Raw genomic sequence first — 72,089 nt, forward strand, 5'->3', positions numbered from 1 at the left:
TCTCAGTGTGATTGATGTTACTTTACAGCAGCCTTTTACTGTGCAACCTGTTGGTCCTATATCAGTCTGACAATTCTAAATTCCAGCCCAGCCTTAAACGTTGTAATGAAGGTATATAATATTTATCAAACAAGGAAGATAAAAGATATTTATTGACAGTTTGTTAGCTAGAGTTACACATTTTAAACATTTAGATATTTGTAGGTGAGTCTCAGTTTATTTTCTTGCACTGGCTTCATAAGTATGAGAAGGTGTCTGTGAAAAACATTAGATGCTGGTGAGGCTGTGGAGAAATAGAAAAACTTTTACACTGTTGGTGGGAATGTAAATTAGTTCAACCATGTCGAAGACAGTGTGGTGATTCTTCAAGGATATAGAACCGGAAACACCATTTGACCCAGCAATCCCATTACTGGGTATATACCCAAAGGAATATAAACTATTTACTATAAAGACACATGCACGTGTATGTTTATTGCAGCACTGTTTACAATAGCAAAGAAATGGATCCAACCCAAATGGCCATCAATGAAAGACTGGATAAAGAAAATGTGGTACATATACACCATGGAATATTATGCTGCTATAAAAAAGAATGAGATCATGTCTTTTGCAGGAACATGGATGAGGCTGGAAGCCATCACCCTCAGCAAACTAACACAAGAACAAAAAACCAACCAAACACTGCATGTCCTCATTCATAAATGGGAGTTGAACAATGAGAACACAGGGACACAGGGAGGGGAACAACACACTCTGGGTCCTGTCAGAGCATGAGGGACAAGGGGAGGGAGAGCATTAGGACAAATAGCAAATGCATGTGGAGCTAAAAACTTAGATGATGGGTTGATAGGTGCAGCAAACCACCATGGCACATGTATACCTATGTAAAAAACCTGCACATTTTGCACATGTATCCCAGAAATTAAATTAAAATTTTTTCACAAGTGGAAAAAAAAAGCATCTCTTGACCAAGAGACAGGTCTTCTAGGGAGGAATTCAAATTTTCAATCTCTCATCACATTGTGTACCTATAAGTGCCACTTCTTCTTGGGCTGAATTTTAACTCATTGTTGGAGAGTCACATTCAGAATGCCATTCTATCATAGGACTTACATGTGACATGAATGTGTTTACTCCATGTTCTATCCAAATAAAGTCTCCCACTTCTCTTAATTGTTGTGCATCTATATGCATATTCAGTTAGAAATTCATGGAAACCTGTCCAGTAAGCTAAGCTGTTGTTGTCCTGCCTTCTGGTATTGAGTTTCTTGCCTCAAAATGGTTTGTGTCAAAGCCAGGGGCTACAAATTTGCCTATGTGAAGAGGTTAATGAAAATCACATCTGCTGCCTAATATGTGGGAAAGTAGGGCATTCTATTATTCTTACTCTCCCAAATCCCTTAGTTCCCTTTCAATTAAAATTAAAGTTTTCTAGTGCTGTAAAAACATATCTAAAAAAAAAAAACAATTCTTGCTGAAAGGTTAATGGTTAAAAGGATGAGCTGGGTTCAATAACTGAAAACATTTTTTGACACCTAACTTTTTCCAGGCTATTAACTGTTCCCATGTCAGCTTCTTTGATTATTACTTTTTTCTTCATTTTAATATTTAGTTTGCAAATGGTTTTTAAATTGCATTGCAACAAAAAAAGGCAAAATAGCAGAAATATAATAAAGAATATTTTTGTAAAACTAATTTATTTTTCAACTCTACCAAAATTGCCTAATTAAAATGAAAAATAGGCATTAAATTTGTGGTTGGAAGACATGAACAAGAAATGTGTTCCAATTTGTGACAATTTTTTTTTTCAGAAAGTGTTGAACCTACATGAAGATTTCAGCAAAGAATTAACTAAAATAATAACACTAAGCCATTTACTGCAAGTAAGTACAGTTACAAAGATTCAGAAATGCAGGAGATCAATATTAGCCTAAAGCTACATGCCAATGCCTACATCATTCAGCTCATTTCATCTCATCATGTAGGTAATGTATCATCTCACATCATCATCAGCTGGATGTTTCATAGTCCCTTAAATTCAACATGTTCTGTTTTAGCTCATCATTTATTGTATATCTCAAATCCTGAGGCACACGGTCATCTCCTGGGACCCAATAAGACATTCTAAATTATTATTTGGGGTTATTTGGTTAATTAGTGAATTATCTTAGAGTGATAAAAAACAAAAAAGGAAATATTACTTCCTGTTTGCCTTCTCTGAGAATACCCTGTAGCTGTATTAAAGGAGCATTTATAGCTCACCCTGTATTCCCAGCATTTTGGGAGGCTGAAGTCAGATGATAATTTGAAGCCAGGAGTTAGAGACTAGACTAGGCAATATAGCCATATCCTGTCTTTAAGAAAAAAGTAAATAAAAAAATTAACTAGGTGCGATGGCATAAGCCTCTAATCATTACTTTGAAAGCTGAAGTGGGAGGATTACTTGAGCCCTGGAATTCAAGGCTGCAGTGAGCTAAGATTGTGCCACTGCACTCCAGAGGGAGAACTTTTCTCTAGAATTAATAAATAAATAAATACGTGTGCACTTAGAGGAATGCCTGTGCCTTGGAAGAAACTCAAGAAACAGTATTAATTGAATCTTAGTTAATTTCTAGCATACGTTTACCTTGAAAAGATTGATGATAGATATGCTTCATTCAGGCAGTGGTTTTTACAATCAAAGTGTGATGCTAATTTAATCAGTGATGAAAAGGTGTGTACTAAATATTGCATAAACCTAATCATCTCTGTTTCCACCTTTCTTAATACCTTAAATATCCCTGAAGAGGTGAGTATGGTCTTCAAAGATCCATATAAAAGGATGTAGAAGAGACAAGCTCATTTTTCTCCAGAGGAGAAAAACAGCACTTAGAGTTACCTGCATTCAGGTGACCTCTGAAAGTCAACTCTGCAGTGGATGAGCTCCTGATCTTGAGGAGTATTTAACAGAATTTTTTTTGGAAGAATAACTGCAGGAAACATTCATAGAATTCTGGGATGAGTGCAACTTATATGGAGAAAATTATTTCTCCCTTCCTTTACCAAATAATAAATTACAGTGATAAAAATATCTGTCTTAAACCTACTTAATTATATTATTTGTAACTCATATTATTACTATTCATTTTATGACACGAGGTTATTAATTGTTGTTATTTTGTGTATTCCATAAGTGTTCAATATATTTTTGAAAAATTTTAAATATCTAATGTTTGCTGCAATAGATTTGTATGCATCGTGAATATATGGAATTCACATTAAAACATATGTGTGTGCACTGCATGTACTAATATTGGTACACTGAATTAAGTAAAAAGAGACAATTACTGAATACTGTAAATGTTGTGCTTTCATAACGTTAAGCTTTTAGACATGATTTTAAATTACTAAGGCAATGATGAGATAAAATGGTGATACTAAAGGAAATGAGAAGGCTCTCCAAAATACCCTAGCTTAGAAATCAAAACACAATTGTTGAACAGATAAATGTATAAGGCATGATTTGATACATGATACGAGTTGTCATTTTAATTGAAGCTTATGTCAGAAGAAACTATGAAAAATTTCTGGAAACGGCTCAGATGACCTCTGAAAAATATTTGCAATTCTTAAATTTTCACTTTTGGCACTTAAATTCAGCAGTGTTTAGTAAAAGAGAGTAAGGTAAAGGACTTCAAACTGCCAAAGCAAAAATTACAGTTTATATTGGTCAGGGTTCTCCAGAGAGACAGAACAATAGGAGGTATACATATATATATACACATATATACATATGTATACACATATATATGTATATATGTATATATATATATATATACACACACACACACACACAAAGAGAGAGAGAGAGAATACTTACCATTGTGTTACAATTGCCTACAGTATACCATACAGGACATGCTGTACAGGTTTGTAGCCTAGGAACAATATGCTATACTGTATACCATAGGTGTGTAGTAGGCTATACCATCTAGGTTTTTGTAAGTATAATCTACGATGTTCAAACAATAACAAAACTGCTGAATGCATTTCTCCGATCATCTATCTGTCCTCACTCTACACATGACTATACAGGAGAGGAAGTCTACTAGGGGAATTGGTTCCCTTGATTATGGAGTCTGAGAAGTTGAATATAGCCTGCCATTAAGCTAGTGTCCTGGAGATACCAATATCGTGGCTGAGTTAGAATCAGCTTCAGCAGAGAGAGAGAGAGAAGAAATTGCCTTCTCTCTGCCCTTTTTCTTCAGTCTGAGCTCCCAGCTTGATTGGATGGTGTCCACCCACATTGAGGGCTGCTGTTCCCCGCTCAGCTCACCAACTCACATGTCTCTCTGGAAACACCTTCACAGACTCACCCAGAAATAATGTTTCACTAACTCTCCATGTATTACTTAATCCAGTCAAGTTGACACTTAAAATTAACCATAATACCATAGTAATGTAATTATACATGTTTCAGTTTTTAAAAAATTGACTATATGTCAGTTCAGAGTTTGAGTAGCCAAAGGAAGAAGTTAATGTAATCCGTAAGAAAAATAAACCCAATATCTTTCATTATGTATTTTCTCTACTAGTGAACCTAAACTGGTTTAATTGCTGTTTTTTGTTTATCTGGTTAATTGGTTTTCTTGCAGGGTTGATTTTTATTTTAAAGAGATGGGCTTCTGGGTCCCTCTCTAAAAACACATCATAGTGCCCTCTGTCCATCTTCTCATATTTTTTTAGCCAATGTAGGTTTTGTACTTCTCTTCCATAGTCATTCAGTAGTTACTTGAAACAGAAATAGGGACAACCTTGATTTATTCTAGACAACTTAAGACTAAAACCTGAGTTTCATATCGACATCTAGGGAATAGGTTCTTGAACAGATTTGCATTATGTTATGGGCCGGAACTACGAATAGAAGGGGTTGTGAGTCATCTAGTCAGTAATGTCTGCTATAAAGCCTGAAGGCTCTCCTTGTGTATGAATTTTTTTATTTTTGTTACAGAGGAAATAGTTTGTTCTGCTTTAATCAGCACTGTCGAGAAGAAAATATAGCTATCACATATCACCACATGTACATAGATTTTCACCAACCCAGACCACAAAATGACATGTTGCTCTTCCTTCTTCAGAAACATGAATTCTGGAATCTCGCAAGTCTTCCAGAGGGAACTCAGCTGCCCCATCTGCATGAACTACTTCATAGACCCAGTCACCATAGACTGTGGGCACAGCTTTTGCAGGCCCTGTTTCTACCTCAACTGGCAAGACATCCCAGTTGTTACTCAGTGCTTTGAATGCATAAAGACAACACAGCAGAGAAACCTCAAAACTAACATTTGACTGAAGAAGATGGCTTCCCTTGCCAGAAAAGCCAGTCTCTGGCTATTCCTGAGCTCTGAAGAGCAAATGTGTGGCACTCACAGGGAGACAAAGAAGATGTTCTGTGAAGTGGACAAGAGTCTGCTCTGTTTGCTCTGCTCCAGCTCTCAGGAGCACCGGGATCACAGACACTGTCCCATTGAGTGGGCTGCTGAGGAACACCGGGTAAGTGATGCCTCTGAAGATCTATTTCTCCAAAGGACACATGAAATTCCTGTGGGTCTATTTTCTTGGAGATTGGATGATGCCATCTCTGTGTCCCTTTAAACATCTCTGTTATGAGCTTCCTTGGCTTCAACCCTCTCAGATTTGACAAACATGAAGAGAAACAAAGGAAACACTATTTCCTATAGGCTGATTTGTGTCTCATTCTGGGCCCCTTCATATATCAGAGTGTGAATGATACTTTATTGTCTTCATTGGTGCTCCAATTCCTGGCTCTTTTGCAGGAGAAGCTCCTAAAGAAAATGCAGTCTTTATGGGGAAAAGCTTGTGAAAATCACAGAAACCTGAACATGAAAACCACCAGAACCAGATGCTAGAAGGTTAGCCTTGTAATACTCTACCTTCTCTAGGAACTTGCACTGGGCAAATGGGTGACTCTTAAAATAGGAACTTGATCTCAACCCATAATGTATCTGGAATTCAATAAAAAAGGAAAAAACAGTTGAGAAAAAAATAGCCTATTTTTTATGTAAGATATTGTGATTCTTTGATAGGATTTCTAACCAAACCACAGATGTTACCCAAGCATGCTCATCTGTTTCCATACAAACCTATAGCAATACACCAACAAACACAAGAAACTGGGCCATTTCACACTGCTCCCCATGGGCTGCCTGAATAAATCCTGGGCACAAGAGTTATTTGGCAGTCATGGAAATTTTAGGTGAAACTTCTGAAGCTGAGTCAGCATGAATTTGAATCCTGGTGGGCAAGTATATTTGAAATGTGAATCAAATTTCAGACAGAAGGAGCAACAATGCAAATTTAGGGAAAGCATGAAATTAAGCATCTGAACTAATTAATATTGAATAAATCATAATGCATAATGGGAAAAGTGAGAAAGGTAGACTTGTCTTGATGAAGACATAAATATGCAAGAAATATGGCAACTAGTATTTAATATAAGGAGCACTCTAAGGACTTGAGAAGAATTCTAGAAATGTTTTCTCTTTGTAGATGTTTCTCTTGAGGGTATGATATCTAATATTAATTCATTAATTCATTCTAATATGAATTCATTGAAAATATTTTATAAGTACCTAGTCTATGTCAAATATCAACTTAGAAAATTAAGTAGTAAAGAAGGAAGAAAACATACAAATCTTGCAATGGAAATGAGAGAAGCAAATGGCCATCATGCAGATATGTGAAATACACACATACACATATCACACAGATACACATATATATTCCTCATATATATCCATATATACATATATATGAAGAATATATGAGTATATATATGAGAAATATATATATGAGTATATATATGAGAAATATATATATGAAAAGAATTCTAGGTATAGAAAACAGCACGTGCAGTAATATTGCATTTGCATTTATTTGGGATGTTGAGGAACCACAAAGCAGCCCATGCTGCAGATTAGGGTGAGGTTGGAAGAGAATAAATGAAACCAATTAGACTATGTTATGCTGGGTGAAATGCATTGAGCTGACAACGCTAGTATGAGGTCATTTCATCATTTCTCATATAATGGGTTTACATAACTTGGCCCAATCCTCCAAAATAGAAATAATGGTTTTCTATCTAGTCAATATAGCTCAATAGTTTAATTCTTAAGCAAAAACTGTGTTTTCTTTGTATAAATGTGGGTTGGAAGAGAGAAATCCATTTTTATATAACTATCTTAGAAAACATTTTATCATTAATCAAGTAAACATAACTGAAACAACTATGTTGTTATTAACGCAGAAAAAAGGAGAGGAATAACATTTTGTGGAATCTGAGAACTGACAAGACTGAGGGCTAAAATATTGGATATTCAGGATGCTAAGAGGAATCAGTGAAATTCAAAAGAAGATGGATACAACATTTCTATTTTGACCAATTGTCACTGCAGGATTATGTGAGTTTAAGGATAGAAGTAATCAGAGCTGAATATCAGAAGATGCCTGCATTTCTCCATGAAGAAGAGCAACATCACTTGGACAGGCTGCAAAAGCAGGGCAAGGACATTTTTCAGCAACTCAATGACAGCAAAGCCAGAATGGAACATGCGAGGGAGATTTTAAGAGGAATGTATTAGGAGCTGAAGAAAATGTGCCATAAAGCAGATGTGGAGCTACTCCAGGTACAGACTGACCATGGGGTATCGGGATGTTGAACATTCACATGCATGGGTGTTTTTCCTCTCTCCTGAAATCCATCTCCCCCTTTACTTCCATGATTTGTTTCCAAAAACACATTTCTATAACTAATGCTGCTTTGATGGGAGGGTATAGCCTCTCCTAGTAATTCTACCAGACCTAAGGTCCCTCCTACTTTATCCACCAGCAACAAAACTTTGTGGGACGGTCAAGGTAACAGCCCCCCAAAATATTTACCATCAAAAGTCAATGGTATATTTAGGATTTTTGAAAGCAGATAAAATGAGAAGTGATTCGTTGGCATTTAGATTAATTTGGATGCATGGCACGATGGAGAAGTTGGAAAATCTAGGATCACACTAGTATTATTTTGGGGTCCACTCATTTTGGCAACAGGGCTTAGGGAAGATGACTGAGTAGCATTTCTATGGTTACAGCAGAGCGTAGACTCTGTGGGCCTCCTCTCCCTTCACTTATAAAGAGAATGTCTTCAAAACTTAGACTTTATCAGAACATCAATTCATGACAATATGATAGACTGGGATTTTCACAAGAAAAGAAGAGAAAATGCTTTCCAGGAGGGACAATGGTAGGGAAATAATATCTTCAGAAACTGCCTCCAAATCTCACACTGAACTTAGTGGAAGATGCATCTTGTGGAAAACACTAAGCCTTTATCTTTTTATAGGCTTTTGGAGACATATTACACAGGTGAGAGTGTACCAATATTTTAGTAGATGTTTGTTCAGTTTCCACAAATATCAAGCAGGAACTTTGATATTGAAGGCATAATTGATTCAGCTATTGATACTACTTTATCCTGGTTGTACTTTATCCATCCCCCACCCCATGTAGTCATCTATTTTGTTACCATACTTAGTTATTTTATTAGGCAGTTCAATGAAAGTTCTGCAAAACCATAAAAACAAAAAATAAATAAATGAAAGAATAAAGAAAGTGAACATCTCTATTCCTAATTTCCTTTTTGTTGCTCAACAGCCTGCATATTTGAAGGAGAAAATGTTACATTTTCTACATGGCTACAAAGCCAACCAGGGGAAGCCAGAGAGAAAAGTGTTTGAAAGTATCTTAGCAGTGAAAAGTGTTGATGATTTCTTGTTTATATTTAAATATATAATTCTGAAAAACAGATGAAACAAACTGTCAGAATGTTAGAACTGTGTAGGCCTCCAGAGAACCTGAGCTATAAAAGGCAGATCCCCCTGCCTGGATCAAGTTTCAACACCCTGGCCTTGAAAAGGAAGCAACGAATACAGCAGCCTTCAAATAACCCCACTTTCCCAGACAGTGATTTCAGGGAAGCCTGGTGAGTTCTGGAACCAGAATTTCACTTTTGAATATTCTCCTAGCCTTAAGACTAATGATCCTTACTAATTTGGAGCAATAAGAAGAAAGATCAGATTGAATTCTCACTCAGATAGACTTTTCCATCATGCCTGAAAATCAGGAACTGTGAATAATAATGAATTTGAAAAACAAAATGATAATTTTGGAATTAGCGAATGTGTGGGTTAAAGGGATTCTCATGAAATGTCTTTTGAATAAATGTAGTGATTTTTATGTGTGTGTGTGTTCTTTCTTTTTCTGTGGATGTAGTAACTGCATCTTTCTCCTTGCAGGGGTGAGTCCCTGCTGCTGCAAGTGCCCAAGCCTGTGAGCTCAGTGCAGGGCCCATCACTGGACTGCTGGACAGTCTCAATGGATTCAGAGGTGAGTGTCAGCCCATTGGCAGAATTTCTACAATGAATTACTTCTTGTTAGAATCATGAGCATAATATTTTACCCTTCATCAAATCCGTTTTTCATTTCAGAAGGAAGTGAACAATATGACTATGCAACCCTTTTATATCTGTGTTTCTATTTATACTCCAGTTTATAACTTGAAGGGTAAAACATAGTGAAAAACAATTATGTTCTGGGCTCACATGTATTGAGTTATATATTGGGTAAAAGGAATGACATAAGAAATAAAAAATTGAGTAAGTGTACTAATGGTGAGATGGAAGTTTAATAATCCAATGTTACATAAAAATTGTACATTCCTTTACAGTATTTTATTTGAATTGTTAAAAACGGTTATCTGGGAAATAGAGTTCACCACAATTTGTTGGAGTATTTGTATTTACTTACAATAAATATATACTATTGATATAATGTAAAAATTTGACTTAATACTATGTAAAAATAGAAATGATAATTTCAGTTTAGTTACAACATGCAGAGTTATGTGTAAAATCTAAAATTCAGTTTCTGTCTAGAGCTAGCAGGGAAGTCCACAGAGTGACCGGTAAAAGATTTTGCAGAAATCTGCCTTAAGTTATCACTTATAATTTGGACATATGGACTTTTATCCAGTTATCTAGAGTAGTGCTTGAGTAAGTGAAACTCTTCCCATTCTTGCCAAAGTTATATCACTAGTATTTAAGAACAAGAAATATTTTAATAATAATGACCTTGATAGCTAAAGGGCAGTCAGGGCATATAATATCTCACTTTCACATTGGAAATTGGATTAAAACAGGCTGGTCTTATATTTGACTCTCAATTTTTGAGTTTCCAAATTTTCAATGTCTGTTTTTAGGGTTTTGTTTTTCCTGTAGAGAGTATTAATCTTCCTTGTCCTTTATTAAATGTTATAATCAAAATTATCCTGTTCTTGTAACTTCAAATTCCTTGGTAAAGTAGATACTTGGTAGAACAATTTTTCCCTCAAGAATTTTAACTTTTATTATTTACACGTGTCCATACTTTTTTTAAAAAAATTTGCAGTTGATATTACTCCGCATCCTGAAAGAGCCAATAGTCATATCTTCCTGTATGGAGACTTAAGAAGCATGAATGTTGGATGTGACCCTCAAGATGGTCCCCGCATCATGGCAACATCTGAATGTTTTCCTGAGTAGAGCGCTCAGACTTTCACATCTGGCAAATATTATTGGGAGGTTCATGTGGGGGACTCTTGGAATTGGGCTTTTGGTGTCTGTAACAATTATTGGAAAGAGAAGAGACAGAATGACAAGATAGATGGAGAGGAGGGACTCTTTCTTCTTGGATGTGTTAAGGAGGACGTTCACTGCAGGCTCTTTACCACACCCCACATGTGGTGCTATATGTTCCAAGGCCTAGCAGCCGAGGAGGATTATTCCTGGATTGTGAAGGTAGAACCATGAGCATTGTTGATGTTGATCAAAGTTCCCTTATATACACCATCCATAATTGCTCCTTCTCACCTCTTCTCAGGCCTATCTTTCACTGTAGTCACCTCTGACCAGAGACAAATTGGTAATGTGTCCACATGCTGTGTAAACCCCTTTATCGCAGGAAGTCCTCCTTTTTGTGCCTCATCAAAGAGGACAAATAAGTTATATTTAATGTGTTTAGTTGCCTTCTAATGTCATCACAACTCATTAATACGGTTTCTATTAAATATGGTGAAAAAACTAAAACCATGTGTATTGGTTCTTTGTTTAATCATTTTTGGAAAATCATTACCCATGATGGATGGCATAGAATATATTCTCTGGTTTTTCATTATTTCTGAATGTCACAAAGTGAAATCAGAGATGACAGAGGTGTCTAAATGAAGATAAAATCAACGGAAGAAAGTAGGAATCTTGTGCTTCTTCAAAAAACTTGGAGTAAAAAGACTCAATGGTAACCTGGAAATATTTTCTTTCTCTTCATCTAACAATATTATACTTATTCATGTGTTTTATTTCTGAATCCATACCTTGAGGTAATCTTATTTGACCTCCTATGCTGTGCTTATCTTTGTAAATCTCATCTTATACACAAATGCTCATGCATTATTAAGAGTGCTGTTCTAAAGTGAAATTTACAAGGTGATCAGGACAATGCTGGATCAATTAAATATTCAAATGGAAATGACTGAATACTGACCCCTATCTCAAACCATACAGAGTTCATTTCCACATGGATTCATGTTGTGAAGGTGAAGGGAACATAATAAAATATTCTCATAGAGAAAGATTTCTTGACCTGGACAAAAAAGTAACAATTAAGAAGGAAAATTTAGTTAGTTTATATCAAAAATAATGACTTCTGTGTTTCAAAATATACCATCCAAGAATTAAAATGGAAACCAAGAGTGGAGAAAAATATTTATCTCAACTTATATGAAACAAAATGCAATACATGTGATTAATGAATGTCATAAATAAAAGAAAATGAACCCGATATAAAATTGGGTAAAATATTTGAACAGGCACTTCATAAAATTGGAGGCATAAATAACTGGCCAAATATGAAAAAGGGATTACTTTTATTAGTCCTCAGAATTATAAAAATTAATCCACAAGTTGAACTACAGGCCTTCATAAAAATTAGCAAAATTTAAATACACATAATAACCCCATCAACATGTGGGCAAAGGATATGAACAGACGCTTCTCAAAAGAAGACATTTATGCAGCCAAAAGACACATGAAAAAATGCTCATCATCACTGGCCATCAGAGAAACGCAAATCAAAACCACAATGAGATACCATCTCACGCCAGTTAGAATGGCGATCATTAAAAAGTCAGGAAACAACAGGTGCTGGAGAGGATGTGGAGAAATAGGAACACTTTTACACTGTTGGTGAGACTGTAAACTAGTTCAACCATCGTGGAAGTCAGTGTGGCGATTCCTCAGGGATCTAGAACTAGAAATATCATTTGACTTAGCCATCCCATTACTGGGTATATACCCAAAGGATTATAAATCATGCTGCTATAAAGACACATGCACACATATGTTTATTGCGGCACTATTCGCACTAGCGAAGACTTGGAACCAACCCAAATGTCCAACAATGATAGACTGGATTAACAGAATGTGGCACATATACACCATGGAATACTATGCAGCCATAAAAAAGGATGAGTTCATGTCCTTTGTAGGGACATGGATGAAGCTGGAAACCATCATTCTCAGCAAACTATCACAAGGGAAAAAAAACCAAACACCACATGTTCTCACTCATAGGTGGAAATTGAAAAATGAGAACACAAGGACACAGGAAGGGGAACATCACACACCGGGGCCTGTTGTGGGGTGGGGAAGTGGGGAGGGATGGCATTAGGAGATATACCTAATGTTAAATGACTAGTTAATGGGTGCAGCACACCAACATGGCACATGTATACATATGTAACAAAACTGCACGTTGTCATGTACCCTAAAACTAAAAGTATATAAAAAAAGAAAGAATCAATGAAAGTTATTCATGACTGGAGGGGTATAAACTGAAATACTTTTTGGCAAACTGACTATGAGCATTCCTTATTGGCTAGATACTCTAATTCTAAAATATATTCCACTGACTGCCTATGTATATTTTGAGATAAACATAATGTTGATCTTTGCATCAATTTTCATAGTAGCTCCAAATTGGAGACAAAATAAATATTCATCGACAGTAGAATTGCTAAATAAATTGTGATCTCATCATACAAAATAATTCTATAAAACAAAGAGAATAACACCAAAATGCAACAAATTAATGAATCCCAAGTTTAAGAAAGAAGTTTAAGAAAAAGAATTGAAACACACAAATGTTATATTACAGTGTTTTATTTATATAAATTGCAAACTCCATTAATTAGTATTAGAAGTTAGAATGTTGAATAATATTTTAGGAAGGTAATGGTTAGGAAACGTAAAAATAACCAGGATAAGATCCAGGCAGCATTGCAATGAAGGAGAGAAACTATGAGTTTTTTCATGAAGAAGAGAATGATATATGTATTGTTTAATATTGTAACATGTAAGAAAAGTTTGAAATAGATAAATTCAATTTTATGCCTAATTTTTCAAATGTGTAAATATATAATTTCTTTTATGATAAGTTAATATCAATCAACATTAAGACATAAACCATGCTTTTTTGTTATTATACTTTAAGTTCTGGGGTACATGAGCAGAATGTGCAGGGTTTTTACATAGGTATACATGTGCCATGGAGGTTTGCTGCACCTGTCAACCCGTCATTTACATTAGGTATTTATCCTAATGTTGTCCCTCCCCTGGCTCCCCACCCCCCGACAGGCCCCGGTGTGTGATATTCCCCTCCCTGTATCCATGTGTTCTCATTTTTCAACTCCCACTTGTGAGTGAGAACATGCAGTGTTTGATTTTCTGCTCTTGTGTTAGTTTGCTGAGAATGAGGGCTTCCAGCTTTATCCACGTACCTGCAAAAAAAATATGAACTCATCCTTTTTCATGGCTGCATATTATTCCATGGTGTATATGTGCCACATACATTTTTTTACAGTCTGTGAAGAGATTCACAGAATATTACATTTAAAGACCTGTAATTACCTCCTCATCTCTCCTGTGTAACACAATCTTAAACTACAAAGGAAAAGATAAGGAATGTCATTGCCCTTGGGACATTGGTAAAACTAATTGAACTTTGGAAACGGGAAAAGAAAAAAGAGGAAAAAAAAATATGTGGAGGATTTAGACCTACATCTGAAGGTGGGACAGGATCACTAAGAAGGTTCCAGCCAGGCGTGGTGGCTGACGCCTATAATCCCAGCACTTTGGGAGGCTGAGGCGGGCGAATCACCAGGTCTGGAGATCGAGACCATCTTGGCTTTAGTCTCTACTAAAAATATTAAAAAAAAAAAAATTAACTGGTCATGGTGGCTGGTGCCTGTAGTTCCAGCTAACTTGGGAGGCTGAGACAGGAGAATGGCGTGAATCCGGGAGATGGAGCTTGCAGTAAGCAGAGATCATGCCACTGCACTCCAGCCTGGGCAACAGAGCGAGACTCCGTCAAAAAAAAAAAAAAAAAAAAAAAGGATTCCAACCATGCAGACCCAGAAACAGTGTCAACCTATGACTGAGCTTCATCAGAGTGACAGAAAATGCTTCTCCATCCTCATCTCCACCCCCAACTAGGCTCACAATTGTTGAGTAACAGGTCAAAGCAGTGTCTTCTGGGGGACTGAACAGAATTTGGAAGGAAACTTAAATGTGAGGATACAGCAGATATTAAGAAATGCTGCTGAACCAGTCCAACCTGAAACACAAAGTAATGCTAGATGAGCGTGAAACTTATGGTGCCCTGGAAATAACTCTAAGAGGGAAAAGTCCCAAAACCAAATCAACTCCTGACTAGATTGATTCAACCTCCTCCCCCAAAACACACACATACAGCCTAGTAAAAGGGAACACATGTGGGTTTTGATTTCTACATTAGTCTACTCTACATAGTTCACTTTTTGGGTAAAACTTACCAGACATGTATAGAAACAGAAAAGATACATAAAGGAAACACTGTTAAGAGACTAAGCAATAAATAAAGCCAGATTCAATGTGGCAGAGGTGTTGGAATTATCTTTCAAGTAGATCTTATGCGTACTGTTCTAGAAGCCCTTAGTAGGATATAAAGTCCCTTTTTTATTATACTTATATGACAAGAGTCATTTTATCCTCTTATATAAAAGATATTTCCAATTCACATTCATCTCCATATTGGCAGTTACATTTTTGACACTTTACAAATATTAGTCCACCGTCTTATACTTACATTTATGATTTATGATTGTGGAGCAGTCTGTTGTCATTCTATTAAGTGTTCCCTCACAATGAAACAGTTTATTTTGGCTGCTTTTAAGAGATTCTTTATCTTTGGTGGTGGTTTCAAACTTAAAATATCATAATGAATCAGCCACCAAAGACAGAGAAATACTAAAAATCAGTCAAAATATATTGTTTTGCACATTCAAAACAAAGTAAATTTATGTTTTACACATCCAAAATGGGGATTGTTTGGCTTCCTGAATTCAATAATGTATTTGTTTACTCTGAAAAAATTATCAAACATTATATCCTTGAATATGTACTCTCCTCATCTTCTCTACTTAGCTCCCCTTTGTGCTACAGTCAATCACACATTATGCTGTTTATAAAGGACATACGTGATACTCTCATCCTCCATATGTCACTACTACTCTCCTAGTTTACCTCTATTTGTCCATCTGTGAAGCCCTCATGACATCTCTTTACATCTATTATCCAGTTCACATTTTCTGCAGCTTCATTTAAGTTGCTAAGCAAAGTTTTCACTAAACAGCAAATTTTACTTATTTCACTTTTTATTAATATAAATTATAATTTTTATTCTTCAATGACTGCCGAATGTGAAAAAATTCATGTATATGTTATATATATTTACATATGTATGTGTTATATAGACATACACAAAATTGCTATTGGTAACGGTGGTTTTCATAGGAGTCTATAGCTACTGGAGATTTCATTGTTCCTTAAAGATATTATATTTCCTTAAAAATATTTTCTTAAAGATATTCTATTTCTTAATTTATAATAAGGATAATTCTTATGCTTTTATTAAAAACATAAATTAATAGGCCGGGTGCAGTGGCTCACATCGGTAATTTCAGCTCTTTGAGATAATGAGGCAAAACGATCACTTGAGCCCAGCAGTTTAAGGCTGCAGTGAGCTGTGATTCCACCACCACACTCCAGCCTGGGCTACAGAGCCAGAAAATATATATATAATATATGAATTGACAGTAATACATTAATACATTAAAACCAGAGATCAAGTCTTAAAAGCAACAGCAAAGTGCATTTCCAGTCTAGTTCAGTGACTATTAGAATTAAAGCCAATTTCAGGCAAAACATTTCCAAAAACATAAGAAAAAAAAAAGAAAAAGGAGAAAAAATATTCCAGACTTCTGAAGACATTTATTAAAATCATAAATTGATGGTATCCTCTTTCCCATCCTTTGATGAGTAAAATATTCAAGTACTCCAAAAATTATCCACAAATTTGGTATTTGAGGGTTCATTTGTTGTAAACTCAGTGGTTCTTGATGAGAGGAAGTTTAAAGTGTGTTTATGGAGATTAGCCAAGGTGTCGAATCAATCATTTCCTCTCTTCTGGTGAAATCTAATCAAGAACCCTAACGGCTATCCCAAACTCCAAGAAATGTACAACCTTTTCAAAATGAGTGTGATTTTTCAGAGATTCAATATAAAGAGGTACAAGGAGCCAAGCTCATTCTTCTCTGGGACACACAGAGTGGCTTTGGAACTGGCTGTGAAGATGTCTGAAAGCTACTACCGCTATATGGTGAGGCCCTGATCCCTGATCAGACTTTATATTATTACTTCTACAGCAAGTATCAGTGAGACCATAAGTATATTTCTAGGGTGAGAACACAGCTAACAGAGGAGGAGTTCCTGCTAGTTTTCCAATCCAAAACAGACTGCCCTACGTTGAATTTTTCAACAAACTGAGCTTGTTTCTATGAAATGATGTCATTTGCTTAATTAGTAAAAATGTTTTTACTCTTATTTTGTTATCCTGTCTTCCTACATACTTGTGAACTACAGTGAAGATTAATTTTACTTGTATCATTTATGTATTCATTAGTTGTTCCTATGTATTCTAAGAACTCAGAAAATAGTTTTCAGATATCTTGCAATTTTATACTTGTATATCCTAAATTTTATGGAGAATATTTTATTCCATATGTTGTGTATAAATGTATTACCTTCAATTCTGAAGGTGGCACATAAATATATGCACAAGACAAAATATTCTATAATATACAATTTAGGTAATATGTTGAATAATTTGAGGGTAATATTGTGTTTTAGAATATACTAAATGCCTCTTTAGCATTTTTGGGTGAAATCTGATCAAATTTTGGGTGAAATCTGATCTGATGAAATTTCACCAAATGTTCAGTAAATAAATATTGCTTATTTATTTAGAAATTATTTTGCAGTGGTGGCTTGTGATTGAGGATTTTCGAAATACTTTAAAGGAGAAAATTATGACATCAAAATGAAATAATGAGAGTAAAATCTCAGTGAAATACAGTTTCCTAAACCAATCACTTTTTTCTTTTGTACTAAATCGATCTTTCCTAAACCAATCACAATGAGCATTAAGAATGGTTTTCAGAATATTCAGGACCCATCATCTATGGTGTAAATTGGTCCCAATTTCATACTCTTAAACCTCAAGCTTTTTGGAGTAAAGTCAAAACTCAACAAAATGGAGGTTTCTTTTCTCCTTTTCTTTCTTTTCTTTTCTCCTTCCTTCCTTCCTTCTTTTTCTTTCTTTTTGTGACAGGTATTGTTTTATTGCCCAGGCTGAAGAGCAGTGGCTCAATCTCAGTTGACTGCAACCTCAGGGTTCAAGCGATTCTTCTGCCCAGTCCCCTGAGTGACTGGGATTACAGGCGTGTGCCACTACTCATGGCTGGTTTTTGTATTTTTAGTAGAGATGGGGTTTCCCCATATTGGCCGGGCTGGTCTCCAACCTGATCTACCAGCCTTGGCATCCCAAAGTGCTGGGATTATAGGTGTGAGCCACCATTTCTGGCCTCTCTGAGGTTCATTTTTCTATACAAAAGAAAAGGGTAGGATGTAGTGCCCTGTGAGTTATGCATGCATCTGACAATTTTACCTACAGATCTGAGAGCTCTCTTTGTGCCTCAGGTTCTATTTTTGTCTTATGCAAAATAAAGCCTATTCTACTCTAGACAGAAGTGTATCATTGAGTCACAACCTGAGTCAAATTTTGCTTTGGTCTTTGTTTCTCAGGGCATAAGATGAAGAAGTTTGAATCATACCTTTCCTAATTTCCTTCCTTCAGGAAATTGGTCTCAGACATCACACAAGCCTTCCAGAAAGAAAGAATCCATCTGCCTCTTCTGTCTGAACTAATGTGTAGACCCCATTGCCACAGGCTGCAGCCCCAGCTTCTGTAGGCCCTGTCTCTGCCTTTCCTAGGAAGAAACCAAAATTCCTACCTGCTGCCCACATGCTGGGAACTGTCACAGCAGGAGGACTTCAAAACCAATATTCTTCTGAAGAATCTAGTGTCCGTTGCCAGAAAAGCCAGTCTCTGGCAATTCCTGAGCCCTAATGAACAAATGCGTGGGATCCACAGGGAGACAAAGAAGATATTTGGAGAGGTGGAAAAAGAGCCTGATTCATTTGCTGTGCTGGAACTCTCAGGAGCATGGGGTTCACACACACTGTGAGGGGCAGCTAAGGAACACTGGGTAAGTGATGGCTCTGAGAGCACTTTGAAAGCTGGAGGATGGCACAGGTAAAGAGATTAGGGGAAGATGAAGAGCATGATGATTAATCTGCTCTGTACTGGATGTCGTGTAGTGCCTAGGTATCAATGATAAAATAATAAATATAATCTGAGTGTGCTTTCCTTCCTGGAGCTTACATTTCACTGAGGGAGTGATGAAGTTAATAATCATTGTAATAATTTGACTACTTGATGCAGTGTTCAAGGCACTGTAAAGAGCTCAATATCAGAAGAGTTTCTGGCTATCCAAACTACAAGTTAAAAAGTCTTTTCTATAAGAAACCTATTTACCAACACTGGAAATAATAGAATAAAACACGTTAGAATTAGCAGGGCACGGTGTCAGTAGATTCCAATTCTGATGCAAGGTGCCACATTATCTGTAAATTAGCCCTGCCTATGATTTTCCTATTAAACTTGCTGCGTTACACGTTGTGGTTCTACAGTCCGAGATCTTCCCAAATCTCTTTCATATCTCATCCCTTGATTTCTTTATCACTGGGGGTCTGAAACCTAAAATGATTTGCTTCTCTGATGTTCACATTCATAGTTCTTTTACAGGAGAAGATTATGAAGCAAATGAGATGTTTGTGGGCAAAAATTCAAGAAAACCAAAGAAATTTAAATGAGGAAAGCAGGAAAACCAACCAGTGGATTGCAAGTATTAGGCCTTTTCCCTCAGAGTTAGCCTCAGACAGACATGCTAGAAATGTATCCACTTATCACTTGAATGGAAATCATCTTGGTAGATTTGAGGAAGATTTTTCTCATGGCTTCCAATCCTGAGGGTACAATGCAGCATTGATTAATGCTCAGGGAGAGTGGTCAAGCTATGGAGTAGGAAGACCTGGTACTAAAAACTAATTTAAAAACACAGAGATCATAACACTGCAAAAAATTATTTGTGAATCAACCATAAATTCCAATGGCTCTCATGTAGGCTTTCAGATATCAATGGATATATATTGAAGAAACGATCAATAATAACCTTTCTTCAGGTGTTTTAGGAAGTCATATAATGAATGAAAGTGGTTTGAGGAACGAATGAATTTGGCTTTCAGTATTATTAAGAAACAATACAAATAAATGAAAGGAAGACAGGAATGATCTATTTCATGGTTCTGTCAAGTGGGAAGACACGAGTTTATGTACTTAGCTTATTGGTAGAATACATGAGTCAGGCTAGGCTCAGTGGTTCATGTCTGTAATCCCAATACTTTGGGAAGACCACTTGAGACCAGGAGTTTCAAACCAGCCTGGCCATCAACATAGTGAGACCCTGATCTTTATTATACAGAAAAGATGAAAGAGATAAAGAAAAGGAAATGAGTCAAAGTGAATAGAAGAGGTATAAGTGGAGGAGGATGAATTCAGAGTAAATATGTCATCTAGGAAATCTAGGTCCCTGCAGTGCTATGTGTAGCTATGGGCAGAGATGACTACAGCTGAGTAGAGGAAGCTGCATTCAGTTCCCCATGAGAAGTAAAACAACACTTAGAGAAACTTACAACCATGATGACAGAAAGATTTTACAGCAACTTAAGAAAAGCAAAAAGACAAAATGGTTCAGAAAAAAAAAACACCTAAGAAAAATCTATAAGGAGCTGATAAAAATGTGCCATAAACTAGATATGGAGCTGCTCCAGGAAAGAACCAATAATATGCCTAAAAAAATTTTGTAGTATTTGAAGTTCATACCTTACAACAAGCTTGCCCAACCCACGGTCCGTGCGGCCAAGGACGGCTTTGAATGTGGCCCAACACAAATTCCTAACCTTTCTTGAAACATGAAGAGATTTTTGTTTGTCATTTTATTAAAGCTCATCAGCTATAGTTAATCTTAGTGTATTTCATGTGTGGCCCAAGACAATTCTATTTCTAATGAGGCCCAGGGAAGCCAAAAGATTGCACACCCCTGGCTTAGGTGATATTATTTATTCAACACCATAGATATGTGTGTGTGTGGGGGGTATATATATATGTATATGTGTGTATACATACATATATGTACCATATATATCATATATGTATCTCCTGCTTCTAAGAGGGAGGAACTTTTCCAAATAGAAATAACATAGGTGAAATGTAATTCTTATCCTAACCATGAACAAGCAAGCTTTTTTGGAATCTTTGAGTGGATGTAATTTTATATTCCCCTTTATCAAACACTGACCACAGGGAATATTCCCCTCTAATAAGCTTCTTTTGTAGCTTTTTTCTGAAAAACTGGACAAATGTAATGTGGGAGTCAGACAGCATGTGTCACTAAGCTGAGAGCAGTGACATATGCAGGTGACATTCGCATGTCCTGGCAGCATTGTCCAGCAAAGTCTTCCTTTCTTTGGGGATGGACCCTCCCTCCTCACCTGGAGCAGCTCCACGTCAGGCATGAGGCACGTCTCCCACAGCTCTCTGTACATGTCTTTCATCCTTTCTAAATGTTGGGTCATTCTCACTTGACTGTCTTGTAGTTGTTGGAAAAGCTATTTGGCTTCGCTGTCCAGTGCCTGCAGATGAAGTTGCTTCTCCTCATCGAGAAATAGATGCATCTTTTGATATTGAATATTGATTATCACCTTACTTAATGACACATAGTTCTGCGGAGACATTTGGTTAAAAGGATTACATACTCTCACTCTCAACAGAAAACTTCAAATAATTATATGCTGGGTGTAATCAAGCAATCTATAAACTTTCTGCCTCACTCTTGCAAGGAGTCTTGAATATTTGTTATTTCTTTCTGTCCTTCTTTTTCAATGTTCCTATTCTCTCTCCCTCTTTAAATCAAAACCTATATAAAGACTTCTAGTTTCTCTTCCTGAGATGCTTCTTCACAGTTCTTACTGAGTCAACTATCTCCTCTATTAATCTCCCTTTTAGGATTTTTCCATGTCTGATTCGCCTAAATATTAAAAAACATTTAGCCATACACCATATTATGCAGATTGATTTTTCCTTTTACTGTATTTTTACTCTATATACTATTTTATATACTATTCTATTTCTTTCCTCTTCCTTACACCCAATCTTGGTGAAATGTCTCATCTCCAGTGTCTGAAAAGGTTTATACCAACCTTCAAATTTGAACTAGAATACATATCATACCATTTATCCAATAAACTAGAATTAATTTGGTTAGCTTGTGTGGGCTTCTCTATTTGCAATTCCTATTATATCAATTATATCAAACCCCCTCTCTACTAAAAATGCAAGAAAAAAACTAGCCAGCGACAGAGCCAGACTCCTTTCAAAAAAAATAAATAAATAAAGATAAAACTTCTGTTCTGAAGAAACTTAATCATCTATGTTAACACCCACCTACGCCCTGTGAAATGCAATCAATTGGAAGAAAGGGGTGTGGTCTTCAGAGATTTATAAACCGACACTTCAGGAGCCAAGCTCATTCTTCTCCAGAGCCCACAGAGTAGCTTTGCAACTGGCTTTGGGGACTTCCGAAAGCTACCAGCACTGCACTGTGAGACTCTCATCCCTGAGCTGAATTCATCTGATTCGACGGCAAGCTTTGGTGAGAACATAGATATATTTCTGAGGTAAGTACACAATTTCCAGAGTAGGAGCTACTATTAGGAGCTACAAACCAAAACAAAATTTGGGGACTTTAATTTATCTGCAAACTTAGATTATTTTTAGATGAAATGATCTCATTTTCTGAGTTTTAAAAACGGCTCCATTTCTTTTTTAAAATTATTTTAAACATAATCCATAGGTTTATGGATTAAACATGGGCCACCATGTTCAGCTATTTATTTATTTGTTTATTTATTTATTTTGAGATGGAATCACGCTCTATTGCCAGGCTGGAGTGCAGCGGCGCTCTTGGCTCACTGCAACCTCCGCCTTCCAGGTTCAAACGATTCTTCAGCCTCGGCCTCCAGAGTAGCTGGAAATATAGCCGCCTGCCACCACGCCCAGCTAATTTTTGTATTTTTTTTTAGTAGAGACGGGATTTCACTATGTTGGCCAGGATGGTCTCCATCTCTTGATCTTGTGATCCGTTCACCTCCGCCTCTGAAAGTGTTGGGATTACAGGCCTGAGCCACCGCGCCCGGCCTTTTTTTTTTAAATTTATATAAGTATTTTTAGAGACAGGATGATCTAGACACTTTGCCGTGTCACCAGTCTAGAGTTCCTGAGCTCAAAAAACCTGCCTGACGGCCTCCCAAAATGCTGGGATTACAGGCTTGAGTCACCTTCCCTGGCTTGGTTTTTATTTTTATTTGTATTTTAGCAAAACATACATTTAAAACGCTGACTTACTGTCTAGTGCCTAGTTTTTGTTTTTTTTTTTTAGAGGGGAGACAGAGTCTTGCTCTGTTACCCAGACTGGAGTGCTGTGGCACTATCTCGGCTCACTGCAAGCTCCGCCTGCCGGGTTCACGCCATTCTCCAGCCTCCGCCTCCAGAGTAGCTGGGACTACAGGCGTCCTCCACCACTCCCGGCTAATTTTTTGTATTTTTTAGTAGAGTTAGGGATTCACCATGTTAGCCAGGATGGTCTTGAGCTCGTGACATCGTGATCTGCCTGCCTCAGCCACCTCGGCCTCCCAAAGTGCTCGGATTACAGGCGTGAGCCACCGTGCCCGGCCTCTAGTGCCTGTTATTGCATGATACTTACTCTTTTCCTGACTGTGTGAAAGAGTAATGATAATGCTTCAATTATCATTATCTTTTTGTAAATTGAATTAATTGTCTTTTAAGGATGTTGTAATATTAACTAGTATATCCCCAAATTAACAGACTGTCCAGGAACAGTAAACATGCCAGAAAGTTTTTGTTGATTAAATTAACATAGTAGCCTAGAAAAACAATGATTCTTAGCTTTACCTTGGAGAGGTGCCTTACCTTGATTTGACTGTTTTTCCTTGGAGAGTAAAGGCTAGCTTTTTCTGATTTGGGTCAAAGTATGAGTTCTGCTCTAACATTTTCAAGCAATGTCCTTCTGGAAAAGTCATTATGGATGGTTGTTATAGTTAAATAAAATAATGAGAGTAGAAGAGCTTAGTTAGCTTTCCTTCTTTAAACCAATCACTGGCAATTAAGAGTGTTACTGATTTTCAGACCATTCAAGACTCAAACCTTGAGTTTACAGGTTGATGAAACCCTTGAAGCCCAAGCAATTTGGTGGATACTAACACCTCAAAAAATCCGACATTCTTCCATGCAAGAAAGTAGAGTTTGGAAAGCTGGTCATGTGTTGATTGGAGAACAGTCACTTTTTATAGAGGTTGATGTCTCTTTGTGCCTTAGTTTTCTGTTTTTCCTATTTCTGTCATTGCAGATTAAAGCCTATACTTCTTTAGAAAGAAAGGATATTATTCGATCACGATCTGATTCAAACTTTGCTTGGATCTTTGTCTCTCCAGGGTAGAAGATTAAATTCCTGTGGTTTTCTTTCCTTAGGAAAATGGACTCAGACTTCTCACATGCCTTCCAGAAGGAACTCACCTGCGTCATCTGTTTGAACTACCTGGTAGACCCTGTCACCATCTGCTGTGGGCACAGCTTCTGTAGGCCCTGTCTCTGCCTTTCGTGGGAGGAAGCCCAAAGTCCTGCAAACTGCCCTGCATGCAGGGAACCATCACCGAAAATGGACTTCAAAACCAATATTCTTCTGAAGAATTTAGTGACCATTGCCAGAAAAGCCAGTCTCTGGCAATTCCTGAGCTCTGAGAAACAAATATGTGGGACCCATAGGCAAACAAAGAAGATGTTCTGTGACATGGACAAGAGTCTCCTCTGCTTGCTGTGCTCCAACTCTCAGGAGCACGGGGCTCACAAACACCATCCCATCGAAGAGGCAGCTGAGGAACACCGGGTAAGAGATAGCTCTGTGATCACCTGAAAGCTGGAGGGTGGCAGAGTTAAAGATATTAGAAGGATGATGAGAATCATGGTGATTACTCCATTCTTTACTGAGTGCCAGGTGCTGTTCTAGGTACCAATGATGACATTTTGAATAAAATGTGCAACTCTACCTTCCTTCATGGAGCTTGCACCCAAAAAGAGACTGATTAAGTAAATGTCATTATTATTGACTCTACAGTTCAATGCTAATGACATTGAAAAGCTACCAAAACTACCAGTGCAAAGAAAGGTATTTTGGAAATATATTTAATATTACTGGACAAATGAGTATGGGAGTAGCACACTACAAAATCAGGGGCTAGCATAGTGGGTTCTGAAGCAGGATGTTTCCCTGAACTAATTTAGCTGGGTTACAGGAAATCTTCACTCTTCAGTTCCCTAAGCTGTTCTACATTCTGAAACCTCAAACTGAAAAATATCAATTAAGGATGAGCAATGAAAAATTTTGTTTTTTTCTCCTCTCACTAATGTATTTATATATTATCCCTTGCCTGTGTATACCACTCAGATTGTGGAATCTTTGGCATTTGACTTTCTGTTGTTCAACCTTGTAATTCTTTTGCAGGAGAAACTCTTAAAGCAAATGAGGATTTTATGGAAAAAGATTCAAGAAAATCAGAGAAATCTATATGAGGAGGGAAGAACAGCCTTCCTCTGGAGGGTAAGTATGAGACCGTGAGTCCTCCTGACCAGCTTGAGACAGGCATGCTGACAACATTTATATTAGCAACTTGAGTTGAAATTCTTATGCCAGATTTTGTCATGTGTTTATTCATAGGCTGGAAAACAACCAGACTGTTCAACATAACGATTGTTCAGGTTTTCTGTAAATGCTTTTCAGATAAGTAAAAAATAAATATAAATTCTGAAGGGCAAGTATGTGCTTAAAATTAATAAGTATTTCAGACAGAGTTTTCTGTATAAAATTAATTATGAAATGTTGATTAAATAGTATATAATTGAGAAATAAAGGCATTTATTGGTGAATATGATATTGTCCAGGGGGAAGAAATCGGGTGGGAACAGTAATTTAAGAAATGTGCCTGTGCTGGTGAAATCTGATAGCAAAGGACCCACATGATGCCAGTCCGAGTAGGAGAAAATGCAACATGAGGAAAAGCTGAGGAGAAGGGATAAAAAATGACTGGGGCAGTGAGAGGATAAATATGTCATTATTGAGAGGAGAAACACAATGGAATGGGGATTAATGTTCTTAGAATGGCAGTGCAATACAGAGTCTATGGATTTGACAGAAGAAAGATAGGAGACAGAAAAGAGGTAGTCAGTTTGAGAGATGGGGGTTAAATTTTTTACTAAGATCCTTTTTGTGTGATGGCTTCTGATCCTGATTATAATATACTAAAAACATTTCTACTAAGAGTGATTGTTCAGGCTGTGAAGTACAGAGATTTGAAACAACAACCTAAGTGAATAACAAAGATTATGTGTATTATCCATGACAATGTAACAATCATAAATTTTAGTTGTTTTCTAATTGTATTTCCGATTTGATTTAAACATTTAAACCTAAAGGGCTTTTTTGCAGGTGTTTGGGAATTGATGAATTACATAAATTTTGAAGGAAGGTCTTGCTTAACTCATCATCCTGTTTGTAAAGGATGGAAAATAAAAGAAGGAATGAGGAGGATGAAGTTGTAGGCTCTGTGAGGTGGAAGTAGGCCTGGGTATATAACCTACAAAATTCATATCCCTACAGGGCAATGTGGTTTTACGGGCACAGATGATCAGGAATGAGTATAGGAAGCTGCATCCGGTTCTCCATAAGGAAGAAAAACAACATTTAGAGAGACTGAACAAGGAATACCAAGAGATTTTTCAGCAACTCCAGAGAAGTTGGGTCAAAATGGATCAAAAGAGTAAACACTTGAAAGAAATGTATCAGGAACTAATGGAAATGTGTCATAAACCAGATGTGGAGCTGCTCCAGGTAAGAATGGAGGATGCCCCTTGAGACACTTTGTGTTAGCTGACCTTTACATCTTTGCCTTCCATTGGGTACCAAAGACATTATTTCCTCATCTCCTGTACTGACGGTGAGAGTCATTCCCACCGGTTATAGAGATAAACTATAACTCCTACGCTAATCATGGAAATAAAGCTTTATGGAATTGTGCAACTAGATTTCCATACAACATTTTCTACCACAAGCTTCCTCCTCCAGCACATTTCATTAAAACTCTGGAAGAAAAAATTTCATGCTTGATTTGAGCCACATTACACTTTGGGGACTAGCCCTGAAAAAGACCACATTGTAGACAGCTGCAGCAATGCGCAGTCACTACTCACACCTTTCTCTCTCACTCAAATTTAGGGTCCTTAATTTATCAGAAATCCATATTGTCAATAGGTCTTACTGGTATAATTGTTAGAGATGAGAATACATTTTAAAAGAGTGGCAGTAATAGTATACGGTAATTCTAAAGTTTTGAAAACCTAAAGACCAGATAGGCAGAATAGCAACTTTTTTGTGTGTTTATTTTGAGACAGAGTCTTCTTCTGTCACCCAGACTGAAGTCCAATGGCCCAATCTCAGCTCACTGCAACTTCTGCCTCCTTGGTTCAAGCAATTCTCCTGCCTCAGCCTCCCTAGTAGCTGGGACTAAAGGCATGAACCACCACACCCCACTATTTGTGTGTGTGTGTGTATTTTTAGTAGAGACGGGGATTTGCCATGTTGTCCAGGCTAGTCTGGAACTCCTGACCTCAGGTGTTCCACCCACCTTGGCCTCCCAAAGTGCTGGGATTACAGGTGTGAACCACCTCACCCAACAAGAATAACAACTTTCTAAAGAAGTCATTTTTTTTTTCTCTCTCTCTCTACAGGATTTGGGAGACATCGTGGCAAGGTATGTTTTTGGCCGTCAGTGCAAACTGGAGCACAAGGCATGCTATGAAAAACATCAAGCTGTTTCCAACAAAGTGAAAACATAATTTACTAACACCATAATGTGTCAGTGTGATTGTGTGTGTATGTGTGTGTAGTCATGTGTTTATGTGGTATGATGAATGTCATCTATGCCTTTTATCAGACATTAATCTTTTCTTACTTTCCCAAGTGACTCAGGGGTTTATGTTTTGAAGAGTGCAATGCAGAGGTTGCTAGAATACAGTTGCCTCTTTTTGCGATTCAGAATCATAATTAGAGATAAACTATTTGGTGGCAGATAGGGAGAGAGGCATTTATCTTTCAGGGGCAGTAGGTTAGAAATGGAGTGAATAGTTAGAAAGATTCCCTAAGAGCCACAAACCCATCCTAGCGTTGTGGAGGTACATTACGGTATCAGAAGTGGGTTTGAATGAAGCATTTTCTGTTGGAATCTGTTTCTTAAACACAGACATCAGAAAGTTAACCAACTCAACCTACTTCCTTGCAGGAGTGAGTCCGTGCTGCTGCACATGCCCCAGCCTGTGAATCCAGAGCTCACTGCAGGACCCATCACTGGACTGGTGTACAGGCTCAACCGCTTCCGAGGTGAGTGTGGCCCTGTTGGTGGGATCCACATGCAATGCCTTCAATTATGGTTTTCTATGGGCAGCTTTCCCAGTGTAATGATCTTTCATCTAGAAGAAGAGAATAGCCTGTGAATAGGTATTTATATTTATAGTTTCACTATCATCAAACAGACAAAACGAAATAAAAGCTGGTGAAATGTAATAGGAATCAGCCATATAACAAATTTCTTAGAAAAATAAAACATGCAGAAGGGCTCTTTAGGACTTTAGGAACCATTCTCTGATACAATTTCATGTATACAATTATTACATGAAGTATACAGAACTGAATTCAGGACATTTCAATTTCAAATTCAGTGCAGTTAACGACTGATTTGAGTGACAGCGTTTTTTTAAAAAAAATACATTTTTAGGTGATGTTTCATAGCATTTATAATTTTAATCATGTTTTTAATCAACTAAAGCATACATGAGTAACTTATATAACAATGCAAAAACTGAGAATCTGTCAACAATAGGAACATGATTTGGTGGTTGATGAGGTCTTAGATAGAACTCCAGGATAGATCATGACAAATCCAGCAGAATAAAAGAAGTCTGTGCCTGAATCTGGCATGAAAGTCAGATAATTTTTGCAAGGAATCAGCACTTTTCAGAAGGCAGATTCAGGTTTTCTCTTTAAGTATGAATTTGCTAGGTTAAGTGGCAGATCATAATATTTCTGGAAAGTGATAACTTTTTTATTTGGGACTAAGAATAGCTCCCCACCTCATCTCCTGTCCAAAGCCTCCTGCTCTGCCCTGACAGAGACGAGACAATGAAGGTTAATTTTATGGCTATGGACTTGGCTGCAGTGGAGGAGCTTCCAGTTTTTCAGTTGTTATGAAAGGTCGCTAACGAGACATAGACATGACCTTCCTCCCCTTTATACTTTTTGAGTTTATGGAAATTGTGATCATCCTAGTTTAGCCATTTACTTGTGCAGATCTCCTAACACCCTTTGATTCCAACATTTTTCCAGACAGAAGTTTCTTTCTAATCTTGACCTGTGTTTTCTAGTGAGAATCTCTTTCTTATCTGAACATAAGAATTTACAAACTGATTTTCACTGGAACATTCTCTTTTTTCTACAGTGGAAATTTCCTTCCATTTTGAAGTAACCAATCACAATATCAGGCTCTTTGAGGATGTGAGAAGTTGGATGTTTAGACGTGGACCTTTGAATTCTGACAGATCTGACTATTTTGCTGCATGGGGAGCCAGGGTCTTCTCCTTTGGGAAACACTACTGGGAGCTGGATGTGGACAACTCTTGTGACTGGGCTCTGGGAGTCTGTAACAACTCCTGGATAAGGAAGAATAGCACAATGGTTAACTCTGAGGACATATTTCTTCTTTTGTGTCTGAAGGTGGATAATCATTTCAATCTCTTGACCACCTCCCCAGTGTTTCCTCACTACATAGAGAAACCTCTGGGCCGGGTTGGTGTGTTTCTTGATTTTGAAAGTGGAAGTGTGAGTTTTTTGAATGTCACCAAGAGTTCCCTCATATGGAGTTACCCAGCTGGCTCCTTAACTTTTCCTGTCAGGCCTTTCTTTTACACTGGCCACAGATGATCAGGATTAAGAAAACTTACTGTTTGGGAACTCCATATACAAGGGAGCCCTTCACTGTTGATACAAAGAAATCATACTGTTCAGGCTTTTTTGTACTTTAGTGTCACTTCATTTTATTGCTATTAAATAAAAAATTTGTAAAAGGCAAAACTTTTTGTACATTTTCTTACAATTAAAATAATCTCTTATGGACCATTACCTAAAATACGTATTGTGATTTTCAAGTGTTTGTGAATTTATTGGATGGAATTCTGGAAATATGTGGGTGTGTGATTCCAACTTAATGATCTCATTCAGGAACAACTTTTGTACATCATGGGCAGACGGGGTTTTGTACAATGCACTTGTAAGTGTGAGAGTTCCCTCCTATTAATACAGTAAATTCTACACCTCATCCCTTTGGGGGGAAAAATTTATTTCACACAGAAGTTGTCACTGAATCTTTGGGCTAGAACAGGAATTTAACAGTCATGCATCCTATGGCAACAAAATACATTCTGAGAAATGCATTATTAGGCGATTTCATCATTGTGTGAACATCAGAACACACTACAAAAACCTAGATAGTATATTCATCTACAGACATAGGCTAATGGTACAGCCTATTGCTTTTCTGAGAATTTGCTAGCGATGTCTGAGCAAGAACCAAAAGGGTTTAACCCACATTGAATTCTGCAGCTGTTTAATAAAGCAAACAGCATCATCCAGGGAATAATAGATGTGCAGACTGTCTGCTTTAAAATGTGTTTATATTTCCAATTCACACAGACTGTGAATTCTCATTGACAACCTAGAGACCAGACATAACCAACACCTCATGTTACATTGGAAACATATTAGTATCAGGTAAAAATAAATAAATAAATAAATAAACAAACTAACTAAATTAAACCAAAACAAAAAGTGAAACAAACAAAACCCAGTTCTGATGAAAACCCAGTTTATAGTGAGTCCATTGAGTCTGTCTAGCCACCAGATGGTCATTTTCATGATCACTGATTAAATAATGGAAACATTCTACTTCCAGTCCAGCAGATGATCCTGGCTGATGTCTGAGGTTCATTGCTTGGGGCTGTTACCTAGAATATATTCAAACGGCCTTTCCAGGTAGCTCCCTGGGCTTGCTCACAGCATGGTAGATAATTTTCCACAGTGAAGATTCCCATAGAGTCAGGAGAATTGTATACTACCATTATTCCAGAGAGTAAAACATCAGCTGTAGCCACAACCCTACACAAAGTAAAGGGACTAGAACACACACACAGCAGTAGCAGTCTTGAAGTTACATCATAGAAAAACAATGTGGGATGGAATATATATTTTAGCACTCTTTTAGAGAGAGTGGGGGAGGAATATAACCTACTACACCTACTCTTCCTAAGAAGTGGACACTGAGGATCTATATCCAGAGACTGGGGGTCCTGTAAAACATGAGATCCAACGAGCCCCTTATAGAAACACCATTCAAGTTCCAGATTCCTGGAAAAGGGCAATTGACAATTGACCAGGTAAATATTCTTTTGGAAATTTTCTTCAAGATTTGGTATCAACTGGACAATCATTATGAACACAGCACAGCAAAATCACTGAGGAAGATGCACATGACACTGGAGTAGAGGGGGGGAAGGGGTGGTCCATCTCCTTCAAGATGACCAGGGAGAGACACAGTAATTCTATGTCAATGAGATGAAAAAGGTCAGGGCATCCTTGTCAGGAACCGCCTTCTGATGTCTATACGCGGCTGCAAACTATTCATGTAGGCCTTCTGAATGCCTTGTACTTCCCAAGATTTCTTGATGTTAAGAACCACTGACTGGGGTTCATAGTACGTAGAATACCTTCAGCATAGAGGGTGACAAAGTCTTTCCCTCAAAAGCCAGAAATTCAGAAACCTGTAGCTGAGTCATCCACTGGACCTTACCAGTAAGTGTGGGCTGAAGAGAGAGACACTGGCTTTAACCTCAGATAAAAGCTGTTCCATTCTCATTGCCTTGTAGCCTCTCATACTCAGAAGGAAAGGTGAGGCTCGGTCCTGTGACTGTTCATTCTTCCAGACTGTGAAAGTTTTTGATGCTGACTCAGAGAAATGTCCTCTGTTTACTAAAATATAATATCTATTAACATTCTGCTGCAAAGGAGATAGGCCCTGTCTTGTCGCAGTCCTCTCAACCTGTGCCCATATGTTCCACTCCTCTGGCCCGTACTGAACCATGATGCCTGCCAGAATCACTCTGAAATTCTTCTGTCCCTCTGTCAGTTTTCTGGCCCAGTTCTCAGAACGCAGGTCCCTGTCTGTCCGCTTTGCAATGATCTGTCCATGCCCTTCAAATTCACAACATAAGAAGAGTTGATCATTAAAATATCCCAGAATGGGAAATAGGGGTTCCCTGTTCTGTCTGAGACCAGCAATGCAGATGCAGGATTCTAAGGGAGGAGGAGAAAGCAAAAGTTGGTGTCCTTGAAACTGCTCAGTCACATCCTTGTGACATCTAAAAGGGTAAAAGGTATTCAGGGTTAAATAATTGGAACAGAAGGAGGACAGTCAAGTTCAGGCATATATGGAGAAAGAGAGCTTCTGTCAGTGCCTGACACCAAGTAAAACTCTTTCTTTAATGGAATGCACCCATAAATGTGTCAGAAAAATAACCCTTGGTGAGGAAAACCAAAGTTGCAGAGAACAAGGGATAAAGAAGACAGCAAGCAACATTTCCTGCAGATTTCAAAATAATTCTTGAGTGCTTACATTTCCTGGAATTGCTGTGAGGCTACTGTGTATTATCACCCACTATGAAAAAGTCAGCTGAGAGTAATATGGTATCATGGTTAAGAGCAATGTCTTGAAGCTAAATTGCCTGGGTTTGATTCCCAAACTCACTGCTCATAAGCCTCCTTCCCAGAACAAAGTGCCCTTCTCAAAGCCTTGTGTGTGGGTGTGGGGTGTATGGGTGTGTTAGGCATATTTTTATATAATATAGCAGTTGTATATTCACAGTAATTGTGTGTGTGTGTGTGTGTGTGTGTGTGTGTGTATGTATATATATGTGCTGGGATTATAGGTGTCAGCCAATGCGTCTGGCTTACTCTCACTTTTAACTATTGTCTTAGAAGCATGCATGACTCAATTTGTTTTTCAATTCACGAATATATCTAATGGTTTAGAGAGTTATTTTTTAACTGAACTGTCACGTTTTGCAATTATGATATCTTTATTTCTATTCAACCCTCACATTATTTACTTCTTTTTCTTGTCTAGTTGCATTGAAAAGGAGATCAAGCAAGGTGTTGAACACAAGTGATGATAACAGGATTTATATCTCATTCCCATTCCTGGGTAGAAGCTTTCAAATTCTCCATTAAATATGGTACTGGCTCTAAGTTATTACATTCTTATTAGAGAAAGTTCATGGCTATTTGTTTTTAATAGTGCTTTCAAAATCATAAATGACCATTTCATTGTATCAAATATTTTCTTCCTCTTTTTACAGGAACAATGATATGTATTTCATCCTGTTCATGTCGTGATTACTTATTTCATTTTCTGATGTTACATTAGTCAACCTTTCTAGAATAAGCTCCACTTGGAGATGATATGAGTTTATCTCTCACAAGATTTGACTAGCTAGCTTTTTTGAATTGTTGCACCTATATTTATTTTAGAGTCTGTACTGCAATTTGCATTTCTTGTAACACACTTTTCAGGATCGAATATCAAAATTATATGTTGGAGCTTGGCACAGCAGCTAGAGCCTGTCATCACAGCCCTTTGGGAGGCCAAGACAGGAGGATCACTCGAGCCTAGAAGTTCTGGGCTTCAGTGAGCTATGATCTTGCCATCGCACTTCAGCTTGGGCAACAGAGAGAGAAGCTGTTTACAAAAAGTAAAAGAAAACACAACAGAAAACCAAAGTTACAAGTTGGGAAGTATTACTGCTTTTTTCTGTTCTCTAGAAGGGTTTGTCTAAAAGCGTGTGATTTTTTTTTCTTAAATGTTGTGAATATTTCACTGAAAAAGATCACCAGGTTTTTCGCTGGGAGAAGTTTTGTTTTTTAAATAATAGGGTAAATTTTTAGAATCTAAATCATATCTTAGATTTGTCTATGGTTTCTTCTGTTGGTTTTTGTCAGATATGTTTTTCAGGGAAATTTCTCATTTCATCTAAATCATCAAGTGTATGAACATAAAAGTCATCTTAAAATCTTCTTATTAACATATTAATTTGTGGATGACCTAAGTGTTGGCCTATTTATTTTTGATTTGAACTCCTCTTCTCCATTTTTTAATTGAGTCTCACTAAGAATTTATCAATTTAATTGATCTATTTAAAGAGCCTACTTTTGGTGGGTGTGGTGGCTCACACCTGTAATCCCAGCACTTTGGGAGGCCGAGGTGGGTGGATTATTTGAGGTTAGGAGTTTGAGACCAGCCCAGCCAACATGGTGAAACCCCAGCTCTACTAAAAATACAAAAATTAGTCAAGCGTGATGGCACGTGCTTGTAATCCCAGCTACTCGGGTGGCTAAGGAAGGAGAATCACTTGAACCTGGGTGGCAGAGGTTGCAAGGAGCCGAGATCGCACCACTGCACTCCAGCCTGGGTGACAGAGTGAGACTCTGTCTCAAACAAACAAAAAAAAAGCCTACTTCATTGATTTTATCTACTGTATGCTTTTTAATCAATATTCTACAATTTTTTTTTTTAGATTTTGGCATGAATTTACTCTTGTTTATCTGGCTCTTTGGGATAGATAACAGATGAATTTAATGCTTTATTTCTAAATAACAGATGAATATAATGCTATACATTTTCTTCTTAACATTGTTTTAATTAAATCTCAGAAGTTTTGTTTCTATATATCTTGAATATTATCCCATGAAAAATATATTCATTGCTTTTCTTTAATTCATGCATTTACAGAGACACTGTAAAAGAAAGAGAAGAAAATACTTTTTTAAACCTTTATTTTAAGTATAGCAATACATGCGCAGGTTTGTTACATGGGTAATCTTGTGTCATCAGGGTTTGTTGTATAGATTATTTTATCAACCAGGTCTCAAGCCTAGCACCCATTAGTTATTTTTCCTGATCCTCTCCCTCTTCTAATCCCCCACCCTCCTATAGGTCCCAGCGTGTGTTGTTCCCCTCTATGTGTCCATATGTTCTCATTATTTAGCTCCCACTTATAAGTGAGAACATGCACTATTTGGTTTTCTGTTCCTGTGTTAGTTTGCTAAAGATAATAGCCTCCAGCTCCTTCCCTGTCCCTGCAAAAGACATGATCTAATAATTTTTTATGGCTGCATAGTGGGAATACATTTTCTAGTTACATTATAAAACAATAAGAAACAACTGAAATTAATTTTAATAAAAATCGTTAACCAAATATATCCAATAGGTTTCGACACGATTAACATTACAAACGTTAGTAAGATATTTTGTATTGTTACTTTTTTGTTTATCTGTTTGTTTTGAGACAGGGTCTTCCTCTGTCACCCAGGCTGGCATGCAGAGATGGGCATTCCAGCTAACTGCAGCCTCAACACCCTGTGCTCCAGCAATCCTCCCACCTCAGCCTCCCCAGTAGCTGGGACTACAGGTGCTTGCCACAACACCCGGGTAAAGTTTTTTTTCTGTAATGATGAGGTTTCACAGTGTCGACCAGGCTGGTCTCAAACTTCTTGAATCATGAAACGTCCCACTGCAGCCTTCCAATGGCTGGTATTACAGGCATGATCAACTGCACTCTGCTTTCTTACCTTTCGTGCTAAATTTTTGAAATTATGCACTAGAAGATCCGAAGTAAGAGAAGTGTTAAAAAAGATGAAGCCCCCAAATTGCAAGAACCACAGAGAGTAATAAACTGTGGTCCAAAGGTAATCAGACAGATTTAAACTCATATACAGAAAAACCAATCTAAAAAGAAAAGAAACGTTGATTATAAAGCGAGATTCTTGACTTTGTGATTGCAGACTTTGTGATTAGCAGTTTTCTATAATGGTAAAATCCAGGTCAGGCCATGAAAGTGGAGGCAGAGATACAATAAAGGAGAAGTTCTTTCAACCAGACCTCACAATCTAGTAGAAGTAACAGACACACTAGTAAAGCAACAATCCCAGTACAACATGGAAACTGCCACAAATATCTATCTATTGGACATATAGAATCAAAGATCAAATCGTTTGCATGAGTCTTGAAGAATGAATGGAAATTTTCCGGGTGAATAAACAGTAACAGTTGTCCAGGTTCAGAAAAATGCCTGCATAAGGGAGAATTTGCTGTCTAAGGTGGTTTTCAATACCTGTGATTCTCGGCAGATGAGCAATGCTTTGATGGTCCAGAAAAACCGAGGGGTTAAAAGTGTATTTGTGGAATGCAACTTTTTATAAATCCAAAAAGTAACTTTAAAAGGAGACTGTGGATGGATTTCTGAATCACAAGTAAGGGAAACTCTGTCAGAGAGGACTTCCAACTGGACAATTTCAAATGAAGAATCCTTAGCTCATTTGAAATACCAAGGTCTTAGAAAAAGAGAACAGAGGCCATGGACTGGAGACGAGAGTTTGAGTTTTAAACAGGGTGGTCAGAAAATGCCTCAATGAAAAATTCATATTGAGACAACGTCTTGAAGAGGAAGGCAAACACAAGTGTGTGTGTGTGTGTGTGTGTGTGTGTGTGTGTGTTTGTGTGTGTGTGTGTATGCTTAGAGAGAGAAAGAGAGGCAGAGAGAATTCTAGGTGAAGAAAACAACATGTGCAGTAATATTGAGTTTGTGTTTATTTTGAGGGCTGAGGAACCACAAAGAAGTTTATGTTTTATGTTAAAGTCAGTATGAAAAACAATGGAAAGAAATGAGATTAGATAGACAAAGAAGGCCAGATCATAAATGAAGCCTTATTAGCATAGGTTTTGCTTGGTGAAATGCATTGAGTTGAGCATGCTAGTCTGAGGCTATTTCACACATAATGAATTTAAATAACTTGCCCCAAATTTCAGAAATGAAAATAATTATTCCCTTTCTAGTCAATATAGCTCTAGAGTCTAACTATTAAGCCCGAACTGTCTTACTTTTCTATAAATATGAGTTGGAAAAGAGGAATCCAATTTGTTTTTCTTCTTTATGACTATCTTAGAAAAAACACTTTATCACGAATAAAGTGAATATATTTGGTTAGATACATCTATGTTCGTTGATCTTCATGCAGAAAAGAAAACAGAGTAAAATTTCGTATAGTCTGAGAATTGGCAAGACTAAGAGTTAAAATATGGGATGTTCAAGAGACAAAGAGGAACCAGTGAGATTCAATAGGAGATGAGTACGTCGGTTTTGTTTTTGACTAACCCGTTGTTACTGCAGGATTATGTGAATTTAAAGATAGAAGCAATCAGAGCTGAATATCAGAAGATGCCTGCATTTCTCCATGAAGAACAGCAACATCACTTGCAGATGCTTCAAAAGGAGGACGAAGACAATTTTTAGCAACTCCATAAAAGCGATGCCAGAATGGCCCATGAGAGGGAGATTTTAAAAGGAATGTATGAGGAGCTGAAGGAAAAGTCCCATAAACCAGATGTGGAGCTAATCCAGGTACTGACTGACCATGGGGTATCAGGATGTGGAACATTCATGTGCACAGGTGTTCTTCCTCTTTCCTGAAATGCCTTCTTCCCTGTATTTCCACGACTTCTTTCCAGAAACACATTTCCATAACTCATGCTACTTTGTGGGTAGAGTATAGCCCCTCCCAGGGATTTTACCAGAAAAAAAGGTCCCTCTTACTTTATCCACCAGCAACAAAACTTTGTGGAATGGTCAAGGTAACAGCCCTAATAAATATTCCCCATCTACGGTCAATAATATATTTGGCTTTTTGAACATTTATAAAATAGTGAGAAATTCATTTACATTAGGTCAGTTTGGAGACATGGCAAGACTGGGAGTTTGGGGAATCTAAATATTATTTTTCATCCATTCACTTTTATAATAGGGCCTAGGGAAGATGACTGGATAGGTTCTTCATGGTTACTGCAGAAGATAGACTCTGGGCCTTTTCTCCCTTCACTTGTATAAAGAATGTCTTCAAGACTCTGACTTCACTAGGACATTAATTCATAACAATATGATAGACTATGTTTTTCATTAGAGAAGAAATATAAAATGCTTTCCAGAAGGGAAAATGGCAGGAAAATAATATTTTCAGAAACTGCCTCCAGATCTCACACTGAACTTAGTGGAAGATTCATCTTGTAGAAAGCACAAACCCTTTCTATTTTTTTTTTACAGGTGTTTGGAGACATATTACACAGGTGCACGTGTACCTGGATTTTAGCAGGTGTTCTTTCAGTTTCCACAAATATCAAACAGGATCTACTAAAGCGAAGGCATACATGATCAAGATATTAATATTACTTTTTCCTGGTTCTACTTTTGCTCCCCCACCTTATGTAGTCATCTATTATGTCACCATACTCAGTGATTTTACTGGACAGATGCAAAGAAAGTATTGGGAAAAAAAAGGAGAAAAAGCAAACACCAATACATAAATAAATAAACAAAAGAAGAATGAAAGAAAACAAGCATCTCAATTTCTGATTTTTTTATACCTCCAAATCCTGGATAGGTGAAAGATAAAGTGTTGTTTCCTGGATGGTGGGAAAATCACCAGGGGAAGCAGCAGGAGAGAGAAGGGGAAACTATTTTAGAAGTGAGAAAGTGTGGATGATTTGTTGTTTACATTATATATATATACACACACACACACATATATATACACACACATACACATATATATAATCAGTTGATGCTCTGAAAAATAGATTAAACAAACTGTAAAGGGTTAGAAGCCTGTAAGCCTCTAGAGAAGTCTGGCACTAAAGAAGAAGAGCACACTGACAGGCACCAGCAGATGCTGGCAGCCATTAATGGTAGAATGACATGGAAATCAGCTGAGAGCTCTTGGAGGCGAGCCCTGCTGCTGAGACGTTTTACTGCAGGGGAACACCACCTTCCCACTCCATCCCCCTTCTGGCACACCATTTATCTGCTGAAAGCTGCTTTCACCAACCAATAAATCTTGCACTCATTCTCCAAGCCCACATATGATCCGAGTTCTCTGGTACACTCAGGCAACAACCCCAGGATACAGAAAGCCCTCTGTCCTTGCAAAAAGGCAGAGGGTCTAATTGAGCTGGTTAACACCAGCCAGCTGTGGAAAGGTAAGCTAAAAGAGCACAATGAAACACAAGCCCACTGGTGCTTTTCTTTTCTAATAGTATAAAATCTAAAACTTAAAGAAATGTCAGTTTTATTTACGACTACACTCCAGGAAATAATAACAATCAGTTAATATAACGTCTAGGACATAATGGAAATGTAACAAATATTTGAATAATTAAATTTAAAAATGCATAAGAGAGATTTGAAAACTTTGATGTTAAAGATAGGAGCATTAATTTAATGGTTTGCGTTTTTTAGGATTTTAGGTTGATGTGAAAACCAATTAAATTCTAGAAGCTTATTTTAAACCTCATCCATTTTTCATCTTTTTAGAAAGATTCCTGTTTGTTGGGATGCAGGGAGTATAGAGAGTGTATTAGCACAGAAGCCTAATGTGTGGGTGTGTGATAAAGTCATGGCAGTTATTCATTATTCATTTTATTTATATATATTTGGATAGAGAGATAGACTGAATTTTTAAAATGGAGATAGGGTCTCACTATGTTCCCCAGGCTGAACTCATACTCCTGGGCTCAAGGGATGCTCCTCCCTCAGCCTATGGAGTAGTCAGGAATATAGGAGCTGGCCACCATTCCTGGCAGTTTGTTTCATTTTAATTTAATTTGAGGTCATCCCCCAGGCCATAAGAGAAGAGATGGGAGAATAGAAGAACAAAATGTAGACATATACTCCCTTCTTTCTATTCTCATTTCACCATCATACAATATCCCCTTGGTTTTTGTTTTAATAATTGTTCTGCCACAGTTAATTACACATTCACTAGTGTGTTTCCACTATCAAACGTACTTCTTCGGTATACTGTGGAAATTAACAAACGCTTGTTAACAGAAAAAAAACAAAACCTAAAGCTTGGTCAACATCACTGTCTTCCATACCGGGGAATGAGTGTTGCTGTGGGGTCTTGAACAAGTCTCCTCAAGGTAGGAGGCTAAACTTGACTTTCGAGGTAGGGCTCAGACACCAAACCAAGTTGAGGTTAGCTAAAACAGGGACCAGGCAGAAGCAGCTTTCCAAAAGACACGCCCACCAGTGTGCCAGAGCAGGTTACCATTGCCATGGCAACACCCAGGAGTTATCACCCATTCCATGGCAATGACTTGACATCCCAAATTACCCTTTCTCTAGAAATTTCTGCATAAACCCCTTAGTCTACATGCTATTAAAAGTAGGTGTAACCATGACTGCAAAACTGCTGTGAGCTGCTAATCTCTGCCCATGGAGTAGCCCTGCTCTGTGGGAGCAGCCACAAAGCTGTAACATCACCAGAGCTGAAACGCTACTGCTTCAATAAAGCTGTTTACCTCTACCTTTGGCTTGCCCTTGAATCCTTTCCTGGGCAAAGTCAAGGACTCTCAAAGGTTAAGCCCCATTTTGAGGCTCAGCTTCCCTGCATTGAGCTTAACTCACTTTGCCAAAGTGTTGTCAATTATCAAGCCTAGTGATGAGAGCTTACAAAGCTTACATTTATTGAGAACTTATCATGTGGTACGCATGTGTTTTAAATGCTTCAAATATAAAAACCTCTATAATCCAATATTTACAATAAAAAACTGAACTGTGGGAAATTTAACAGATCTGAACTAAGGCAACTAGTCTCCCACATCTGTACTCTTCATTTTGCAGTGTGTTGCCGTCTCCAGTGAAATGTGGGTAATAGACCAACATTCCAACGACCACTGGTTGAGAGTCAGGTCACATCATGCTGTATCCAGAATTGGTGAGTTCTCGGTCTCGCTGATTTCAAGAACGAAGCCACGGCCCCTGGCGGTGAGTGTTACAGTTCTTAAAGACAGTATGTCAAGAGTTTGTTCCTTCAGATGTTCAAATGTGTACAGAGCTTCTTCCTTCTGGTGGGTTCGTGGTCTCATTGACTTCAGGAGTGAAGCTGCAGACCTTGAGGTGAGTGTTATAGCTCATAAACACGGGGTGGACCCAAACAGTGAACAGCAGCAAGATTTATTTTAAATAACAAAAAGAACAATGCTTCCACAGTGTAACAGTGTGGTAAGGGACTCTAGTAGGTTGCGCCTGCTGGCGCAGGTGGCCTGCTTTTATTCCTTCTCTGGCCACACCCACGTCCTGCTGATTGGTCCATTTTGCAGAGAGCTGATTGGTCCATTTTACAGAGAGTTGATTGGTCTATTTTGACAGAGTGCTGATTGGAGTTTTTACACTCCCTTAGCTAGACAGAAAAGTTCTCTGTGTCCCCACCTGATTAGCTAGACACAGAGCCCTGATTGGTGTGTTTACAAACCTTTAGCTAGACACAGAGTGCTGATTGGTGCGTCTACAATCCTTTAGCTAGACAGAAAAGTTCTCCAAGTCCCCACCCATCCCAGAAGCCCAACTGGCTTCACCTCTCACTGGCACTTGCCGCTGGACTTTGTGGCACCTAGCCCGGGCACTCTGGCATCCCAGAGGGATCTCGTCCCAGACAATCTAGAGGAAAAGAGGGGAAGCGAGAAAGAGACAGAGACCTACTAACGTGGCTAACGATCCCGCGAAAAGGGAACAGGGGTCCCACGCACGGGATTGAGCCTCCTATCAAGCCCAGCAGGCTCCGACGGGCTGCGCTGAGTGCGGGACTTGCCGAACCCTCGCTAGCCCGCAAGAGATGCGTGCGGCCCAGGCTCCTGCTGGCGCGTCTCTCTTCACACTTCCCCTTCAGCAGAGGTAGCCAGCTCTGGCCTAGGCCAGCACCAGAGGGGTCCCTCATAGCGCAGCAGCAGGCTGAAGGGCTCCTGGAGCGCGGCCAGAGTAGACACCGAGGCTGAGGAGGCACCCAGAGCGAGCGAGGGCTGCTAGCATGTTGTCATTTCTCAGTGCCACTAAAGAGTTTATTATAATACCTAACACAATAAAAAATAAATATCTGCTGTAATATTAAAATATTAATAAAAATAATATTTACCACATAATTTACCACTTTCACTCCATCTCATCACTGAATAATCTATAACTTTACTGCAACAACAAGCCCAATCCACCTTCTCTTTCTTTCTCAGGAGATGACTTTGCATCTCATCTTGTCAATAAAATGGAGTTTATGTAATCTTTTACATTTAGGCTCAAAGCCATTTTTTTCATAACCTTAATAGCACCCTTCATCACCGCATTTCAACTGTTTACACAAAAACACAATTTAAAGTTTTTTATGGCTTGGCATGGCAGCTCATGCCTGTGATCCCAGCACTTTGGAAGGTCGTGGCAGGAAGATTGCTTGAGGTTTGAGACCAGCCTAGGCAATACAGCAACACCCCATCGCTACAAAATATATATGTATATATAAGCCATACGTGGTGGCTCACACCTGTAATCTTAGCTACTCACAAGGCTGAGATGGGAGGACCCCTTCAGTCTGGGAGTTTAAGGCTAAAATAAGCTAAGATTGCACCACAGTACTCCAGCCTGGGTGACAGAATGAGACCTCGTCTCAAAAAAAAAAAAAAAAAAAGTTGTATGTGAATATATGTTTACAAAAATGCCTGCTTTGTTCTAGACATGGATTGTTGTGCTCTGGATATATGAAGTTCTTAATATTCTCCTTACATAAGAATAAAAGAATTAATATAAACAAATATTTTTCTGTAATAGAATTAGGAAATTTTCCCAAAATATGGGTAGCATAATATGATAGAAAATATTAAAGGATAATGTCAAAAAACGTAAGAAGATTAGTGTCAAGATTCACATGCTAATGAAGTGTCAAGATTCACATGCTAATGAACTTTCATTATTTATATATTTGAAACAATTGTATCTTATTTTTATTCTATAAGGTTGATTGTGAAATTTTCTGAGGATGGCCAACATGTACCAGGAAAATACGAAGATTCTTAGTGATAAGAAAATATAAAAAAGGACTTACAATGATGGAGACTGTCGGGAATTAAACTGACATACATATTAAGCTACTCACTAAGAATAAAATGATTTCCATCTCATTTACTGTAGAAATATACAAAACACACTTACATCATAAAGAGGAATACAGATGATAGAGAGTGCATATTTTTATAATAAATTGAGAAACCTATGTTAAAACAAAAAAAGGAAAGAAAATATCTTGGATTATAAACAAGGGATCAATTATGACTAATATGTAAAGAATTTGTATCATCTGTAATTCATTCAGTCTCATAAACCTGAGGGTACATTTCTCACAGATACCCAGAATCAGCAAAAACCTCTCATGGGATCAGTTAGGGCACAGGCTAATTTACTCTAATAAAGATCCCAATTTTAAGTAAATGGGGGCTATTTTTTACATCTACTTATCTAAATAGAGGAGGTAATCAAAAAAAAACGACTGTTACTTTCAACAACTGGATTTCATCTCTATTTGCAAGAAAGTGAAATTTGTTGCCATCTCCTGTTCAGCGAGAAAACTGAAAAAGCATCCTGAGCAAGAGGACCTGAATGTCAGGAAATGACGTGGTGCTTTCTACAATACTTCTGTTCCCATCCTCTTCCTTCAAGCTTAGGCATGCAGCACACTGAGCTGCCAGATGTATCTGGAAATGCTGAATACACATTAAATGTTTATTTTTATTTCCTTTATTTTATTTATTTTTATTTTATTTTATTTATTTTTTATTTTTGTTTTTATTTGCCAGAGACAAGGTCTTGCTATGTTGCCCATGATGGTCTCAAAGTCGTGAAATCTAGTAACCCTCCTACCTCAATCGCCCAAAGCATCGGGATTAGAGGCATGTGACACTGTGTCTGGCCTTTTCTTTATCTTTTTTTTTTCTTTGATTTAGAAGAAAAAAAAAATTCAATGACAGACAGAGCAGAAGAAATACCCAGAGCTTGTGTTCAATGAAAATCAGGTGATCCTTTACTAAAGAGTTGCTTTTAGTTCGAACCGGGAATGAGTATTCAGGAATAAGTAAACTCTGCTTTTCACCACTGTCGAGGTGTCCAGTGTTTCCCCATTCAGCAACTGGCTAACTGAGGATCATATGGCAAGAAGGATCTTATGTGTCTTTTAATCTCTTAAATTGGTGGCTAAATCAAGGTGATTATCCAAATTATGAAAATACTTATCAGCAATGCTTCCTTATTCTTTCTGTCTGTACTACCTAGACTGCTTAGTTAACTTTCTCTCTTCTCCTCCTACACATGTTTTGTAGCACTTTACTCGGCAACAGGAAAATTCTATCACCTTCTGAAATTTGTGTCTCTCCAAGTGATCTCACATTGTGGAATTTTACCTTCTGGGCTTTCAACCCAATTTTCCTTTCTGTTTCCACCTAAAGTTCCTGAGCATTCTCTATTGACACTAAAATTTCCATAAGCAGCAGCCATTACACTCTCAATTACCTTGTTACCAATTTTGTTTGTCATTTATTCAAAGAAAATTTTGTAGCTAATCTTATTTAGCTTAGATTTACTTGTACATACAGGTGGTATTAGCCACTAAGGACATTTAAGATATAGGTTGGTAAATTTTCTCAGCCATTAAACCAAAAATTTATTACATTCTTCTGTTTTGATAACTTCTATTATAATTATTATCACCTGGGACATTCCTAAAATTCAGAAATAAAATTAAGGTAAGACACTGGGAACCTTGCCAGTTATATCAGAAACCTAAGATTCCTTCTCACCTCGTGAAGAGGTTATTGATCCATTTGCCTTGTCACATTTTGGGGGGCAGAAGTAAAATTCTTCATAGAAATAAAATTAAAAACTGATGTGGAAACATAGTATGTGTGTAGTTCAAACCAGAGAAGTGATATGAAATTTAAGGAAGAGTATACAAAATGCGAAGAGATCACAGTCTATGATGAAATTCTGGGAAAGCCGTAGCATAAAGATCACATCAAGGAATATGAGCCCAGGAAGGAACTAAGATGTGTTAACCATATACTTAAAAAAAGAAAATTACATGTTGGGAGGCTGAGGCGGGCAGATAACTTGAGGTCAGGAGTTCGAGACGAGCCTGGGCAACATAGTGAAACCCTGTCTCTACCAAAATTACGACAATTAGCCAGACATGGTGGTGGGCATCTGTAATCCCAGCTACTTGAGACACGGGGCTGGAGACTTGCTTGAACCCAGAAGGTGCAGGCTGCAGTGAGCTGAGATTATGCCACTGCACTTCACCCTGGGTGCCAGAGTACGACTCTGTCTCAAAAGAAAAGAAAAGAAAAGAAAGGAAAGTTGTTTGTGGCAAAATAAAGCAAATGCATAATAGTAGCATACATAGAGTTCTTGTCTTGTGTTCTCAATTTAGCCAGCATAATTTAATTTATCATTTCAACTAACTATAGCTGTTGATGCTGCAGACTCAGAGAGGAATGTCTACCCAGGTGTCCTCCCGTGAGCTTTCCTCTGACTCATTGCTAGTAACCAAAAATTCAAGATTATGTAAAATAAAGTTACTGTTATTAGACAATAAAAATTCTACTGCCTTCAAATCAGAAAATGTTATTTCTGTTCTCAGTTCAACTCCTGGTGTGTGTGTGTGTGTGTGTGTGTGTGTGTGTGTGTGTGTGTGTGTGTAATTTTGGCCAGATTTTCTCATATCTCTTCAGGTTTTCTCATTGTATATTTGAAGATATGAAAAGACAAAATTTTTGCAAATTTAGCTAAATGATCAAATTGGCTTCTATCTGTGATTCAAAAATAAGAAAATATCTCATCCAAAAATAGAGAGTTTCTGTGCTGGGTATGGGACAAGAGCCAGTTTCTGTAAGGTTTCTTGAACAGGAACAAAGAAACAAAATAATACAACAAACGAAATGGTTAACATCAGGTTACTCTTCTTGCATAGATGAAAGAATAGAGGACTTCCTTATCATGCTGGCTAAAGCTGGCCTGTTTTGGCATTTGGCTATTATGCATCCGTCCTGATTTTTTACTAAGTCAGGTAAACAATGTAATTAAAAACTCAGGGATGCAGAACTTTAGCATGAATAGCTGCATTTTGATTTGGTCTGTTGGGGCACAGTCCAAATAAATGGAATTTTTAAAAATTTGAATTAACAGAATGTTTTTACATTTATCTCATATTTCTATAGTATTTTAGGATTTAATTTTCTATCCTTGATACTCATCTGAGGTTTCCTTAAAATGTCTGAGGACAGTCACCTAATACATACTGGAATTTTATACTTCTAACCTTTCTAACTTTTAGGAATACACATGAGCTTATTTTATAGGGGGAGCTTAAATTCATTACTTTATTACTTGAAAATTTCAGAAAGAAAATATCTTTCTTTCTGAATTTTCTGGGAAGTAGGCAGAATAATCTGGGAGATAGGCAGAAAATCTAGAGACAACTGAGAGAAGAGGGCAATATAATCACAATGTGGAAAAGAGATCAGTGGCAATTTTTTCTTTTAATCCAATCTTGGAAACAGATCATTTATTCACTCACCCATTCTTTAATCCCAGCCACTTGGAATTCCCTTGTGAGTCTCTTCCCTCACCTGTAGTTTATTTCCAAACATATTCGGGAAACATGCACAGAGAACACTACATTACCCTAATCCTATTAATAAAACAATCACTTTAATAGGAAGGAAGAAGCCTGTACGAATCAAAAAGGATGATCAAGACAAATTTCTGTGATTTTTTTTTGTAGCATCGTGCATGGAGGATCCACATGGTTTCCACAGAGCTGGAGTCATTCAGGGAAGCTTCTTATATCGAGAGTGGTCCAGAAGAATTCTACCAAAGATTTAAGAAGTGTTTTTCTACAACTCATATCTTCATAAGTATGAAGGGTAAAGATTCTCAGAATACAGTTCATGGATATCTGATTCTTAACAGGTAAGACAGATACTGTCCAAGAGCATTTCCAACAGGATAATATTGAGTAGTGTATCCTTCCATGCACCTGGAAAGCCAGGAATTAGAGAAAAGTATGAAGATGAGAAAGCAGTGTCATCTGCTATTGTTGCAGTGATGGTACAAGCTCCAGCTTACCAAACTATCAGTGGGCAGCATACTGCCATTACTCAGTGAGGAGCTTTAGAACTAACTAGTAATGATACTCTTGGTGCACAAGGACTGCAGAAAAGATAACGGATTAGAGGAGCCACTCTATTGCTGGTGACGTACACAGTGCACTATCTAGAGACCACTGATGGGCAGAGAATGCTAGCAGCCAGTAACCAGGTTGTGGTACCAGCTGTCACAGAAAATGTGCCATCATCCCAGATTGGCATCCTCTATCAGCATTGTGCCTGGAGCGGGTAGGGCATCTTTCCCAGGTCCAACTGCTCAGCTTTTCAAAAGGCAGTGGAGAAGAGAGAGAGGCTGGCCCAAAAAGAAACAATGAAGCATCATGAGAATATTGTAGAAAGTATAAGGAAAATGGGAACAATTTAGAAAAGAAAATGCAGAACTTGGAAAAGCAAACAACTCTTTCATTAAGGACATAAATTCACTTAAGAGGTTTGTTACGGAAAAAAATAAAATAGATTGTGTTTCAATGTATTTGTTGTGTTTATTTGCATGGCAAGTTTCCTGACATTAGCTTTATTGAAAGAGCTATTTGTTCTGAAGAAAAGCAGCAGGAGTATCTCAGATTAGTACTGAAAAAGCAAGGATACCATAAGGAAGAGTTTGGACTATAATAGGAGCTTCACTTGAATGCTGAGTTATAAAATCTGGTCAGGTAGTGGTGTGCAAGATGTTCTATAGGCAGAAAGAGGCAACGGCTAAGAGAGTAGAATAATTTCCATGGAAAGGAGCCTTGGTTGTTAGTCTAGGATACAAGTAACAGACAGAGAGATGGAAGGAAAAACAATATAGGAACATCTCTAGCCAAATATTTCAGGTATTACCATCTTATCCCTCAAAAGTACTTATCTAGGCCAGGCGCGGTGGCTCACGCCTGTAATCCCAGCACATTGAAAGGCTGAGAGCGGCAGATCACCTGAGGTCATCAGTTCAAGACCAGCCTGGCCAACTGGTGAAACCCCGTCTCTACTAGAAATAAAAATAAAAAATTAGCCGGGCGTGTTGGTGGGTGCCTGTAATCTCAGCCAATTGGGAGGCTAAGGCAGGAGAATTGCTTGAACCGAGGTGGCGGAGGTTGCAGCGAGCCGAGATCGTGCCAGGGCACTCCAGCCTGGGGAACAGGGCAAGAGTCCATCTCACAAGCAAACAAACAAACAAACAAACGAAAAACCAACTTATCTAATGCGGTCCCATCTTCTCCAACCCAGAGAGTGTGAGGCGTGGATTCCTTATTTGGTCCTAAGCATTTGGCTGCATGGCTGAGACAGCTCTTCCTCTCAGTTGTGCTCTATGTCCTTGTTTCTCTGCTGTGATATCAATTGTGGGTGTCAGTTTGAGTGCGGACTTTCATGATTGACACGGGTGGCACTTTGTGGTATGTGTGACGGCAGATCCTCATCAGGACACAGATTCAGAGTTAGTTTCTCAGAAAATGAAGATCTCAGAGGGAAGAGCTGTGCCTAAACTAGCCCCGTAAAATTTGAGAATCAGTCAATTACTCTGCAGAAAAAGAAACACGCCTAAAATTTCACATGGAATTGTCTTCATTGACAAGTGTCTTGCCATATTTTAGTTTAGAAACTGTACATATGAGTAGGTGACTATGAAGTAATGGCAACAGTAACAACAAGTTGATAGTATTCCTAAATATAGAAAACAGCATTTTGCCTTTGTGGAAATAGGAGAGAGGACATTTGCACAGAGGAGCGCCAGGCACCATCGGATGAGGGATGGGTACCAAGACTGGAAATGGTTACAAGGAAATATATAAATAGCAATAGATGATAACCACTTTTAATTTAATTTATTTACCAATCCCCCAATTTAGTGAGGTGTACTTTGTATGTAAGATCTAGTTTTGTGATTCTTATTGTTGAAATCAAAGAAAGTAAATGGTTTTGTATCTGAATTGATGAAAACTCCAGCAGTTGCAGCTAACTTGAGATTGGTGAGAATATCCAGAACCTGAACTGATTCTGTTAAAGCAGGAGGTCATATTGGAGAGGTCACTATAGACTCTGTATACAATCTGGATGGATGTTTTGGGGTCAAATTTTGTATTTCTCAAAAAGCAAAGTGGCCTCAATTAACATCAGAGGATCTGAACATATCTGCTCTGTTTTTGTCCTGTGTGAGATGTTGTGAAGTGGAACAAGGAAGAAAGAAAGAGCACAGCCATGAGCTACCATGGTAAGTAGCGGCCCTGAAACCAGAGTTCTCCAGCACAGGGCTGGTCCTCAACAATGAAATACTAGCTGATACTGGGTGTCTAATTTGCAAGAAGAAGACCAACATACAAAGAAAGAGCCTTTTTACTAAGCATTAGGGGTTATGACAGAAATAAAATTTTTTCTAGAAATGATGAGACAGAAGCTAACCACCAAAATTACTCATGCAGGGAATATTGCCATAATAACCAACGAATGCATGTTTTACATGTTGGGAAGAGTTTTCTTAGGACTTCTTAATTTTCTTAGGACTAGCACCAGAAAAAAGCAAAAACATCTGGAAAAGACTGAATAAAAATTCCTTTCAAGGCCAGACATAGTGCCTTATGCCTTTAATCCCAGCACTTTGGGAGGCTGAGGTAGGAGGAAGGCTTGAATCCAGGAGTTCAAGATGAGCCTGGACAACACTGAGATACTCCATTTCTATAAAAATGTTTTTTTAAAAAATTAGCCAGGCATGGTGGCACACATCTTTGGTTCCAGCTACTTAGGAGGCTGAGGCGGGAGGATCACTTGAGCCCAGGAGTTTGATGCTGCAGTGAACCATGATTGTTCCACTGCATTCCATTCTGGGCAACAGAGCTAGAGCTTTTCTCAACACCAACTAACAAACAAAAAAAGGTATTTTATTTCACTACAATATTTTATTTGTATATATTTACATGTGCACATATATGTGTGTGTGTTGATGTATTTTAGAGTAGAAGACAAACTTTAAGTCACTAGATGGATGACAGTTTGAGCTTACATTCCCAAACTGTAGCATGTGTTAGAATTATCCCCAGGGCTTGCTTTCTAGATATTTCTAAACCCCATCATATAAAGCTTATTGTAACTACAGACATCTAAATAATTATTTATGTTAGCTCTATAAGAGATGCATATCTGAGAGTATATTCTTATAGAAGCAAAGATTTCATTTTCAGTAGAAGCTTATGCTCATTAACAAATGGCCATAAAATGTTTTTTTAAAAGATGATAATTTTAAAAATAATATCAGCAAGCTTTTACCATTAAAATCTCCAAGGGGTTTAGTCCTTTTGATATTTTTCTGTACATGTTTTTGTCTAAATCCACCTTTGTCTATACTTTTTTAGAAATTTTTCTAAAATAAGTCATATTTATTTATTGTATTTTAAAGCTCAAAATGTATTTAAACATTTTATTAATTTAGGTTCTTTTAAGTAATATCTTATTATTTGATATGTTCAGTTAATTACTAGTTGGTAACTTTAGATATAAAGTTTTTAAATGGCAAAAGTCTATTTTATAAATTATGAAGCCTGAGGTTGTCAAACCCTAATTTGATCAATGCACAATTTATACATGTATCAAAATATTATATTGTATGTCATACATATGTGCAATTTTTATATATTGATTAAAAATAAAAATTTAAAAATTATTCAAATAAGTTGTCATTTAAATAAAGGTTTTTTTGATTAGTTTGAATTTAGTAAAAATGCTTTAAATAAAATCACCTGAATATTTTTTATGCACAGTACCTATTTCATTTCCCTGAGTTTAAAATTAAATCAGCCATAGGTGCCAGACATTGAGGCTCTACTTGTCTTTTTCCAAAACCATCCATCATGGTCATTAGCATTTTGATCTTCAAATCTAAAGACTGGTAGAAATTGATCAGTACTGAAGGGATTTACCTGTCGATGAGCCAGGTGAGATGGTAGCAGATCCTAGATTTCAGTGAAGAAAGGGCAGAAATTATCAAAGAATGGAATGATGTATTCAAATATCATATAAAAATACTATCAGACGTGGGAGCAGAAATGAAAGTAGACTTGGGGCCCCAGAAAATCAAACATGAATTTGCCACGTGGGTGTTGTTTAATAATCAATGACAAAAGCCAGGCATGGTGGCTCACACCTGTGATTCCAGCATTTTGGGAGGCCAAGGCGGGCGGATCACCAGAGGTCAGGAGTCCCAGACCAGCCTGGCCAACATGGTGAAACCGTGTCTCTACTAAAACTACAAAATCAGCCGGGCCTGGTGGCACATGCCTGTAATCTGAACAACTCGGGAGGCTGAGACAGGAGAATCCCTTGAACCTGGGAGGCAGAGGTTGCGGTGAGCCGAGATCAGGCCATTGCACTCCAGCCTGGATGACAGAGGGTGACTCCCTCTCAAAATAAATAAATAAATAAATAAATGACAAGATAAACCAGCACTAACCACAACTAGAGGGTGTTTGTAGAGGGCTATTTACAGAGATTAGAAATTGAGCTGATGTAAACAATGGTGGAAGGGTAAATCCTTTCATTGGTCCTCTGTACTGCAGAAACCTAATAAGGGAGGGGCTTTAAGGATCCTATAATACATTGGCCTCCAAAAAGCAAGGCTTATTATTTATAGAGGCATTTGGAATTTGCTAGACTGTGGAAATCTCAGAGAATAACATCTGTTATCCAGAAAGCCCAGAGGACACCCAACTCCTGAGCCAAATGCATGAATTTTCCTGCAAGCACTGTTCAGACCAGTTATAGAATATTCAGGTGAGTATTTCCTTTAATTTTTTTCTTTGGGTATAAAAATTGTGAACTTCTGGACGGAAAGTCCTGGATATTTTACAGTTTTATCTGTAACATGACATCTAGAATTTAATTGGAAACATTTATTGTAGAATATGAAAAGTTCTATGTTGTCCGTAACTTCAGGTTGCATGCAGCCTTGGTCGTCTGCAAAGTTTCCAAAATGCTCAAAGGCACTTTTTTATTTTCCTAATATTCCACTGAAGTTTTTATTTATGTAATGGTATTTTTAATTTACAAAATCTGTTTTGTTGTTTGAATGTTCTTTTCAAAGCCTCTTTTTATTTTTTGATATTTTTACTCTATAAAATAGAAAACATGTGACTTTGTGAAGGTTATACATTTTTATTTATTAATTTATTTTTATTTTTTACTTTTTATGTCACAAAAATTAAAAAATAATAATAAAAATTAAAAATTAAGAATTCATACAGCTTCACAAAGTCACAGGAGTCCATACATTATACTTAAGATCAAAACTTACCCTCAAATGGTTCAAGGATAAAAGGATGTCTTAAACTTCTAAGTATTTTACAAGTGATGATGATAAAAAATAAAAAGTAAACAAATAAAAGATGTATTCTAACACAGAAAAGAGGGCAATCACATACAATTGACAAGGTTAATTTTTTTGAGACAGGGTCTCACTCTGTTGCCTAGTCTGAAGTGCACTGATACAATCAAGGCTCACTGAAGTCTTGCCCTCCTGTGCCCAAGCCATCCTCTCACCTCAGCCTCCAGAGTGGCTGGGACTACAGGCACTACAAGTGTGGGTCTGGCTAAATTTTTGTTTTTCTAGAGATGGGGTCTGTCTATGTTGCCCAGGCTGGTCTCAAACTCCTGAGCTCAAGCAATCTTCCTGCTTCAGCCTCCCAAAGTGTTGAAATTACAGGCGTGAGCCACCGTGCCGGGCCCTGTATAAATTCTTAGTTTTTCCCAGCTTCTTTCTTTCTTTTTTTAAGAGACAGGGGTTTCTCACTTGTTGCCCAGGCTTATCTTGAACTCCTGAGTTCAAGTGATCCTCCCATCTTAGGCTCCTAAAGTGCTGGGATTACAGGCATGAGCCTCCACACCTGGTCGCAGTTTCATCATGGAAGTAATAGAACAGCAAGCATAAAATGACCTCATAGAGATTCAAGGAGAAAAATAAGATATTAATAATAAGTGTAAAACATTCGCGTATTACTTTGCTGGGGCTGCTGTAATAAACTATCACAGATGAAACAATAATTTGCTCTCTCACATACTGAAAACCTAAAATTTAAAATCAACATGTTGACAGAGTTGGTTCCCATTGGGGATTCTGAGTAGAAATCCAGCCCCTCCCTGTCTGCTGGTTTCTGGTGGCTGATGGGAACATTTAGCTTTCATTGGCTTGTGGCAGCATAGCTCCAGTGAGCTCTGTCTCCGCCTCTGTCTCCACATGGCTGTCGATGTGTCTCAGATCTTCCTTTGATTTCTTCTATAATGATACGAGTCATTGGACTTAGGTCCCACCCTAAACCCAGACTAATCTCATTAGGAGATTACCAAGGTAATTACATCTGCAAAGATCCTAGTTTCAAAAGGTCATATTCACAGGTTTCAGGGGTTAGGACTTAGACACATATTTTGGGGGGCCACGCTCTTTAACTGGCAATTTGAAAAAATGTCTGGCTCATAAAAGAGCCACATAACAACAAAAACACAACTGTATTTTTATTTTCGCTGCTTTATACGCATCATCCTAACATTTACAATTGGGAAGACGGTACTTCTTTTCCTAAATTCAGATTCTGAGTATTCCACATCTCTTTTCCCACATCAAGTCTGTGTGACTTCCCCTTTTTCTGAGTTAGAATACATCTTATATTTATTTATGTATTTATTTTTTGTAATCATCACTTACAATATATTTGGAAGTTTGACATCTTTTTATCCCTGAACCATTTCAGAGTATGTTTTGATCTTAAACACAAAGTATGGAATCAAATATTTTTTAATTTTTTTATTTTCCTTTGTGAATGTTACTTTTTTCTTAATTACTCTCCTGTTATATTATTAAGTTTTTTTTTTTTTTAAGGACACTAATGAACTGACTTTTTTTCAGATTTTTGAGGTTAAAAATTCAATAACTTTCAAGTTTACCCTCTTCTAAGTTTTTCACAGTTTATTTTAATGCTTTATTATAAATTTTAATTTTTTATTTACATTTTCATTTATTATGAACAATTTTCCAAAAGTCTTTTTCACATAATAAATTTGATATATGAGCTATTCTTTATTTTATCTTCTACCTCAAATATGGACTTGAATTATTATCCAGTATTTTAAAACATTTTAATCTCTATATTAAGGAATTTGTGTTTTGAGGCATGTGATATTATAACATTCTTCACACTTCTAGTGAATTTTTAACGTCATTCAAAGGCTACATCCTTCTGTACTCTACTGAGAATTAAAAATAGTTCTCAAAAATATTCTCACATATTCTGAAACTCATTCTCAGAATTTCAACCTCCACTGACATCTTAACTCTGTTCTCTTTCCCTTCTAATGCATATTTTCCCCCGAAGGCCCCATGTTACACTCCTTATGCACCCTCTATTTAAGATCTGGTTTAATTTAATGTTGTATGTGTTTGTACACAATTTTACTGAAGTTAGGCTTTGTCTTAGAATAGAAGATTATCCTAAAAAGACAAGTGAAAGAGTTATGAGAATTTGGAGAATTAGTTGGGAAATCATGTCCCAGAGGAATTACTTTAGGCAAAACAAAATTGGTAAAAATAAATAAATAAATAAAATAAGCAGTAGTTATCGGATCTGCCATGTTTTCAAGTTCTATAATGGAAAATGCCAGGTATTTTGGAGGCACTTTCCGGAGGAAGCCAAACTTTCACTGAGGCTTAAAGATGACGAACAGTTAACCAACTGAAATTGAAATGTTTTATAATTGTCATTAAATCCTTGATATTTAAAAGGAGAAGCGGTATGGTTCGCTAGAAAGCATTCATTCCCATGCATGGGTCCTGGAGAATCTTTAATTCAGTCTTTTATCACAGGTTCACATTCCCTCATAAAAAGGTAACAGTTGGATGCATGTCTGGAGGAGCTCTTGGGCTTGTCCTGTTGCATCTTTAACTTCTCATCTGCACCTTTAGCTATGGCTATTTGGGCTGTGCTTAGAAAATGGCGATACTCAGGGCACTGTAGAATGAACAGTCTTTCCGGTTTAGGCATTTCTCCTTCCACTTTAGCTCTTGACTCTGTCTTCAGGGCATTTCTGTTCTATTAAGCTTCTTAAGTGATGAGTGGTCTGGTGTTTGCCTTATGCAACTCAATTTAAGATCGGTTCATGCGAGATCTGGCAGAAAGAAGGCTGGGGTGGGGTGCGGAGATGTTGAATATTGCGCATGTAGCATATGAAAGGCAAATATGGATTTTCATTCAGAAATGGGCTATATTTTATTTATATCCTTAAGAGTAAATTAATTATACAAGGGATATATGGCGAATAGGGTGTAATTTTTTTCATTAATCCCAATGAAGCAGAGTAACTTTCCTTTCTTTCTCCTCAGAAATACAGAATCACACATACTGCAGGACTTCCAGAAAGAAATCATCCACTGACTCTTAAAAGTAAGGAACTCTGTGTTCTTACTCTGGTGTTTGCATAACTGGGATCTTATAAGTAAGCCAAAGACATCAAAATGGCTTTGCCTAGAAGCCAAGGCCATTGGTCCAACGCAGACATCTTGAGGTTACTGGAATGCATGGAGAATAATCTCCCATCTGATGACAACGGCACGTTCAGCTCAACTCAGTCACACATGGACTGGGGAAAAGTAGCTTTTAAAAACTTTTCTGGTGAAATGTGCAGACTCAAATGGTTAGAGATTTCTTGCAGCTTGAGAAAATTCAGCACTTTGAAAAAATTAGTCCTGGAAGCTAAGAAATGTGTTAAAAATACAAACAAAAGCCAAAAAGGCAGGAACCATCCAGACTTTCCAAAGAGGCCCCTTACTGCTTATATCCGCTTCTTCAAGGAGAATTGGCCCCAGTACTCCCAAATGTACCCTGGGATGAGAAGCCAGGAACTGACCAAAATCCTGTCAAAGAAATACAAGGAGCTCCCAGAGCAGATGAAACAGAAATATATTCAGGATTTCCAGAAGGAAAAGCAAGAATTTGAGGAAAAACTTGTTCGATTCAGGGAAGAGCACCCTGATTTAGACCAGAAGGGCAAGAAATCTGATATCTCCAAGAGGATTCAAACCAAAGTGCAAAAGAAAGTTCAGAAAAATATTGAAGAAGTGACGTCTCTTCCAAAAACGGATCAATTTTTCAAGAAGGTAAAATTTCATGGAGAGCCTCAGAAACCCCCCATGAATGGATACCACAAGTTTCACCAAGATTCCTGGTCAAGTAAGGAGCTGCAACATTTGTCCCTGAGGGAGCGCATGGTAGAGATTGGCAGACGCTGGCAGCGCATCCCGCAGAGCCAGAAGGATCATTACAAGAGCCAGGCTGAGTTGCTGCAGAAGGAATACAAAGTGGAATTGGATCTCTGGCTCAAGACTTTGTCACCTGAAGATTATGCTGCGTACAAAGAATCGACCTATGCTAAGGGTAAGAATATGGCGATGATGGGAGGCCCGGCCCCCAGCTTGAAACAAACAGATCCGCAGTCCTCATCAGCAAAGGGTCTGCAAGAAGGGTTTGGGGAGGGGCAGGGGCTCCAGGCTGCAGGAACAGAGGCATCACAGACTATTTGGGTAAACTGTCAGGTCTCCATGGAACCAGAAGAGAACAGGAAGAAAGATGGCGAAGAGGAAGAAAGCAGTAACTCTTTAGACTGCAGCAGTGGGGAAGACATGGAAGTTGATGTCTGAGGGCAGTGACTCTAGTGCAGCTTCCTCAGAGGACTTCTAACTGGGACTCCACCTGACTCAGACTCTGCCTGACTCAGACTCCAGGGTCAGGCAGAGTTTCTCCGCAAAAGCCCATTCATGCCATCCGTGTCAAGGAAAAGGGACTGTCCTTCTGCCTCTTTTTACTTCTTTGCTTTTTTTTTTTCTCTTTTCTTCCTTCCCCGCTCTCCTCCTCTACACAAAGTAGGACAGGTTGGAAAGAAGCAACTTGGTGCAGCACCCTCTTACATCAGGATTACAAACCTGGGAGGGACTCTTTGCGGAGAATAAATATAAGTTTGAGCCAATACCAACCTTATCCTTAAAAAACAGACAAATATCATGCCTTTCCCAGTGAATTTTGTGCAATTAAAGCTTCTGGAATGAAGCGATGATTAGATGTAGGATACACACTGTACTAGACTGAATATTTCTGAAGCAAGAAGCTTTGCTTTACTCATTTTTGTTCTGCTAAAGGCAGTAAGAAGACACCCATGAGCCTGGGACCCCGACCTTCCCTGTGGAAATGTTTTTCAGGACTCCTGCACTTAGTCTAGGCTTGGGGATATTTGATGAAAGGTGGGGTAGGTGTCTTAACAAAATTGTTGTACTCTTGATATCTCACTCCTCCACTCCCTGAAGTAGGGAGTTGGTCACTCGCATGCCTGGGAGTAGGCAGCAATATTTCCGTATATATGTCTGACTCTTAGCTTTCATTGAGACTTTTCTTTCTCATTTCCAAAAAAATGAAAATACAAAATAAAAACTTACCTATTTCATTGGAATGAGCTCCTCCACAGAATCCCTTATGACATCGGGTGCAGCATCTCTAAGTGCCATCTGCATTTATTCTTGAAGCTCCAAATATTTTCTGCTGATTCAGGTGCAAGTGAATCTCACCTTAAGCACTCAGGATTGATAGAAAGATGCACAGAAAGACACATATAGATAAATACACTATTCTGTTTCACTATCTGCTCTATGAATTCATGCACCAATATAACATTGTTTTAATTTTTTTTGGTTTACTAATATGTTTGAAAATCAACCTGAGGTTAGTGCCTTCTCAGTATACCTTCATTCTCTTAAACATTTCTGGCTATTTTCATATTTTGTTCTCATGAATATAAGCATCACAGAAGTAGATGTATACTTTTTGTATGAAAACCACTGACTATCATGTGTTTATTTTGTCCCTAGATATCTTAATAAATTTTTATTTAAAAGTTTTTTCTAGGTAAATAAGTTTCAGAAAATAATGAAAATATTTACCATTTTATACCTCTAAATGTATCAGATTAAAGTATCCAGGAGAATGTTAAGCAATAATAAAGTAATATGTTCTTGGCTTGCTTCTGACTTTCAATCTAATGCTTACAGAATTTAAAATCATGAAAATTATGCTGATGTGTACATTTGAAATAAATTATAAAAAAAGAAAATTGCTATTTACTGTTATTATTATTTGGTTAACTTTATAATGTATATCGATTTTTAAAAATTTATTTTGTTAAATTTATCATATATTTATGTAATTTTTCCTTAGTGTATTAGTCATCATCCTTCAGAGAAACAGTAGCACCAACATAGAGAGAGAAACAGAGTGACAGAGGGAGAGATAGAATAATACAGAGAGGAGACAGAGAGGGACAGATACGGTGTCTTGTCGCCCAGGCTGCAGTGCAGTGGTGCGATCTGGGCTCACTGCAACATCCGCCTCCTAGATTCAAAAGATGCTCCTGCCTCATCCTCCTAAGTAGCTGGAATTACGGACACCCGCCACCACGCCTGACTAATTTTTGTATTTTTAGTAAAGACAGGGCTTCGCCATGTTGGCCAGGCTGGTCTCGAACTCCTGACCTCAAGTGATCCGCCCACCCAGAAAGACCAATTTTATGATGAAGAATTGGCTCACAAAATTGTGGAGGCAAAAAATACCATGATCTGCAATCTGCAAGCTGGTCAGTTAGGAAAGCCAGAGGTGTCATTCAATCTGAGTCTGAAGGCCTGGGGACCAGGGAAGCCAATGGTGTAAACCCCAGGTCAAGGGTAAGAGAAGAGAAGATGAGATGTACTAGCTTAAGAAGTGAGGCAGGAACAAAAGGGTCAAACTCCTCTATCATCTGCCCTTTGTTCTATTCAGGAGCTACTGGGGAGGGAAACCTACTTTACAGAGACCAATTCAAGCTGACACATAAAATTTACTATCACACTTTCATTTTCTTACAGATTCTGGGGATTTAGGCATTTTCACCATTTTTTCATGAATTCTAGATGGCTGATGGGTTGAATTTATTTAGAAAATGTATTTGCATATTATGCCCCTTGTTTCGCTTCTTAACATCAAGTTTGCAAAATTAACTTTAAAGATCTGATTCTTTTTACTTCCAATTTAGAAGATACCATAATTCACATTTGCCACTAAGTGGTAGTAAGGCCTATAGCTCAGGCTAGATGGTGAGATGTACAAATGCAGTTGGGGCTTTGCTTGTGATTTTAAATACAGCGTTTTAAAATTCATTCAGCATCTACTCTTTTTTAAGTCTTGCCCTCCTTATGTGTGACACACAGATGAAAGGTACAATTCTTGACTTCGTGACACTCAGAGTTAAAGATGGTATTATTTGGTTTAAAAAGCAGAAGTACTGACAAATAGAAACTGAACTTCTGAGTTTGCTATTATAATAAAATATCATTGGTTAAAATAATGATCTCTTCGCTTTTGTTACCTCATCTATACATTCATGAAGTGGGAATAAAATTACAGTGAGATTAGGCCAGGCATGGTGGCTCATGCCTATAATCCTAGCACTTTGGGAGGCTGAGTGTGGCAGATCACTTGAGGTCAGGAGTTCGAGACCAGCCTGGCCAACATGGTGAATCCTCCTCTCTACTAAAAATACAAAAATTACCGGGGTGCAGTGACACTTGCCTGTAATCTCAGCTACTCAAGAGGCTGAGGCAAGAGAATTGCTTGAACCTTGGAGGCAGAGGGTGCAATAAGCCCAGATCATGCCACTGCGGGCCACTCTGGGTGACAGAGCGAGACTCCATCTCAAAACAAAACCAAAAAAAAAAAACCAAAAAAATTACAGTGAGATTACATATAGGTAAAGGTTACACTTAATGCTTATAAAGTACCTATCTCACAGTAGATTTACAGAAAATGTTAGGTTGATTTTCACATTTTTTTTCCTTTATTCCTTTCATCATCCATATTTCTCCTTTATTTAATTCCAACAAAACCTTTAAGTAATGCATATTACATAACAAGATATATTACATTCAATAAATAAAAATTCAATGAACGATATTTGTCTGCAATGCATAAAGACCTGCACCCTTGCTAGAATTTGATCCCAACTTTGACCTAAGTACCAGAAATTTTAAAAAATAGTGTTGATTCTATGGGTGTGTGTATATGTATGTGTGTGTATATATATGTATGTGTATATGTATAGGTATACACACTATATATATATTTGTACATAATAATGGGAGATCCTTGAATGCAATGCAATTGATAGAAAGTACAATACAATTTTTTAAATGTAAAAATGTTTCTGCAAGGCAATTAAATCAAAATTTATCCTTGATAAAACAAGTATTAATTCAAAAAAGAAGTATTGGAAGTGGAAGTGACGTCCAGACAGAGGAAACAGCATACCGAAACACTCGAAGAGAAGAAGGCCGTGATGCCTGTGGAGAAGCTACTTCTACAATTCTTTTGTTCTGGTCTTCTGTTACACACAGCTCATGGAACCTGCTAAACACATTGAGATCCAGTTTAGAGGCATTCCTTGTTTGCACATTTTAAAAATTTGCACCTTAAAATTCTGAAAAGTTAGAGAGGTGCAGTATACTTACAGACCATTTCCAAACCTCTAAAGAAAAACAGTAAAATCTAGAATAACAAAATCAAAATTCATGAACAATATCTACAACAACACTGAGTGACAATGTACCCTACAAAAATCCCAAATATGAATAGTCACAGACAAATCAGGTGCAACAGCAATATCCATGAGGAATCAGAATCCTTTCAGGATGAAGCAGAGAGGGTGAACAGAACACATGTAGATTTGAGAACGCCCCAAGTCAGCAACGAGGATTCATTAGAAAGTGTGCAAGGTAATTAAAAAAGAGCTGCTGAAACTGAGTAGGGTGGGAGTTTGCACACATCAATAAGCAAGAGTGCAGGATAAGATAAAAAGCGGCTGGGACCATATGGCTTCTACAGCTCTTAAAATAACCAGCCCAAATTCTCTTCCAGGATCAAATTCCATACTGAGAAGAATATACTGGGAGTAAACTACATATTAAACAAGGCTGACACAATAGGATCAAAAAAAGCGAAGGCCCCCATAAAGTAAGTGGAGACAGAAGCAGAACCAGGACAGAGCAAAAAGTCGACGCTCTTATTATTGAATACCTTATGGAATCAACAGGAGAGCTCTAGAGTCAGGATGCTAGGAAAGCTATCTTGACCGATCTTTACCTTATAAAAGTTCAAGTTTCGTTCCATACAAATAGCATCAATAGGACATGCTGTTGTTGTTATTGTTCTTTGTTTCTTATTTAAGGAGAGGGCAGAGGGAAGAAAATGCCTTTCCAAAAATAGTATGCCTTGATATGACTGTTCATGAAGTAACAACTAGCGTTCTTAAAAGAACCTTAGTGCCAGGGATACAGTGAGCTTATACTCTTTGGCTGCAACCTTGACAGAAGTGTCTCTGGGCAGTCCTCTTGGTTTCCAGCCCAGCAGAAATCTCCGCCCCACCTCACTGGATCCAGCTCCATCACTGTGCCTGGCCACCTCCAGCTATTCCTGAAGGTCAATTTCTGCAGTATGTCCTGATCCTCTCCTCCTCCAAGCACTGCTCCTGGTCCCTGCAGTATCCCTCCAGGACCCTACCTAGCAGCCTTTTTGCCCATCCTTGCTCCAAAACACCTCATCCAGGAATGTATTATAAGCCTGGTGTGGTGGCTCACACTTGTAATCCCAGCACTTTTGGTGCCCCAGGCAGACAGATCACTTGAGGTAAGAAGTTCGAGATCAGCCTAGCCAACAAGGTGAAACCCCCTCTCTACTAAAAATACAAAGATTAGCAGAGTGTGGTGACGCATGCCTGTACTCCCAGCTACTTAGGAGGCGGAGGCATGCGAATAGCTTGAACCTGGGGGGCAAAATTTGAAGTGAGTGAGATAGCAGCACTGCACTCCAGCCTGAGCAACAGTGACGACGAGTCAGAAAGAAATACCATAGGTAGAGCTAGAGGTACATATCTATCTACATATCTATGTATCTATGTCTTTAGCTATATATAATATATATATGTATATTATACATATACATGAATATATGTGTTATATATTGTTTAATATGTAGTTTACTTCCAGTATCATATATAATACATTACATATATATATTGCATATACGAGAGAGAGATCTGAAATGTATAGAATCCCTAATAACAAGCAGCTACCACCCCCATCTTTCACAATGGCTAATTACCTGACTGTGTGGTTTACTCTCAGATATGGTACTGTGGACCATGAGGTGTCTCCAGCAAACTATCAGCAAATTCAAGTGCAAGTTTTTGGCTTTAGAAAATGTTTCAATTAAGTCAGCTACACTTGGGAAAGGAGGTTAGAAAAAGGCACCCAAAGGGTTGATCTTGACCATTCCTTATTAGTAGTGGGAAAATTCTGGAGATGAACGGATGTTTGGGGTGGCTGTCTTGCTCTGACAGGAGTAGGGATGGGGGATGGATTTCTCCTCTATTCCTCTTGTGTTAATAATGGCGGGAGATTTTGGTTACTGGGAATAGTATCTACATGAGCTGGATAAAGTGTGAGCACTAAAGGTCTTGGGAGGGTAAAGAGAGGGGCTGCAGGGAGTGCAGGGAGGAGGAACTAAGGCTTTTTCAGAGAGTGTGCAGAGAGAAAGCAGTCAGCTTCTCTGTCCATCATCCACAGCTCCAGGATGAAAGAAAACTCTGCTTCCTCCCTGCACATTCTTTGTATGTGTAAGTGAAAGTGGGTGGGTTAAATTAGTGATCTGAAATGATTATTTTCCAGAAAGACAATTGAACCGCTACCAAAATATGTAAAGGCAGCTGGGGCTTTGCGAGGCCACCCAACCCAACCTCCATATGGGGGAATGAAAGGGGAACCAGCTGTCCCCAGTTCTGGAGCTTTCAGGTTAATCAGGAAAGTGCCAAGGAGGCAGTGGAGGGGTGGGGTTAAATAAAACACCTTCTGTAATCCATGTATTAATGGGCCAGGCTAGGAAAGAAAAACTGGTAAACATGAGTTGATAGAAGAAAAATATGAGAGAAGGTTTTATTTTATTTTTAAAAATAATTTTCAGAAACCAAGTTTGTATGAGTTTTACAGAAGAAAGGACTAGAAATAATGGGAATCAAAATATGTGGGTTTAGCAAAGGAAGTTCGTGGTCAGATAAAGAATGTAGTTCAAAGGATATTGGTGGTGAGATGAAGAACATGGTTTGTGTAAACTGTTGGGTATGAAAGATTTCATTGAGTTGAAGAAAGATGGAAAGTTTCACAAATGAGTACAGCGAACATACTCATGTGGTCAGGAATATGCTTTGTTATGGACAAAGGAGATAGCACAAAAATCAAGTGAAGATATTGGGTCAATGTAGCTATTTAGTTTTATTTCGAAACAGTGGGAGTAAATAAAGTAGGTTTTAAAATTGAGAGAAAATAACAAAGAGAAGGCGAGAACAAGAAAGTGAGAGAGGAAATTAATATTGGAAGGCGATTGTCTGTTGAATAATGTCTCTGAGAATAGCATGGAAGTCAGCTTCTACGTGTAGGGCAAAGCCTTAGAAAAGAAGAAGCAAGTTGCACTAATGGGGTCAGGCTCTGGTTAGCAGGTAGTTTTTGAATTGCTAAAAGAAAAAATTTTGGAAACATCTTATGTCATTCTATGAAGTAATATTCGCTACTGTTTTTGAGAATAAAGAATCAGCGTACAGGTAAAATATTTGAGAATAAAGAAACTAAACGGATTTAGTAATGAGGTTTTTGTGTATTATAAGATAATTAATTATCAAATCATAAGCTACCATTTTTAAATCAAGTGTAGATACTTGAGGGCAAAGAGTTGAAGGCCAGATTTTGACTTCTGGTGCAAATACATATATACATACATACACAGAAAAGAAGGAAAGAAAAGGAAGAAACGAAAGAGAAACCAGTCTCTAATTTTTGGTTCATTCATTGCAACAAATTGCTAAATATCTTAAGATAAAACAAGAAATAAAAAGGCATGAATAAAAGTAGACTATGTGTTCCAATGATTTCATTATTACTTCAGGGTCATGTGAATCTACAGAGGAAGATGATTCATGCTGTGTATTGCAGAGTTTGTCATTTGCTTTATGAGGAAGAGGAATGTCACTTGGAGAGACTGGAATAGGAAAGCAAAGAGAAGTAAAGACAGTAAAGACAGAATGAAATGAAAGGAGAAAGCCGTAGGAGGAATGTATAAGAAACTGAAGGAAATGTACCATAAACCAGACCTGGAGCTGCTCCAGATTAGGACTGAGAACAAGAGAGTCCACTGGGAAAAATGACCTCATTCTCTTTGCCTTCTGTGATGTGTTTGGAATGATGCTTTCATGATGCTTGAAAGTGAATTGCTTGTCTAGTAACAAAAGAGACAAAGTCAGTTTTTCTTGATCCAGGAGCAAAACACAAACAAACAAAAACAGTAGAAAACACCCCAGAAAAAAATTTCCTTTCAAAATTCATTCAATTGCTGAAAAACTGCAGTAAAAAAGTTTATTTGAAGCTTTTTGAATTTGTATTTAAATATATTCAGATATTTAGAAATTTGGGAATCCATGCAATATATTTCCTCGATGGCCATTTCCTGGATACCAATTGCTATAAACTTTGGGCTCACCCATCCTCAGGAATCTAATAAATTAAGCCTTCACTATGAATTTTGTGATGAATGCTAAGACTTTCTCTATTCTTTCTTACCTAATTTTAGAAATGTGTTAGAAAGGTAAATTTCTTCCTATATTCAAGTTTTGAGAACTGTAACAGTGATCAGTCTCATACTGAAGTGGGAACATAGTTTCTTATGAAAATGTACCCTCCTTCATAGTATATTTAGTCTTCCCCTTCTTAAAGGGTAGAAAGATTTTGTTTGTTTGTTTGTTAGGCAGGGCTATTATTTTCAAGGAACTATAGAGAAATCACGTAGAGAAAATTACCATTTCCAATTTTAATTGTCAAAGTGTATAAAGAAATTGACATAACAGCCCCAAATTACGCCAGGACTTATGGGGGAAGGGTAAGTATTTCTGACAGTGTATGGTGAAAGCAGGGTGTAAAGAAGCAAAAGAAAAGACCCTCAAGGATTTGGGGCTTTTGTAGGTAGCAGATGGTGGATTCCAACTTCAAATGGAAAGGCTGTAGGGTGCCCTTAGGGAAGCTGGGTCTGAGGAAGCAGGATGCCTGCCTCAGGTAAGCTTGTCAAGCCCCAGCTTGTGGTTACTGACACTCAGTATTACAGTGGTGTATAACAATACACAAAATAGTTTGTATAATCATCCACGATATTAAAATCATTAGAGGAATATTTATAACAACAGCCACAAAGTCAACTGGCAACTAATTTCACTGGATTTATCCCTTTCTCAAGAGATACTCTGGCAGAGAATTCTCACAAAGAAATCTTTCAAAAGCATATGTGGATTTTCTTTTACTTTATTATACCTATGCATGCTTCAGTGAAAAATCCGTAAATCGGAGACAAAGTGGTTATTTAAAATAAGAGTTATTATTTACATTATTTTTCTGAGAATAAGAGCAAGCTGCTTTTGCTACTCACTTCGAATTATTAAAAATTCTACAAATTTAAATGTTCTAGGGCATGTGAGCTTAGCAATAATTTCTGTTCTTTATAGATTCCAAAAAATATTGTAATTTTTCCCCATTTTTCTGGTTCAGGATTTGCTTGTTATGAATATGGAGTAACCCTTGAACATCAGTAAACTTCACGAGTATTCCTGCTGTCCTGACCCATATTTCCAGTGACAACCTGACATATGTAGACACTATGCAAAGCCCACCTCCATTAGAAGTTTATAACACTGTGTTTTCATGTGACTGTTTTCTTATTCCTGCAGCACATATTTCCCGGGATAATAAAATAACCACTTCTTGCATCCCCCTCGTTTGAAGTTCTGAGACAGCTACTCTTTGGTTCTGATGATCTCAGCATTGCCCCAGCTCCAACAAAATCTGTTTTCTTGATGGCAAGCCCTGCCATTCACTTTTGAAGATATTACTGAGAGGTGGATGTTGGGCAGTGTTGGAACTGGGCTGTTGGATTTTGCAACGATTCTTGGACAATAAGAAATGACATGCTGGTTAACTCCAAGAATTTTTTTCTACATTTCGTGTCAAGAAGGCTACTGGTGTCATCTCAAGACCTCTTCCTCACTATTACCTCAGTATACAGAAAGGCCTCTAGGACAGATAGGGATGTTTCTAGATTATGAATCTGGTATGGTAAGCTTTGTTAATGTGGCCAACAGGTTTCTCATTTGTAGCCTCTCAGGTTCTTTCCCTTACACTCTTAGACGTTTGCACTCACAGAATCAGGGATAGGTCAGTAACATGACTAAAGGTATCAGAAACACCATCTTCTGAAAATGCTAACCTACTGACTACTTGATTTTCTTTATCTGTTTCTATAAAATTTGTACCATTTTTAAATTGCGGAGGTATACATTTGTTTTGATTTTCATTAAACTACTCTCTCTTAGAATACTGTGCATGTCTTTTCTTTTATGCTGTATCTTTTTTTTCCCCTAGATTTCCAAGCCAGCCCAGGTAAATGAATACCTGCGTGTGTTTATCCAAACTGATGGGTTAATGCAAGAGCACGGGGTTCTTCCCCTTGAACCGGAATTTCCTTTTCTCTGTTCCACATCTGCTAAGTCACATTTCATCAAGTGTAAGTTCCAATATTTCTTCAGGGAATTCTTTCTTTAGCTCCTGGGCTAGATTAGGCTATTTGTTTTAAAGACTCAGAAAACCTTATACTTTTCTTTGTAAAACTCACAATGTAATAGTAGGCTTATTTTCTGCTTTTCAAATTACAAGAAAAGGATTGTGTTTGTACTACATACAGTTATATTCCAAGAAAGTAGACAATGGTTAAGATATAACTGATATTCAATAATTGTCTGTTTGAATAAAAGAATAAATGCACAAACTAATTGATGAAAACATATGATACAACTATTTAAAAGGCTACCAAATTTACCCCTGTATTACTATTGATTTTGGCTACTGAATGTAACCAAAATCAACAGGGATACTGAGAAATATTATTTAATGAAGATATAAATTGGATGCTTATCAAATTGATAGGCTCAGTCAATTTTCTTTAGCTCAGGAACAAACTATTGATGGACACAGATCTTAACAGAATGACAATGATACAGATAAAAGACTGAAAACCTGTTAGGTTTTAGTAATTTCACCGATGGCATCCTACAGACAGTTACCTGGGAACATGTCATTACCAGAATAGAAAGTAAGACTCACTTTTTGCTTCAGAAAATACAGAATACTCAGAAGCCTCATTACACTTTAATAAAATTCCAAATTTATTAAGGTCTTTGAAATTTTTAAGACACATGTGCAGTAAAATATCCTTATTATCAGAAATATGTATATTTTGGTCATGTTAACTTGGTATGAAGCCTTTCCTTAAGTATCGACTGGAAATTGATTCCAGGACTCCCCACAGATACCAAAATCTTGGATGCTAATAATCCTCAGATGTCCTTACATAAGATGGTGAAGTATTTGCATGTAGCCTAAGCACATCCTCCAATGTACTTTAATTATCTCTAGATTACTTAAAATACTTAATGCAGTGTAAATGCTATGTAAGTAGTTGTTACACTATATGACTTAGGGAATAATGACAAGCAAAAAAAAGTCTGCACATGTTCAGTGAAAACGTAATCATTCAATTCTTTTCCTGAAATTTTTAAATCCATGATGAGTTGAATCCATGGATGCAGAACCCTATCATATGGAGGGCCAACTGTATATCAAATATCATATTTAATGGTGTATTTTCTAGTATTTAATTTAATTACTGACAATATGGCACACAACAAACATATCAAAAGTTTCTGATATGTGTTTTTTGAATTTATTTAAAGCAAGAAAATAATGCCTCCTTTAATGAGGATTGCTGAGGACAAAGTCTAAAAAAGGCTGACTCCATCTATAAGGAGTAACTCTGATCTACAAGTTTAATGACAGAGAGGATCTCTGAGTTGTTAGTCCACTGAATGTGGGACATAATTGTCAACTTCCTGATCTGTGAAAACAGTCTCCAAGCCACACACGCATTGAATGGTAAAGGATAAAAATCTAACTAACTAGGAAGGCTTAGGCACAACTTTTCAAATACAGATTTAGGTAGAAATAGAGAAAAATAGACATGAATATTGCTGAGTTTCATGTTTAGCTGAATTCATAGTAAATATTTATCATCATGAATATGTTCATCTCAGAAGCCAAAAGCGTACCTACTGTCACTGGAAGGTTGCATATATATGCATATATATGTGTGTGTGTATATAGATATGTATATATATAAAATACATATATTTCAAAGCGGTCATTCATATATATTTTTTCAAGCAGTAAGCTAATTTTCCAAGGACTATTATTATAGATACAGAAAATATACATATATACATGTATATTATATATATATATAGTCCCAGCACTTTTAGAGGCTGAGGTGGGAGGATCACTTGAGCCAGGAGTTGGAGAGAAGCCTGGGCAACAGGGTGAGACCCTGTCTCTCCAACAACAGCAACAACAAAATTACTCAGGCATGACAATTCAGCCTGTAGTCCAGCTATTTGCGAGGCTGAGGTTGGAGGACTGCTTGATCTGGGGAGATCGACTCTGCAGTGAGCTGTGATCTCACCACTGCACTCCAACCTGGGTGACAGAGTGAGAGCCTGTCTCAAAGAAAAACAAAACAAAACAAAACAAAAACAAAAACCTGATTATTTATCCATTCTTCCTTATTGCTCTAATAGCTGTATTCTAACATACAATGAGATTATATACAAGATGAGGATGGTTAAAAGAGTATAATGCTATTAAAATATAAGTGGCTACAGAATTGTATGTTTGCATTACTGCTGTCATTGGAATACAGATCCTGTCACCTTGGTAGTCAGCATAGTACCCAATAGGTAGTTTTTAAAAAATATATTATCATCATTATTATCATTTATTAATGTGGAGAATAGCCTTCCAAAGACAGCTGCAAATGTCCTTGTCACACAGAGGTAGCAGTCATCAGGAACTCTGCTGACCGATGCTTTAGGTGCCTGTTTACAAGGAAGACATTCTGGAAAAAAAAAGTCAGGAAACTTCAGGGTAAAAAAAAACAACAACAACAACAAAAAACACACCTTTCTTCCAAAGTAAGTATTTTCTGACACTCACACCTTCAGGCTGTTGCCCCTGTTGGAAGTGAGAGAGTGACTAGTTACTGGCAGTGTGACACCATGAGCACGCTCCTAGGCTAATGGAGCTGACTGAAGAGCTCCCTCCAAGACAGGTTCCCTGCAGCCCTCCCCTTTCTTTCTTCTGAAAATGTGTATCTTTCTTTTCAAGCCACGACTTAAAGTCTTATTTTGTTCCTACTCTTAGAAGCAGTCAAAAAGAGCCCCATACCAGCCATTTTATCAATCAATGAATTTTAAAGCAGAGGGATAGTAAGGCATTATTTGTCTCTCTGGTCTTGGTTCCTTTTCTGCATACTGCAATCATTCAACTACATCTCACACTCTACCATGTCCACGACACCACTTATGACTAGCGCCTAGAAGACTGAACATCACTTGTGCCTACGTGCAGATAGAGAGAAAGTCGTCTGGTCACGTTACCACTTTGGTGGAAGGCACTCTTAAAAAATTCAACGGCCAGGTCTGCTATTATAAACACTGGGTCAAAACTGTGGTTGACTTCAAAGTGTTCTCAGAAAGTTTGATAATACACTATTAAAAGACAGTTTTCCACCTGAAAACCTCACTGGTGGCAACCTTCAATTGGCCTCTGCATTTCCTCTGAGCAGAAGCATCCAAGAGACGGAATCGTTTGCATGAGGAGTTCTTACTGCCACTATGGTTGTTAGAAAACATGGAATGATCCCTCTGCCCTCCAGGTGATTGAAAGCTATGCAAAACAAGGTTGTTTCTTCCTGAAAGGAAGGAAGGAATGGGTAAGAAAACTTTTAAGGCATAAATAATATAAAAGGGCTCACACTTTAAGACACATTGACATGACATTATGCTACAAAAAAAAAAAAAATAGTCATTTTCTCTGATTTGAATTAAGGTCCTTCAAACAGTTCACTCCCAGGCCTGTTTTGTGCAGTTAGTTACAGGATTGAAGTTGGAACATGACTGGTTGTTTGCACATCCTCCAGTTTCCTGGAGCTGCTGGAGGACCCCTGAGGGGCTGTGCAAAGGAACACCAGGCGGAGGCCATGTTGTCTCTTCAGCACAGTCCTCTGAGATAGGTGGCAGAATAAGAGGATTCCAACGTAAAATGTTGCTGTCTGTTTCTGAATAGACACAGCTGTCTCCTCTGCTGAACTCTTCTGGATTTTCTGCACGATCACAGCTGACATCGTTTCTATTATCCTGACAGCACTTTTTCCTCCTCTGTAATAACATACTTTGTGGATGAACCAAAATCACCAAAAACTGCCACGGATACTGTTACAGGGCCACTCAAAATAATACCAACGCTATTGTTGGCAATGGATTGGTAGAAACCCAAAAGAGAGAAGTTCAGAGAAAGCATTGTCAAAGTCCCCTGATGAAGCTTTGTATGTTCCATATTTCTATCCTTTTTTCCATTATGCAACCATGAGCTATGAGTGGTCACAGGTTTGGCAGAACAATGTAGTTCTACAGGTCCACCACCTTTCTGGACGGTAGAGGTGGCTCAGAAGTAAAATAAGGTGCCAAGTCTGAGCTCATGGAAGAGCAGAGAATCATGACAGTAACATATAGCAGTGTCCATATAGATCCAAGATTCACATGCAGAGCGCCAGATTACAGAAGCAGGCAAGGCAGGCTTCCAGAACAAAACTCAAGCCTTGGTTCACTTTCCAAGGTACTACAGTTCAGGGTAATCAGACGCATTCCTTAACCTTGACTCCTTCCTGCTTACTAAGACTTTGATCAGGGACAGGCTTCATGCTGTCCACAGGGGGTCTCCGAAACTCAGAGTAACAGTTGGCTTACATCTTCAGTGATTCAAGTCTGCAAGGTGTATACGATTGTGCTTCTGGGGGAAAGCAGAGATGCCACTTTCTGTACTTACAATGGAGTTCACTTCAGTGCTAAAAGCACATCATAGCAGTTCTGCTTGTAATAAACTCCGAACTGGCAATCTGCCTTTGAGTTGAGCTGTTCTCCTCCAAGATAAGCTGTTAAGTCATGCCTTGACTTTAGAGCTCTCGGCCGGGCGGGCTAAGCATCCAGAGGTCCTGTGTGGCAGCCGGCTGGGAAAGCCACTCTCAGGTCCTTCCCACTGACGCCTGCCTCAGCGACTATGGTGGCGGCTATGGTGGCAGCGGCTGCGATCGATCCGAAGGGGCCCCTCCACGCACCACGCAGAGCAGAGGAGGGCGTGGTGTCTTGCAGGCCGGGGCGCAGGCGCTGGGTAGGTCAGGCCGGCGCTGGGTTCTTGTTCTTCTGGCATCTTGACGCTGGAGCTGGGCATCAGGGCTCAGGGTAGGGGACCTGGGGCGCGCCCCCGCGGCAGCACTCCTCCAGGCAGAGGCGAGTGGGCATGCAACCGGGCGGGCTCATGGCTGCCAGGAGCATGCCAGGAGCAGGAGGAGGGATCCTGTGAGAGACAAGCGGGGCTGGCTGTAGAGGCCGCCCCAAGTTAAGTAGTTTTTTTAACCCATCCCTCTCCCTCCACTCTCAAGTAGATCACAGAGTCTATTTTTCCCATACTGATGTCTCTGTGTGTTCAATGCTTAGCTCCCAATTATAAGTGAGAACATACAGCATTTAATTTTCTGATTCTGCATTAATTTGCTTAGGATCACAGCCTCCAGCTCCATCCCCATTGCTGTAAGAGAGTTGGTGTGCCCAGAGTAAAGCCCTCCATTTAAGCTCCCATTCACAACTACACTGACTCCACACAACTACACTGACTCCATTCACAACTACACTGAGGACAGACCTTATGGTGAAGGTGGGAACAGCCACTGCTGAAGCCTCCATTGCTCAGTAAGCCTCCATGAACATTTCCATTTATCTCATTTGCTCCTGAGAGAGTGGTGCATTACATCA

General features: G+C 38.0%; 1 protein-coding gene, 1 long non-coding RNA gene and 4 pseudogenes across 2 annotated transcripts; 5 read left to right on the forward strand and 1 right to left on the reverse strand.

Annotated features, from left to right (window-relative positions):
* TRIM51JP (tripartite motif-containing 51J, pseudogene) lies at positions 5,115-11,171 on the forward strand (annotated as a pseudogene).
* TRIM43 (tripartite motif containing 43) lies at positions 22,225-30,002 on the forward strand. Its single transcript, NM_138800.3, has 7 exons — positions 22,225-22,373; positions 24,244-24,658; positions 25,274-25,369; positions 26,426-26,656; positions 27,553-27,575; positions 28,104-28,201; positions 29,316-30,002. The coding sequence occupies exons 2-7, from the start codon at positions 24,248-24,250 to the stop codon at positions 29,795-29,797; spliced, it is 1,341 nt and encodes a 446-aa protein (NP_620155.1). The 5' UTR covers positions 22,225-22,373; positions 24,244-24,247; the 3' UTR covers positions 29,798-30,002.
* On the forward strand, positions 37,297-46,813 carry LOC100421548 (family with sequence similarity 178 member B pseudogene; annotated as a pseudogene).
* LOC100421292 (cAMP responsive element binding protein 1 pseudogene) lies at positions 46,798-47,354 on the forward strand (annotated as a pseudogene).
* On the forward strand, positions 55,474-56,628 carry UBTFL3 (UBTF like 3 (pseudogene); annotated as a pseudogene).
* A 10,685-nt stretch (positions 56,629-67,313) lies between these two features.
* Positions 67,314-72,025, reverse strand: LOC124905589 (uncharacterized). Its single transcript, XR_007087141.1, has 2 exons — positions 71,980-72,025; positions 67,314-71,634 (listed from the first exon to the last, which is right to left on the reverse strand). It is a non-coding gene; the product is annotated as an uncharacterized LOC124905589 (long non-coding RNA).
* Positions 72,026-72,089: the final 64 nt, after the last annotated feature.

The sequence above is a fragment of the Homo sapiens genome, chromosome 2 (genome assembly GCF_000001405.40).
Source record: "Homo sapiens chromosome 2, GRCh38.p14 Primary Assembly".
NCBI classification, from domain to species: Eukaryota; Metazoa; Chordata; class Mammalia; order Primates; family Hominidae; genus Homo; species Homo sapiens.

What these genes read in the sequence shown, in the direction of transcription:
- TRIM43 (NM_138800.3), top strand. Translation starts at nt 24,248, where the DNA reads ATGGACTCAGACTTCTCACATGCCTTCCAGAAGGAACTCACCTGCGTC. An exon ending in AGGCAGCTGAGGAACACCGG is followed by an intron (nt 24,659 to 25,273) that starts GTAAGAGATAGC and finishes ATTCTTTTGCAG; the next exon opens with GAGAAACTCTTAAAGCAAAT. An exon ending in GAACAGCCTTCCTCTGGAGG is followed by an intron (nt 25,370 to 26,425) that starts GTAAGTATGAGA and finishes ATATCCCTACAG; the next exon opens with GGCAATGTGGTTTTACGGGC.